Raw genomic sequence first — 72089 nt, forward strand, 5'->3', positions numbered from 1 at the left:
GAGGGAGGGGGACGTTGGAGAGGGAGAGGAGGAGGGGGAGGAGAGGAGAGGGGAGGAGGGGGGGAGAAGTAAGAGGGGGGGGAGAGGGAGGGAAGAGAGGGGGAGAGGGAGGAGAGGGGAGAGGAGGAAGGGAGAGAAAGGGGAGAAGAAGAGGGAGAGAGAGGAGGAGGGAGTGGGAGAGGAGGAGGGAGAGGGGGGAGGAGGAACGAGGGAGAGAGAGGAGGGGGGAGCGGGGAGAGGAGGAGGGAGGGAGAGAGAGGAGGGGGGAGGGGGAGGGGGGAGGGGGGAGGAGGGAGAGGGAGAGGGAGGGGGAGGAGGGGGGAGGGAGGGGGGGAGAGGGAGGAGAGGAGGGAGGGGGGAGGGGAGAGAAGAGGGGAGAGGGGGCGGGAGAAGGAGGAGGGGGGGGGGAGGGGAGAGGGGAGAGGAATGAAGAGAGGAAGGGAGGGAGAGGGGGAGAGAGGGGGAAGGAGGAGGGAAGGGAGGGGGGAGGAAGGGGGGAGGGGGAGGAGGGGAGAGGGAAGGGAAGGGGAAGGGGAGGGGAGGGGGGGGGAGGAAGAGAGAGAGGAGAGGGGAGAAGGGAGAGGGGAGGGGAGAGGGGAGAAGGAGAGAGGAGTGAGGGGGGGGAGAGGGGAGGAGAGGAGAGGGAGGGGAGGGGAGGAGGAGAGGGGAGGGAGGAGGGGAGGAAGGAGGGGAGGAGAGGGAGAGGGGGAAAGAGGAGGGGGGAGGGGGGGAGGGGGAGGAGGGGGGGAGGGAGAGGAGGAAGGAGTGGGAGAGGGGGGAGGGGAGGGGGGGAGAGAGGAGAGGAGGAGAGGGGAGAGAAGGAAGATGGAGGGGGGAGAGATGAGGGAAAAGAGGCGAGGAGGCAGGGAGAGGGAGGGAGGATGAGGGGGGGAAGAGGAGAGAGGGAGAGAGAGGAGAGGGGAGAGGGAGGAGGGAAGGGGGGCGGGAATGGAGAGGAAGAGGAGAGAGGGGGGAGGGGGAAGAGGGGAGAGGGGGAAGGAGGAGGAGAGGGGGAGGAGGAGGAGAGGGGGAAGGAGGAGAGGGGGAGGGGGAAGAGAGGGAGGGAGGAGGAGATGAGGAGAGGAGGGGGGAGGAGAAGGGGAGAGGAGAGGAGGGAGAGAGTGGGAGGAGAGAGGAGAGGGGAGACGAGAGAGAGAGAGGAGGAGAGGGGAGGAGAGGAGAGAGGCATAGATGGATAGATAGATAGATAGATAGATAGATAGAGAGATAGAGAGATAGATAGATAGATAGATAGATAGATAGATAGATAGATAGAGAGGAGAGGGGAGGGGAGGAGAGGGGGGGAGGGGGGAGGAAAGGGGAGGAGAGAGGAGGGGAGGAGAGGAGAGGAGAGCAGAGAGGAAAGGAGAGGGAGAGAGGAGAGAGAGGGAGGATAGGGGAGGGGAGGGAGGGAGAGAGGGGGGGAGAGGGAGAGGGAGAGAGGGGATAGAGGAGGACAGGAGAGGCAGAGAGAGGGGAGGAGGAGGAGGAGGAGGAGAAGGAGGGGGAGAGAGGAGCAGAGAGGGGGGAAAGAGAAAGGGGGGGGGAGGAGGTAGGGAGAGAGGGGGGGGGAGGGGGGAGTGGGGATGAGGGTAGGCTGGCGGAGAGGGGATAGGGGAAATAGAAAGGGGAGGGGGAGGGAAGGGGGGAGGTATCTCCCGGAGAGGAGGGGAGGGAGAGTGGAGGGGGAGAGAGGGGAGAGGGGAAGGGTGGGTAAAGAGGGAGGGGAGGAGGGGGGAGAGGGGAGTAGAGGGAGGGAGAGAGAGGGTGGGGGGAGAGGAGGGGGGGGAGAGAGGGGGGGAGGGGAGAGGAGAGGAGGGAAGAGGGGGGAGGAGGTGGAGTAAGAGGTAAGGAGTAGAGAGGGGGAGAGAGGAGATTAGGAGAGGAGAGGGAGGGGGGAGAGGAGAGAGAGAGGATAGGAGAGGGGGGGAGAGGAGAGGGGGGAGAGAGGAGGAGGGGGAGAGAGAGGGGGAGAGAGGAGGGGAGGGGAGAGGAGGGGAGCAGAGTGGAGAGGGGGAGAGGGTATAAAAGAGGGGAGGAGGAGAGGGGAGAGAAGATGGGAGGGGGAGAGGAGAGGGGGAGAGGAGAGAGAGGAGAGGAGAGGGGAGGAGAGGAGAAAGGGGGGGAGAGGGGGAGAAAGGAGAGGAGGGGGAGAGAGAGAAAGAGAGGGGGATAGGGAGAGAGATGTGGGGAGAGAGAGGAGGGGAGAGAGAAGGAGAGTGCCTTTTTAATTCAACCGAAACAACCATTTGCAGGCAGTGCTTTTTTACTTCAAACTAACTATATTTTCATTTTCAAACCAAATTAAGGGTACTCACAGTGCTGTAGACATTTGTTCAGTGTCATTCAGAGCTCAGAGTGACAGAGACTAATTGACAGAGCTCCAGCTTGCAGAGACTAATTGAGGCACACCACTTCCTGGTTTTATAGTCCCTTCCCCTGCCTCCAGCGGGGGCAGCAGAGAGAATGGGGAATTTTGTAAAAACATTAATATCTCTGTCATTTTTCATCGACAGGAAAAATCCTCGGCACACATATGGTGGAGGGGGGCTCTGAGCGAGGTGGCCAAAAATGACGGCCGTAGGTGGCGGCGTTCTCTCGGAAATCGCAGCACAGATGGCCAAAACCGGTCAAGAACAGACTTTTAGTAATATAGATAGATGGAGAGGGTACAGAGAAGATTTACAAGGATGTTGCTAGGGCTAGATGTTCTGAGCTATAGGGAGTGGTTGAGTAGGCTGGGACTATTCCTTGGAGCGCAGGTGGATGATAGGTGATCTTAGGTGTATAAGATCATGAAAGGAATAGATTGGGTAGATGCATTGAGTTTCTTGACCAGAGTAGGGGAATTGAGGACCAGAGGACATAGGTTTAAGATGAGGGGAAAAAGATTTAATAGGAAACTGAGGGGTAACTTTTCTCACACAAATGGTGGAGGGTGTATGGAACAAGCTGCCAGAGGAGGCAGTTGAGGCAGGGACTATCGCAACATTTAAGAAACAGTTAGACAGGTTTGGAGGGATATGGACCAAGCGAGACCAGGTGGGATTAGTGTAGCTGGGACATGTTGGACGGTGTGAACAAGTTGGGCCGAAGGGCTTGTTTCCACACTGTATCACTCTATGACTCTATTGTGGGCCAGGTATCAAATAATGATGGGAAATGAGTACAGGAAGGAGATCGTCCTGGTGTCAAGACAACAACCTTTCTCTCAATGTCAGCAAGACAAAGAAGATAGTGATCGACTTCAGGCAGTGATTCGGTACACGTGTGTGTGTGTGTGTGTGTGTGTGTGTGTGTGTGTGTGTGTGTCTGTATGTGTGTCTGTGTCTGTGTGTGTGTGTGTGTGTGTGTGTATGTGTGTGTCTGTCTGTGTGTGTGTGTGTGACTCTGTGTCTGTGTATGTCTCTGTGTTTCTGTGTGTGTGTGTGTGTGTGTCTCTGTGGCTGTGTGTGTCTGTGTTTCTGTGTCTCTATGGCTGTGTGTGTGTGTGTGTCTCTATCTGCGTGTGTGTCTGGGTGTGTCTCTGTCTGTGTGTGTGTGGGGAGGGGGACAATGGAGAGACAGAGAGAGGGGGATTTTCAGTTTGCAAACCACACGTTTCCAGTTAAGAGTTGGACACGATTACTGTCAATACGAGCAGCTCATGGAGCAGAGTCAGAATGAGAAACACTGCTTGGACTGTAGATATAGACGTGGCTGGGGGTAGAGGAGTGGGAGAGGGAGGGAGGAAGAGAGAAAGAGAGAGAGAATTGGAGATAGAAGAGAGTGGAAGGGGGAGAGAGGGAGAGAGAGAGAGGAAATTGGAGAGAGAGAAGAGAGAGAGAGAGAGAGCGAGAGAAGGGAGAGAGAGAGTAGAGAGAGAAGGGAGAGAAAAATGAGTGTGATAATGGAGAGAGAGAGAGAGATAATGGGGAGAGAGAGAAGGGGGAGAGAGAGAGAGAGGAAGGGGAGAGGGCGGAGGAGAGAGAGGAGTGTGCCTTGCTTGGTGGAGAAGAGGGATGTGGGAATGTTGTACGCAGGTGGTGACTCACTCTCACACTGTCATCCCCCCCTGTCATTGCGCAGTCTATCTGACTCCCTGCACTCCCCCCCCCCCCCCCCACCCCTCTATGGAGTGAAGCAAATATGCAACGTTTCGGGTCGAAATCCTTCTTCAGACCCGGCCGGAAATGTTGGCTATTTCCTTCGCTCCATAGATGCTGCCTCAAGCCCTGTCCCATTGTGCGAGTTCACCCAAGAGCTCTCCAGAGTTTAAAATCTCTGTGTAGCATCTATCTTCAAATTCCCACTTTGAAATAAAATACAACTTTCGACTAAAACATTTCGCAGCAGGATCGTGATTAGTCGATTCCCACGCATTTTCAATCATCGTTCGATTCAGTGTAATTTTCACACCTGGCTGATATAGTTTTTTTTTAAAGACACAGTACATTACAATAAATAGTTTCAAGCATACCCGGTACTAAATGCACGAACATTAAGGTGGTTACTGATGTTACAAACGGTTATAAATAAATATAATTTAAATAGGAGATTTCTGTGGAAAGAATATTTAACCAGAATATAAGGTGAGGTCGCTGCAAAATTCTCACTTAAAACAATACGCCGTCAACTCAGGATTGTTTCTTAGCCCTCTGACAGGTGTTTCAATCTCACCGCGTAGCTCGTGGTTAATCGATTCATAGCTATCAAGTTTCATTCCTGGTCCGTATCGAACTTCTCCAAATGTAAATGCTTCAAGTTACGCTTCTTGTGTGGTAGTAAGGGTGGGGGGGATGCTAGGATAAAATACCATATATTTGCATTTATATAGCGATCCTGCTGCAAAATGTTTGTCGAGTGTTGTACTTTATTTCAAAGTGGGAATTGAAGATAGGGACAGAGATGCTACACGGAGATTTTGATAGGAAGGAAACATTACAGCAGCTGAGTAAAAGATTAGTCAAATGGTAGGTTCAATGAAGATCGGGCGAGGGGGGTTGGGGGTGGGGGGAAAGTATCTATAGCTTGGGGCTTGCCTAAATGAGTACTGAGATGGATTATCATTCCACGCCAAATTTCTTAGACAACAATCCCTTTTATGCAATTACCACAACTGTTTGTTATGGATCAACGGACTCTGTATGGTTCATGCTCGTAAATTAGTAAAACAAATGTTCTTCTTTAAGTACGGTTGTTTCTGGGATGGGGTGACTGATAACAAATAACCTACATTCTATATTTTGTCATAATGTGGCTGAAACAATGGCATATTTTGTAATATTTATTGAGATAGAAAGATACAACTGAGTTTGAGCAAGATATTACCTTGCAACATTCTGTATGTCTAACAGATATTGTGAAATGGAACTCATAAATGATGGGAGGATTACATAAAACTACAATTCAAAGGTAATGAATATACAGAGTATTCTTATTTCCATCATGAGCATACGATAGTGATATAGGACACCAGGTCCTACTACGGTAAACTCACGAGCTACTACGGTATGACTACGTGTTAAAAAGTATCACATTTTTAGATCTTGAGTATATTTTACATGTGGACATTTTTCAACATGTTGAAAACTCTTCACGAGTTGCCTCGTTTCCTGTTAGCGCTAAGAAATGGCATGTTGGCTTTTATAACAAGAGGAATCGAATATAGGAGCAAAGAGGTCCTTCTGCAGTTGTACAGAGTTCTAGTGAGACCGCACCTGGAGTATTGTGTGCAGTTTTGGTCCCCTAATTTGAGGAAGGACATTCTTTCTATTGATGGAGTGCAGCGTAGGTTTACAAGGTTAATTCCCGGGATGGCGGGACTATCATATGCTGAGAGAATGGAGCAGCTGGGCTTGTATACTCTGGAGTTTAGAAAGATGAGAGGGGATCTTATTGAAACATATAAGATTATTAGGGTTTGGGCACTAGAGGCAGGAAACATGTTCCCGATGTTGGGGGAGTCCAGAACCAGGGGCCACAGTTTAAGAATAAGGAGTAAGGGATTTAGAACGGAGACGAGGAAACACTTTTTCTCACAGAGAGTGGCGAGTCTGTAGAATTCTCTGCCTCAGAGGGCGGTGGAGGCAGGTTCTCTGGATGCTTTCAAGAGAGCTAGATAGGGCTCTTAAAAGTAGCGAAGCCAGGGGATATGGGGAGAAGGCAGGAACGGGGTATGATTGGGGATGATCAGCCATGATTACATTGAATGTATGTGATATGAAAGTGAATTAGGTGTAAAATTAAACTGCTTTTTATGCTTTATCTGATGGGATAAATTGCAGACTTGATTTTTTAAATCTCAAAATTTTGTAACATTGCTAGAAAATGTACCTGCATCTTGGAGGCCGAAGGTTAGGTTGTTAGCCACGAAAGATAGACTTTGTTATCCTTCAGTACAGCAACATCAAGAACGATGTTGCTGTACTGAGATATAGCCAAGTCTATCCCTCATTGCTAGCAGCTGATGGGAAGCGGCTGAAAAGTGACAGCGCTGCTGGGGGGGGGGGGGGAGTTCCTTTCAGAGCATGTGGGTAGTCTGTCCAGGGGTAAAGTTGCGGGGAGGGCAGGAGGGTTGAGAAGGAGGGAGTCGGCCGGGGATCATCCAGTACAAGAGCAGGTCAGCGGGCGATGGATAACAGGACAGCGGGCGGTGGAGCTTACTCCGTGTGCCAGGGCGAGTAACCTCAATTGATCCCTTATTCGCGCTGACACGGGAGTAAGCTCCACCGCCCGCTGTGATGTTATCCATCACCCGCTGACCCGCTCCGCTCTGTGATCTTTGCTCTTGAGCTGGTCCCTTCACTGTCCAGGCGGAGAGCACTGCCAGAGGTGAGCGGGCCGGCAGAAGGCGCTGAGATGGCAGTCGGTTCCGCTGTCCGGTGATGGAGGCCGCTCGTAGCCACGCAAGCTGCTTCCCTCCCCGGCCACAGTGAGTGAGTGAGTGGGTTACTGGCATGAACCCGACCCTCTCCTTCTCAACGCTCTTGCCCACCCCGCAACTTTACCCCTGGCTAGACTCCCCACACGCTGTGAAAGGAACTCTCCCCCGAATTGTCATGTTACTCACGACACGTGACTCATTTATAATTATTTATTTATATTTCTATGAAAATGTTTCCCAATTGGGCCCCGCACCTCCTTAGGCCGGCCCTGCTCCTATCCTTGTCTCCATTTATACGTCACGCTGCCTCGGCAAGATCAGCAGCATTATCAACGACGAGTCACACCCTGGCCATTCCCACCTCTCCTCTCCCATCCGGCAACAGGAAAAGAAGTGTGGAAACGCTCACCTCCAGATTCAGGGACAGTTTCTTCCCAGCTGTTACCAGGCAACTGAACCATCCTACCAACAACTAAAGAGCAGTCCTGAGCTGTTATCGACCTTATTGGAGCCCCTCGGACAATCTTTGATCGGACTTTACTGGACTTTATCTTGCACTAAACGTATTGGCGTTAATCCCTTCATCGTGTAACTGTGCACAGTGAATGGCTCAATTGTAATGGTGTATTGTCTTTCCACCAAGCCCACGGAACCCAACAGGTGAAGGTTCAGAGAGCTCCCACAGGCAGGCGGACCTTGAACCCACCGTCGTGGCCCTCAGCGGGGGGGGGGGGGGGGGGGGGGGAGCAGAGGAAGGCGGCGACGGTAAAACCGGGAGAAGGAACAAGTGCGTGGCCGGGACATGATGGAAATGGTTAATTGTAGCGTTGAGAGGGAGCGGAGAGGCGATGATTTGCTGGGCGAGGGAGAAGGCGCGTCTTCAGACAGAGCCGGCTAACGTGCTGGAACCATTCTGTGGGCTCACTCACTGCCTGGAGCGATGCACAGAGTTTGAAACATGCCGGCTGCAGCTGGTGCGGACAGGCGTGATGCCGGGCAGCAAACCGCCTCCCTGACTCCCAGCCCCACATCAGCAGCCCGGGAACGATCCCTCCACACTCCCACTGGAGCAGGAAGGAGACCCGGCAACAATGCTGGCCCCAGCAACGGTGCCCGGCTTCCGACATCAGACCTGGCATCGGCGCCAGCCGCCCACAACATTGCCCGTCCTCTGCCAAGGGGGCAGTTCGAGCGGCGCCAGAAATCCCTGGTGTCCTATGAACTATGAGGGGATTCTGGTGGACAGTATGGCAACGACTGAATAAGTATTGCCAGCACAGCTTTGTACGGAGAATTTCATCTCACAAATTTGATAAGAGTTGGTGAAGAGGTCACCATGAGGTCAAAATGGTGGGGACTAGTCTGCCACCACATCTTGGACATTATCACCTCGGATGGCACGTCCTGGTCCAACACACATGATATCACGAAGAAATCTCACCACTGCCTCCATTTTCTCAGAAGTTTAGAGAGTCTCAGTATGTCACGAAATACTGCAACAAACATCCACAGATGCATTATAGCAAGTATCCTGCTCGGTTATATCACGGCACATGCAGCAATTCCAGCGCACATGAACACAAGAGGCTGCAGAGAGTGTTGGTCTCAGCCCCGTCCATCACGGCCATAGCTCTCCCCACCATCGAAAACATCTACACCTCAAGAAGGCATCTATCATCAAAGATCCCCACCATCCGGGCCGTGCCCTCATCTCACATCGGGCAGGAGGTACACAAGCCTGAAGTCCCACACCACCAGGTTCCGGGTCAGCTACTTTCCTGAAACCATCAGGTTCTTGAACCGATTCGCAAAACCCTACCTCGGCAACGTAACACCTCTTGCACCAGCATGAACATGTTTTTGAACTGCCCTAATCTCTAATGTTTTGTTTGTTACAGTTACCGTACAGTAGAATTTTATACATAAATATATATAACTTGTTTTTTGTAATGCTTTGCCGAAAGCATATTTTGAAATGTACAAAGAAGCACAAAGCGCTGGAGTAACTCAGCGGGCCAGGCAGTATCTCTGGAGAAGACGGATAGGTGAGGTTTCGGCTCCGGCTCCGGCTCGGGGCCCTTCTTCATTGACCCAGTAACTCACCGCACTGGGCAGTCCCGGCACCGGCCCACGCCTCCGCTCACGCCCCTCCGATACCCCTTCACCCGCCCGCCGCCCGGCTGCCCTGGGCTGTAGTCACCCCCCCCCCCCCCCCCCCCACCCCCCCACCGCCCCCACCCCCCCCCCCCCAAACCCCGCCCGGCCCCCCCCCCCCCCCCCCCCCCCCGGCCCCCCCCCCCCCCCCCCGGCCCCCCCCCCCCCCCCCCCCCCCCCCCCCCCCCCGGCCCCCCCCCCCCCCCCCCCCCCCCCCCCCCCCCCCCCCCCCCCGCCCCCCCCCCCCCCCCCCCCCCCCCCCCCCCCCCCCCCCCCCGCTCCCCCCCCCCCCCGCCGGTGCCCCCCCCCCCCTCACCGGCCGAGATCAGGCCGAGGCCGAGGAACCGGGCCGCTCGCCGCAGCTCTTCCGCCGCCATTTCTCGTTGGCCGCTGGGTTACATCCCGGCCGATTGTCGGTGTGTGTTGGCCGGGCGCTGGGCCTCGGTGCCGGGCTGGCTCCGCTCCATGCCGGGGACCTCTCCGCGCCGCCTCGGCCCGTCCGTCTCCCGTTAGTCTCCGGCCCCGGACAGCGGCTCTGACAGCAACATGGCGCCGCGCACGCGCACTCACGGCTGCCTGCCGGCACTGCGCGCAATACGCCTGCGCACTCACGGCTGCCTGTCGGTACTCCCCGGACGTGCCTGTGTGTTGCCGGCCAGACGCTGTGTGTGCGTAAGGCACGCGAAGACAAATAGAAGGCCGCCATCTTTGATAAAGGCGTTTGATGGCGGTCAAGGACGGAACGCTCCTGGCGCATGTCTGCCGCCTGTACGGGTGATGCTGCTGCAGGTGATTGGGCTCCCCGGGTCAGCCCCGCCAAGTGGGTATGTATGTGTTGGCTGGAGGCGACCCGGGGCCGGTGGAGCAGCTGGTACTCCAGGGTGCCGCCTCCTTGCTTGGCGATGGGCTGCCAGTCAGTGCCCAATGCCCAGCCCCGGCCTGGACCAGCGACCCTGACCTACAGTAGGTATGTTACAAAACGTACCTGAATCGTGGCTGAGCATCTGCCCCTCCCCTTGTGTTTGATTTTGGAGCTGTTTGGAGGGACCGATTTTTACTAGGCGCCAATCGTGAGCCTAGTGCGGGCGACCCGGTCCACAGTCAGGATTACAAAATTTAAAAGCTCTGTGAAGGAAGGGGCAGCCCCACGGCCATGGTATACCTCAAAATGTGTCACATTTTAATTTTCTTATGTAAGCTCATTTTGGGCTTTTTACCCCCAGTAGTTTTCGGGGGCACTAGGGTCGGAGCAAACGACGTTCCACATGAACCGGAGCCGGGGCATTTATTTAGGGGAGGAACACTTTCCTTCCATTTGGCCTATAAATTAATGTAAATTAGATATAAAAATCATGTTATATGTGAATTATTTGTGAATAATCTTTGGGGACACTTAGGCTATTTAAAATGTTAATGAAATGTGCTTTTGAGTGCTTTTTTGTAATGCCATTGAAAATGGGAACAAGATGTAATTTCCGAGTATGAAAATGGTCATAACTTTTTTAATACTTGAGATATGAAGTGAATTTGGTGTCAAATTAAACTATTGTTATGCTTTATCGGGGGGATAAATTGCAGACTTGATTTTTTAAATCTCAAAATTTTGTAACATTGCTACCTACAGAGGCTGGAGCGACCGGCCGCTTCTGCCGCCCGTGAGTGCGGGCGTTCACAGTCAGGATTACAAACAAGATGTGAAGGAAGGGGAGACCACGGCCATGATACCTCAAAATGTTCACATTTTATTCAATGTAAATGGGGGGCGGGGGTTGGGAAGGCGGGGTGGGGGGGGTGGGGGGAGGTGGGGAAGGTGGAGTGGGGGTGGGGAGTGGGAGGGGAAGGGGGTGGGGGGGGGGGATGGGGGGAAGGAAGGCGGTGGGGGGGTGGGGAATGGTGGGGGGGAGTGAGGGGGATGTGGGTGGAGTGGAAGGGGGTGGGGGGGTTGGGAAGGCGGGTGGGGTGGGGGGGGGGTTGGGAAGGTGGGGTGTGGGGGGATTGGGAAGGTGGAGTGGGAGGGGGGGGGGATAGGAAGGCGGGGTGGGGGAAGGCGGGGGTGGGAAGGGGGTGGTTGGGGGTGGAAGGTGGGCGGGGGCTAGGACGGCCGCTGAGCGGGTAGGTGGGTGGGCTGGGATTAGACTTCGGGCAGGTCCGGTCCGGTTGCCGACAACCGGCAGAAGGAGCAGCACGTCGGCAAGCTCGAGTCCTCGAGGCAGATGGAGAAGGGCCTGTGGCACTCAGCGCACTGTGGGGAGAGGGAGGGGAGAGTCAGCGGAGAACGAGCTGGGCACGGGCACTCGTGGCTACACACCGGTCCATCCCTCCCTCACCGGGTGGTTTGGGATTATTTTGGATGTCATGGTGTGACAGTGTGGAAACAGGCCCTTAGGCCCAACTTGCCCACACAAGCCAACATGTCCCAGCTACAACTAGTCCCACCTGCCCGCATTTGATCCATATCCGTTCAAAGATGTCCTATCCATGATGTACCTGTCTGTTTGTTAAATGTTGGGATAGTCCCAGCCTCACCTACCTCCTCAGGCAGCTTGTTCCATACACCCACCACCCTTTGTGTGAAAAGGTTACCCTTCAGATTTATATTAAATATTTCCCCCTTCACCTTAAACCTATGCCCTCTGGTCCTCGATCTGGCAAGAAACTATTCCTCCCGTGTGGCGACGCCTTTGCCCGAGGGGCAATGTCTCATGTTCACTCTCACACTTCCTGGTGTTAACCCCCACCATCAACCCCACAGCACTCTCTGAACAGGGCCACGACTCCAGCGTCTCCCTCCAGCCATGGACCTGCTGCACGCAACAAAAGATTGTCACTGTACTTCCCACAGTACGTGACAATGATAAACTAAACCTCAAATGCTGGTCTGCAGCGAACATGGGGTCTCTCGTTCTCATTCTGACACAGCGGGCCCCAAATGATCCCCCGTGTCCCAGCTTTCGGAGCTAGTAACCGGTGGCTACGGTGCATGGGCTGACCGGGATGGGGGTAGCCCGGGGGCGGTTACCGGACAATGCGCGCGGCGCGCAGGGGCCAAGCCGCCCACCTGAACCACGTTCTCGCCGCCCAGCTTGCGTTGAGACTGCACCGCTGGGATCTGGTCTAGTCGCTCGATGTTCCATAAAAGCACCGTGGAATCCTAGGGGAAGCGAGATATGGAATGAGGAAGGATTGGGATGGGGTGGAGGGTTCAAGCAAGCATGTGTCGCTTTACAAAAAAAGACACAAAGTGCTGGAGTAACTCAGCGTGTCAGGCAGCGTCTCTCCGTGAAGTTTAAACGATATCAGATTGTCAGATGACAACGAGTTGCAATAAAGGGGGCTTTTCCGGGTTGGCTGCCAGTGACTAGCGGAGTTCCACGAGGCTCGGTGCTGGGGCCGCTACTCTTCACGTTATATATTAATAATTTGGATGAGGGGATGGAAGGCTTTGTGGCTAAATTTGAGGATGATACGAGAATAGGTGGAAGGGCAGGAAGTGTAGAAAAAGCAGGGACTCTGCAGAAGGACTTGGACAGGTAGGGAGAGTGGGCAGATGAAAAGGGACTTGGGAGTGCTGGTGCAGGATTCCCAAAAAGTTAATCTGCAAGTCGAATCGGTAGTAAAGAAAGCAAACTCAATGTTAGCATTTATTTCGAGAGGGCTTGTATACAAAAGCAGGGATGTAATGCTGAGGCTCTATAAAGCGCTGGTCAGGCCGCATCGGGAATATTGTGAGCAGTTTTGGGCACCATATCTGAGGAAGGGTGTGCTGGCCTTGAAGAGGGTCCAGAGGAGATTTACAAGAATGATCCCAGGATTGAGTAGGTTTATCCATGATGAGCGTTTGTCGGCACTGGGCCTGGACTCGTTGGAATATGGAAGAATGAGGGGGGACTTCATCGAAACGTACAGAATAGTGAAAGGTTTGGATAGAGTGGATGTGGAGAGGATGATTCCACTAGTGGGAGAGTCTATGACTAGAGGTCATAGCCTCAGAATTAAAGGACGTTCTTTTAGGAAGGAGATGATAAATTTCTTTAGTGAGAGGGTGGTGAATCTGTGGATTTTTTTGACACTGAAGGCTGTGGAGGTAAAGTCAGTGGATATTTTGAAGGCAGAGCTAGATAGATTCTTGGTTAGTACAGGTGTCAGAGGTTGTGGGGAGATGGCATGAGAATGGAATTAGGAGGGAGAGATAGATCAGCCATGATTGAATGGCGGAGTAGACTTGTTGGGCAGAATGGCCAAATTCTACTATCAATTGTGACCTTATAACGGTTAGGGTCGTGATCCTCCTTCACACTCTGTTCTCCAGAGATGCTGCCTGACCCGCCGAGTCACTCCAGCACTTTGTATCTTTTTTCGCCAGTAGCCCGCGACCGAACACCCTTCCCCCCAATATTTGGCTTTGTTTTGTGGCGGGCTGGGGGGCATTTGCCCAACCAGGGGTCAGCAATGAGACACTGCATCCAGCGGCACGGCTGAACCCCGCTGGCCCGCTGTTGCTTGTGCGCATGGATGAGGCCACATCAACCCGCGGCGCGGCGGTACAGCCGCTGAAACCAGTGTGAACGGGTGATGGATGGTCGGTATGGGCCGAAGGGCCTGTGTCCGTGCTGTGAGTGGCCGGGGGGCATTACCTTGCAGGCGGACAGAACTCTGGCGTTGTCCGCGGAAATGTCCACGTCCGTCACCCAGTCATTGTGGTGCTGTGTGGGGAACAATCCCCATCTGGTGAGCGGTGGCGTTCCCTCCCCGCCAAGCCCCCGCCCTCCACACCCCCCCCGCCCCCGCCCGCACCTCCCGCCCCCCGCCCTCCTCACCCTCCCCGCCCGCCCTCCTCACCCTCCCTCCCCCCCCGCCCGCACCTCCCCCCCCGCCCCCGCCCGCACCTCCCTTACCCCCGCCCCGCCCGCCCTCCCTCCCCGCCCCCTTCAGCTCCTCGCAGCGACAGGGTCTCCTGCAGTGTCCTGGTGTCCCGTGTGGGCCGAAGAGCAGCGTTGGGATGGTTGGGATCGCGGCACGGTTGCGGTACCGGTGGAGTGACCCCCCCACCAAGTGTGCCGAGCAGGGCGTTGTGCTGGTGCAGGGACCACCGTCCCAATGACGGCCGCAACGCCGTAACCTTCTTCAGGCCTTGGTTCCCTGCTGTCCCCACCCCCGCGTCACCTGGACCTGAACCTCCCCTCTCTATGCCCCGCCTTCAACCACCCCGAGACACGGAATACGGCCCCTTTGGTGCAACTTGTCCCCGCTCACTCACACACAGTCTCTCTGAGCTGGGCCCACTTGCCCGTGCATAGCCCATATCCCTCTGTACTTCCTTTATCCAATCTCCCCTCACAACTCGAGCCCTCCAGTCCCAGCAACACCCGTGTGAACCTTCAGTCCTCCCTCTCCAGCTTGATGACATCCCTCCTATAGTGTGGTGACCAGAACCGCACACAGTGCTCCATGTGTGAGCTTAACAACCAGCTGTACTGATGTAACATGACGTCCCAACTACTGTTCTCAATGCCCTGACTGAAAACAAGTGTGCCATATACCAGTGTAGGAAGGAACTGCAGATGCTGGTTTAAACCGAAGATAGACACAAAATGCCGGAGTCACTCAGGGGGTTAGACAGCATCTCTGGAGAGAGGGAATGGGTGATGATTTGGGTCTGAAGAAGGGTCTTGACCCGAAACGTCTCCCATTCCTTTTCTCCAGAGATGCTGTTTGACCCACTGAGTTACACAGCTTCGGTGCCATATACCTTCTTCACCACCCATGTCTACCCGTGTCACCCCTTTGGATCTTATAGAAACATATAAAATTATAAAAGGACTGGACAAGCTAGATGCAGGAAAAATGTTCCCAATGTTGGGCGAGTCCAGAACCAGGGGGCCACAGTCTTAGAATAAAGGGGAGGCTATTTAAGACTGAGGTGAGAACAAACTTTTCCACCCAGAGAGTTGTGAATTTGTGGAATTCCCTGCCACAGATGGCAGTGGAGGCCAAATCACTGGATGGATTTAAGAGAGAGTTAGATAGAGAACTAGGGGCTAGTAGAGTCAAGGGATATGGGGCGAAAGCAGGCACGGGTTATTGATTGGAGACGATCAGCCATGATTACAATGAATGGCGGTGCTAGCTCGAAGGGCCGAATGGCGTCCTCCTGCGCCTACTTTCTATGTTTCTATGGTGAACTGTGTACTGTTCCACAGTACTCTACATTCTGTCATTGGAGACCCTCGGACTACCTTTAATCAGACTTTACCTTGCACTAAACGTTATTCCCTTAATCTTGTATCTGTACAATGTGGACGGCTCGATTGTGACCATGTACAACCTTCCACTGATCGGATCGCATACAAACAAGCTGACAGTGAAAACTGTACCTTGGTACACGTGACACTAACCTAAACTGACATCCAATGTGTGTGTGTCCTGCTCTGCTATAACGGACCAAAATGCATCAACCACACGTCTGTTAAATTCCACCTGTCGTTTCTTGGCGCAGTTCCCCTGTAGATTTAGATAGACCCTGTTGTTATCTTAGATAACCTCCTTCACTGCCAATCGCACCACTAATCCTGGTGTCATCCATGTTAATGATCAGTGCAATGAGCACAGTGCTGACCCCCGGGGCACGCCACTGGTCACGGGCAGTCACTGCCACATTCTGCCATCAGCTAGCTCACCCCCTGCCATGTGACATGGACCTGCCAACCACATGGGAACCTCGTCAAAGGCCCTTGCTAAAGTCATAGACAACATGTACTGCTCATCACGTCCCAGCCGGGCCATTCCCTTGTGTGTGAGACCCCGCCCGGAGCTCGCCGCACCCCAGTCCCAGTGCCAGAAGCTCCTTGCTCATCGTTGGTTGGTCGCTGCTGGTGGAGCCGACGCAAGGTCCCACGCGTCATCATCTCACCCACCCCCCCCCCCCCCCCACCCCCCCCCCCCCCCCCCCCCCCCCAAGCCTCGGGCACCAGGCTTCCCCCCACCCTCACGTCTATCAACGTCCTGGCTGTGTGGCAGTTGAACCAAGGGCAGTACCTTCAAGACCAGCTTGGTGTACAGACCAGCCGTGTCCCAGATTGATACCGAGTGGTCATACGATCCCGCCACGATCAGGTTGGCTGCAGGACAATAACACACGGCAACACATAGAGAAACAAATTAATATCCTATCTCAGTTGCCACTCCCCGTCACTGCCCGTGACCCTGGATGAGAGAGAGAAGGAATCATTCAGGGTTCCCGCTCCTGATCACACTCCACTGCGCCTATTTTAGAGAGGGGGGCAGCGGGGGCTGTTCAGCTGGTCAGTCGGGGCCTGCGTGTAATCAGTCAGCACTAGTTCCCGGGCCCAATGTTTGTGGGTTCGCGGTGGAACTGACATTGGAGGCTGACTCTGGATCACTGCTGGCAGCTTGCAGCCCCACCCAGCCGCCTCTACACATGCTGCCTGTCCCGGGGCTGCCAATGACCTCAGACAGAGACCTCCTGGCAAACTGGCAGCGTGTGTCCATCAGTGTGGTGTGTCTGTGTCTCGCTCAGTGTGTATGTGTGTCCCTCGGTGTGTGTGTGTCCCTCAGTGTGTGTGTGTGTGTCCCTCAGTGTGGGGAGTGTGTGTGTGTGTCCCTTAGTGTGTGTGTCCCTCAGTGTGTGTGTGTGTGTGTCCCTCAGTGTGTGTGTGTGTGTCCCTCAATGTGTGTGTGTGTGTGTCCCTCAGAGTGTGTGTGTGTGTGTATCCCTCAGTGTGTGTGTGTGTGTGTCTCTCTGTGTGTGTGTGTGTGTGTGTCCCTCAGTGTGTGTGTGTGTGTGTCCCTCAGTGTGTGTGTGTCCCTCAGTGTGTGTGTGTGTGTGTCCCTCAGTGTGTGTGTGTGTTCCTCAGTGTGGGTGTGTGTGTGTGTCCCTCAGTGTGTGTGTGTGTGTGTGTGTCCCTCAGTGTGTGTGTGTGTGTGTGTTCCTCAGTGTGTGTGTGTGTGTGTGTTCCCTCAGTGTGTGTGTGTGTGTGTGTCCTCAGTGTGTGTGTGTGTGTGTGTTCCTCAGTGTGTGTGTGTGTGTGTGTCCTCAGTGTGTGGGTGTGTGTTCCTCAGTGTGTGTGTGTGTGTGTGTCCTCAGTGTGTGTGTGTGTGTCCCTCAGTGTGTGTGTGTGTGTGTGTGTCCCTCAGTGTGTGTGTGTCCCTCAGTGTGTGTGTGTGTCCGTGTGTGTGTGTGTTCCTCAGTGTGTGTGTGTGTGTGTGTGTGTGTTCCTCAGTGTGTGTGTGTGTGTCCCTCAGTGTGGGGAGTGTGTGTGTGTGTGTCCTCAGTGTGTGTGTGTGTCCTCAGTGTGTGTGTGTGTGTCCTCAGTGTGTGTGTGTGTCAGTGTGTGTGTGTGTGTCCCTCAGTGTGTGGGTGTGTGTGTGTGTGTGTGTTCCTCAGTGTGTGTGTGTGTGTGTGTGTGTGTGTGTTCCTCAGTGTGTGTGTGTGTGTCGGTGTGTGTGTGTGTTCCTCAGTGTGTGTGTGTGTGTGTGTGTGTGTGTGTGTCCCTCAGTGTGGGGAGTGTGTGCCGTGTGTGATCGGCCTCTCTCCCCAGCTGGTCTCGGCGCTGCTTTACCAGCCCGGTATTGCCGCGCTCACTCACCGTCCCGGGAGAAGGTACAGGAGCTGACGCAGCCCCTGTGTCCACCTGCCAGCTTCAGGGGGCCCTGGGAGCGAAACTGACCCACGGAGACGTCCCAAATCAGCAGCGTCCTGTCCCAGGAGGATGTGCAGAGTGCGTTCCCCTGCTGTGTGAAACAGCAGTCTGAAACCACATTCCCATGCCTGGGGAGGGGAGAGAAAGCAGCAGAGGGGATCAGGGTAAAGGGTGAGGGAGGGGCCATGGTAGAGGGGGAAGGGCATGGATGGAAGGGGAGAAAGGGTCAGGGTAGGGGGTGGAGGGAGGAGAAGAGAGTTGGGGAGAGTGGGAGGGGAGGAGAGAGAGGTAGAGAACATATTAGTTGGGAGTTACCACGCCATCCAGTATTTACGGTGTGGCCTCTACACTGAAGAGACAAGGCACATTGGGTGAAGGCTTTGCAGAATGGCCGTGTCAGTCTGCAGGGGTGACCAAGCTGCCTGGTGCCACCACTTTCATGCCCCATCCCACCCCACCCTAGCCTCTGTGTGTGGCCTCCGGCTACAAAAGCGAGGGCTGAGGGGCAAGGGGCAGCGCTGTATCCTTAGCCAAATCTACCCCTCTTTCTTAATCTATATATCAACTGGACAAACCAAACTATCGTAGAATCTCCCAATCACAAGAGATAATGGGTGAGAGAATCGAGGCTGGAAGCTAGAGAACCTCTTGTCCTGGTGTCGAGACACCTGTCCCTATACCTCCTCCCTCGACTCTGTCCAAGGACCCCGACAGTCCTTTCAGTTGAGGCAGAGGTTCACTTGCACCTCCCCCAACCTCATCTACTGTATCCGTTGTTCAAGGTGTGGATTCTTATACATTGGCGAGACCAAATTTAGACTGGGTAATCGTTTCACTGAACACCTTCGCTCTGTCCGCCTGGACCTACCCCATCTCCCGGTTGTCAAACACTTTCATTCCCTTCCCATTCCCACACTGACCTTTCTGTCCTAGGCATCCCCCATTGCCAGAATGAGGCCAAATGCAAATTAGAAACATAGAAAATAGGTGCAGGAGGAGGCCATTCGGCCCTTCGAGCCAGCACCACCATTCATTGTGATCATGGCTGATTGTCCCCTAACAATAACCCGTGCCTGCCTTCTCCCCATAGCCCCTAGTTCTCTATCTAACTCTCTCTTAAATCCATCCAGTGAGTTGGCCTCGACTGCCCTCTGTGGCTGGGAATTCCACAAATTCACAACTCTCTGGGTGAAAAAGTTTTTTCTCACCTCAGTCTTAAATGGCTTCCCTTTTATTCTAAGTGTGGCCCCTGGTTCTGGACTCGCCCAACATTGGGAACATTTTTCCTGCATCTAGCTTGTCCAGTCCTTTTATAATTTTATATGTTTCTATAAGATCCTTCTGTGCGTGGCGGTATTGTGGCCGGGGTGCATTACCTTGCATGCACCCTCATCCTTCTAAACTCCAGTGAATACAAGCCTAGTCTTTTCAATCTTTCCTCATATGACAATCCCGTCATCCCAGGGATCAATCTCGTGAACCTACGCTGCACTGCCTTCCTCAAATTAGGAGACCAAAACTGGACACAATACTCCAGATGTGGTCTCACCAGAGCCCTACACAACTGCAGAAGAACCTCTTTACTCCTATACTGAAATCCGATTCAGATTCAGATTCAGATTCAATTTTAATTGTCATTGTCAGTGTACAGTACAAAGACAACGAAATGCATTTAGCATCTCCCTTGAAGAGCGACATAGCAAACGATTTTGAGTAAAAAAAAAAATAATTGTCCGGGGGGGGGGGGGGGGGGGGGGGGGGGGGGGGGGGGGGGGGGGGGGGGGCAACATCCTAACATCCTTCAGTTCACACTGCCCCCAGCTTTGTGTCATCCGAGGTTGCACCTAATCCGTCTTCCGAATCATTTAGTATGGTGACAGCCGCCAGAAACTGCCTGCCAAGCTGTTGGGGACAATTCACTTCCTCGACTACCAAGCAATTGCTGCACTTCGGCAACCCCTCCCCCCAGAGACCTGTAGCGCTCTGGACCTCCCGGATGGTAGGAGGGTAAACAGGAGATTGAGGAAGGGTTCAGGGGGTCCCAGGATGGGGTAGGTCAGGTGAAGGAACTTAGAAGCTCCTCTCTAGACCTTCCAGATTTGAGAGCCTCCACCTTTATAGATGCTGAGAATTGCCCTCCGCAGAAGGAGTCCTTCCCAACACTTGCTTTGGACACCTGACTCAATGGAGGGGAGCCCTGGGAACCCTTGATGATGCGTTGGGCAATTTTCACCACCCTCTGCAATGCCTTACGGTCGGAGACAGAGCAGTTGCCATACCATACTGTGATGCAGTTGGTGCAGAAGGATGCTGTATGTCTATCTTGCTCGTATCAAGATGGTAAATCCCTTTTTGGTAACTGCCATCGTTCCTGAGAAAAGGTGGCCTCCTTCAAGAAGTTTAGGTAAACTGACAGAGAGAGGAGACAGATGGACCTTCTTCAGTCTCCTCAGGAAGAAGAGACGCTGATGAGCCTTCTTGATCAGAGTAGAAGTATTGTGGGTCCAAGAGAGGTCATCGGAGATGTTGACTCCCGGGAAACTGAAGCTAGAAACGCGTTCAACCTCCGTCCCGTTAATGTCGATGGGGTTGTGCTTGCCGCCTCTGGACTTCCTGAAGTCTACAATGAGCTCCTTGGTCTTCTTGGAGTTAAGGGCCAGGTTGTTGTCAGCGCACCATGCTGCTAAGTGCTGGACCTCCTCCCTGTAGGCCAGCTCATCGTTGTTGCTGATGAGGCCAATCACCGTTGTATCATCTGCATACTTGATGATGGTGTTAGTACCATGTACAGGTGTGCAGTCATAGGTGAAGAGGGAGTAGAGGAGGGGGCTCAGCACACAGCCCTGAGGAACGCCGGGGTTCAGGGTGAGGGTTGAAGAGGTGTGCTTGTCTAACCTCACAGACTGGGGTCTGTTGGTTAGAAAGTCCAGTATCCAGTTGCAGAGGGAGGGGTCGATGCCCAGGTTACCGAGTTTGGTGATCAGTTTTGATGGAATAATGGTGTTGAATGCTGAGCTGTAATCGATGAACAGCATTCTTACATAAGTGTCTCTGTTGTCAAGGTGGGAGAGGGCGGAGTGACGTGCCATTGAGATGGCATCCTCCGTACTCCTGTTCTTGCGGTAGGCAAACTGATAGGGATCCAGTGTGGGGGGTAGGCAGCTTTTGAGGTGTGCCAGGACCAGCCTCTCGAAGCACTTGGTGTGTTTTGGCACTGGCACGATGGAGGTGGCTTTAAGGCAAGTGGGGACAACTGCTTGGGCAAGTGACAGGTTGAAGATGTCAGTCTAGACGTCTGTCAGCTGCGCAGCACAGGCACTGAGTACGCGCCCGGGGATGCCGTCAGGGCCAGCAGCCTTACGTGCATTAGTCCTACTCAGTGCCACGTACACGTCGTAGGGGGTGAGTGTGAGGGGTTGGTGATCGGCAGGTAGCACAGCCTTGATGGCTGTCTCTAGATTGTCCCTGTCGAAGCGGCCATAGAAGTGATTAAGCTCCTCAAGGAAGGAGGCATCGCTGGATGTGGGGGTGATGTTGGAGGGTCTGTAGTCCGTGATGGCCTGGATGCCTTGCCACATGCGTCGGGGGTCGGAGTTGTTGTTGAAGTGCTCCTCAATCCTGAGCTTATGGCAGTGCTTGGCCTTCCTGATGCCCCTCTTCAGGTTAGCCCTGGATGAACTGTAGGCTCGAGCATCGCCTGACCTGAAAGCGATGTCCCGTGCTTTCAGCAGTAGCCTGACCTCGCTGTTCATCCATGGCTTCTGATTCGGGTATATGGTCACCTGTTTGAGGGAGGCGACACTATTGATGGTGGAGTTTATAAAGTCCAGAACAGAGGATGTATAGGAATCAATGTCCGTGTGAGAGTCAAGGGTGGCCTGGGCTGCAAACGCCTTCCAGTCAGTGTTTCCAAAACACTGCTGAAGTGTGAAGTCCGCTTCCTCTGATCAGACTTTAACTGTCCTTACAGTTGGTTTAACCCGTCTGATGAGTGGGGAGTACTTAGGGAGCAGGAACAATGAGACGTGATCAGACTGACCAAGGTGGGGGAGGGGGATGGCTTTGTAAGCTTCAGCCATATTGGTGTAGACTTTGTCCAGTGTCTTGTCTACTCTAGTGGGGAAGGATACATGTTGGTGGAATTTGGGGAGTACAGTCTTCAGGTTGGAGTGATTGAAGTCACCCGCAACAATGAAGGCTGCCTCAGGGTTGTGCGTCTGTTGTTTGCTGATGGCAGTATGCAGCTCTTTCATTGCAAGCTTGGCATTAGCATCAGGAGGGATATAGGCTGCAGTCACAACAGTGGAGGTGAACTCTCTGGGCAGATAGAACGGTCTGCATCTAACCAAGAGGAATTCAAGGTTAGCTGAGCAGTGACTCTCGATGATGGAGTCCGTGCACCATGCTTTGTTTACATAAATGCACAGACCCCCCCCTCTGGTCTATGAAGGCCAACATTTCATTAACTTTCTTCACTGCCTACTGTACCTGTAAGCCAACTTTCAGTGACCGGTGTACAAGAGTACCAGAACTCGCTGCACCTTCCCCTTGCCTAACCTAACCCCATTGAGATAATAATTTGCCCCCTTGTTTTTGCCGCCAAAGTGGATAACCTCACATTTATCTATATTATACTGCATCTGCCACGCATCTGCCCACTCACCCAACCTGTCCAGGTCACCCTGCAACATCCTAACATCCTCTTCACAGTTCACACTGCCACCCAGCTTTGTGTCAGCCGCAAACTTGCCAGTGTTGCACCTAATTCCCTCTTCCGAATCATTAATATATATGGTAAACAGTTGTGGCCCCAACACCGAGCCTTGTGGCACTCCACTCGCCACAGCCTGCCATTCTGAAAAGGACCCGTTCACTCCTTCTCTTTGCTTCAGGTCTGCCAAGCAATTTTCTATCCACGTCACCATCCTACCCCCAATAACATGTGCTCTAATTTTAGTCACCAGTCTCCCGTGCGGGACCCTATCAAAGGCTTTCTGAAAATCTAGATACACTACATCCACTGGCACCCCTTCATCCATTTTACGTGTCACATCCTCAAAAAATTCCAGAAGATTAGTCAAGCATGATTTCCCTTTCATAAACCCATGGACTAATCCTTTTACTGCTATCCAAATGCCCCATTATTACCTCTTTAATAATTGACTCCAGCATCTTTCCCACCACCAGTCAGGCTAACGTCTGTAATTCCCCCTTTTCTCTCCCGCTCCTTTCTTGAAAAGTGGGATAACGTTAGCTATCCTCCAATCCACAGGAACTGATCCTGAATCGATCGGACATTGGAAATCCTCCGCACTCATATGGCGGAGGGGGGCTCTGAGCGAGGTGGCCAAAAATGACAGCCGTAGGTGGCGGCGTTCGCTCAGAAATCACAGCACAGTTGGTCAAAAGCGGTCAAGATCAGAGATTTAGTAATATAGATAACCTTGAATATTTAGTTCCCAGGCCCGATCCTCCTGCAGCCATGTCTCAGTAATCCCCACAATGTCATATCTACCAACCTCTAACTGAGCCTCAAGCACATCTACTTTACTTCTTATACTTCGCGCATTCATATACATATTCCAGGGATGCCGGGACTGTCATATGCAGAGAGAATGGAGCGGCTGGGCTTGTACACTCTGGAGTTTAGAAGGATGAGAGGCAATCTTATTGAAACATATAAGATTGTTAAGGATTTGGACACGCTAGAGGCAGAAAACATGTTCTCAATGTTGGGGGAGTCCAGAACCAGGGGCCACAGTTTAAGAATAAGGGGTAAGCCATTTAGAACGGAGACGAGGAAACACTTGTGAGTCTGTGAAATTCTCTGCCGGTTCTCAGGATACTTTCAAGAGAGCTAGATAGGGCTCTTAAAGATAGCGGAGTCAGGGCCTATGGGGAGAAGGCCGGAATGGGATACTGATTGGGGATGATCAGCTATGATCACATTGGCTCGAAGGGCCGAATGGCCTACTCCTGCACCTATTGTCTATTGTCGATTGGCTATTCAACTTTTTGTGTCAACCTTTCTCTCAATGTCAGCAAGAAAAGGCTATAGTGATTGACTTCAGGAAGTGAAGCGGTACATATACCCCAGTTTGCATTGACGGCGTTGAAGGAGAGATGTACTGTACAAGGAATTTGCCTTGGTGCTTTGCTCGCAAGAAACAACATGATATACAATAGAAAATTAAAAATAAAACATTATAATTTAAACATGTGAAGACTACCAGAGCAAAAGGAGGCTACAGACTTTTGGTTATTGAGTGGAGCTACTGCTTGTGGAAAAAAACTGTTTTTATATCTGGCTGTGGCAGACTTTGACTGTCGCCTTCCAGAGGGAAGTGCTTCAAAGAGTTTGTGGCATGGGTGAGAAGGGTGTGAGATGATATTACCCGCTTGCTTTCTGGCCCTTGCAGTGTACAGTTCGTCGATGGGGGGAAGGTTGCAGCCAACAACCTTCTTGGCTGATCGAACGATGCGATGCAGCCTCCGGGTTTCATGCTTGGTGGCTGAGCCAAACCAGACCATGGTGGAGAAGGTGAGGACAGACTCTATGATGGCCGTATAAACCTGGACCATCATTGCCTGTGGCAGATTGTGTTTCGTCAACTGCCGCAGGAAGTACATCCTCTGTTGGGCCTTTTTGTTTGTGGAGTCGATGGTGACCTCCCATTTAAGGTCCCGGCAGATGACGTTTCCAAGGAACTTAAATGACTCCACAGATGTGACTGTTGTTAATGGTGAGTGGGGGGAGGGGAGGGGGAGCTCTCCTAAAGTCTACAATTAATACCCATATTGAAGCAACGATCTTAGAAGGCTTAGAAAGTTTGGCATGTCCACAACAACTCTCACCAACTTCTACAGGTGCACCATTGAAAGCATTTTATCAGGATGCATCACAGCCTGGTTTGGGAACAGCTCCATCCGAGACCGCAGGAAATTGCAGTGAATTGTGGACATGGCCCAGACCCACACAAATCAACCTCCCTTCTAGTCTAAGAAAGAAATGCAGTGTAAACTGCCCAAGCAAAATATCAGGTGCTGCTCCTCCAATTTGCGGTGGGACTCACTCTGGCCATGGAGGAGGCCCAGGACAGAAAGGTGGGATTTGGAATGGGAGGGGGAGTTGAATTGCTGGGCCACCGGGAGATCAGATTGGTTATTGCGAACCGAGCGGAGGTGTAGAGCAACTGACACCTAGAGCAGCGGATGCAATAGATGATGTGTTCAAGAAGGAACTGCAGATGCTGGAAAATCAAAGGTACACAAAATTGCTGGAGAAACTCAGCGGGTGCAGCAGCATCTATGGAGCGAAGGAAATAGGCGACGTTTCGGGCCGAAACCCTTCTTCAGACTTCCCAGGTGAGGCAGAGGTGCACCTGCACCTCCTCCAACCTGATCTATTGCATCCTCTGCTCTAGGTGTCAGCTGCTCTACATCGGTGTGACCAAGCGTAGGCTTGGCGATCGCTTCGCCCAACACCTCCGCTCGGTTCGCACTAACCAACCTGATCTCCCGGTGGCTCAGCACTTCAACTCCCCCTCCCATTCCGAATCTGACCTTTCTGTCCTGGGCCTCCTCCATGGCCGGAGTGAGTCCCACCGCAAATTGGAGGAGCAGCACCTCATATTACGCTTGGGTAGTTTACACCCCAGCGGTATGAACATTGACGTCCCTAATTTCAGGTAGTCCTTGCTTTCTCCCTCCTTCTGCTCGCCTTCCCAGCTCTCCCACAGCCTACTATCTCCGCCTCTTCCTTTCATCTTCCCGCCCCCCACCCCACCCCCACCTCCGTCTGAAGAAGGGTCTCGACCCGAAACGTCACTTTTTCCTTCGCTCCATAGAAGCTGCCTCACCCGCTGAGTTTCTCCAGCATTTTTGTCTCCCTTCTAGTCTAGATCTGTCTGAAGAAGGGTCTCGACCCGAAACATCACCCATTCCTTCTCTCAAGAGATGCTGCCTGTCTCACTGAGTTTCTCCAGCATTTTGTGTCTCCCTTCCATTGACTCCATTTATACCTCACGCTGCCTAGGCAAGGCCAGCAGCATAATCAAGGACGAGTCGCACCCTGGCCACTCCCTCTTCTCACCTCTTCCATTAGGCAAAAGTTATAGAAGTGTAAAAACGCTCACCTCCAGATTAAGGGACAATTTCTTCCCAGCTGTTATCAGACAACTGAATCATCCTATCACAACCAGAGAGCAGTGCTGAACTACTATCCACCTCATTGGTGACCTCGGACTATCCTTGATGGGACTTTGCTGGCTTTACCTTGCACTAAACATTATTCCCTTATCATGTATCTATACACTGTAAATGGCTCAATTGTAATAGAAACATAGAAACATAGACATAGAAATTAGGTGCAGGAGTAGGCCATTCGGCCCTTCGAGCCTGCACCGCCATTCAATATGATCATGGCTGATCATCCAACTCAGTATCCCGTACCTGCCTTCTCTCCATACCCCCTGATCCCCTTAGCCAGAAGGGTCACATCTAACTCCCTCTTAAATATAGCCAATGAACTGGCCTCAACTACCCTCTGTGGCAGAGAGTTCCAGAGATTCACCACTCTCTGTGTGAAAAAAGTTCTTCTCATCTCGGTTTTAAAGGATTTCCCCCTTATCCTTAAGCTGTGACCCTTTGTCCTTGACTTCCCCAACATCGGGAACAATCTTCCTGCATCTAGCCTGTCCAACCCCTTAAGAATTTTGTAAGTTTCTATAAGATCCCCTCTCAATCTCCTAAATTCTAGAGAGTATAAACCAAGTCTATCCAGTCTTTCTTCATAAGACAGTCCTGACATCCCAGGAATCAGTCTGGTGAACCTTCTCTGCACTCCCTCTATGGCAATAATGTCCTTCCTCAGATTTGGAGACCAAAACTGTACGCAATACTCCAGGTGTGGTCTCACCAAGACCCTGTACAACTGCAGTAGAACCTCCCTGCTCCTATACTCAAATCCTTTTGCAATGAAAGCTAACATACCATTCGCTTTCTTTACTGCCTGCTGCACCTGCATGCCTACCTTCAATGACTGGTGTACCATGACACCCAGGTCTCGCTGCATCTCCCCCTTTCCCAATCGGCCACCATTTAGATAATAGTGTGCTTTCCCGTTTTTGCCACCAAAATGGATAACCTCACATTTATCCACATTATACTGCATCTGCCAAACATTTGCCCACTCACCCAGCCTATCCAAGTCACCTTGCAGTCTCCTAGCATCCTCCTCACAGCTAACACTGCCCCCCAGCTTAGTGTCATCCGCAAACTTGGAGATATTGCCTTCAATTCCCTCATCCAGATCATTAATATATATTGTAAATAGCTGGGGTCCCAACACTGAGCCTTGCGGTACACCACTAGTCACTGCCTGCCATTGTGAAAAGGACCCGTTTACTCCTACTCTTTGCTTCCTGTTTGCCAGCCAGTTCTCTATCCACATCAATACTGAACCCCCAATGCCGTGTGCTTTAAGTTTGTATACTAATCTCTTATGTGGGACCTTGTCAAAAGCCTTCTGGAAGTCCAGATACACCACATCCACTGGTTCTCCCCTATCCACGCTACTAGTTACATCCTCGAAAAATTCTATAAGATTCGTCAGACATGATTTACCTTTCGTAAATCCATGCTGACTTTGTCCAATGGTTTCACCACTTTCCAAATGTGCTGCTATCCCATCTTTAATAACTGACTCTAGCAGTTTCCCCACTACTGATGTTAGACTAACTGGTCTGTAATTCCCCTTTTTCTCTCTCCCTCCCTTCTTAAAAAGTGGGGTTACGTTTGCTACCCGCCAATCCTCAGGAACTACTCCAGAATCTAAAGAGTTTTGAAAGATTATTACTAATGCATCCACTATTTCTGCAGCTACTTCCTTAAGTACTCTGGGATGCAGCCTATCTGGCCCTTGGGATTTATCGGCCTTTAATCCATTCAATTTACCCAACACTACTTCCCGGCTAACCTGGATTTCACTCAATTCCTCCAACTCCTTTGACCTGCGGTCCCCTGCTATTTCCGGCAAATTATTTATGTCTTCCTTAGTGAAGACGGAACCAAAGTAGTTATTCAATTGGTCCGCCATATCCTTGTTCCCCATGATCAACTCGCCTGTTTCTAACTGCAAGGGACCTACATTTGTTTTAACTAATCTCTTTTTTTTCACATAATCATGTATTGTTTTTCCGCTGATGGGATAGCACACTACAAAAGAGGGAGTGCAGAGACGGTTCTCCAGACTGATTCCTGGGATGTCAGGACTGTCTTATGAGGAAAGGCTGGATAGACTTGGTTTATACTCTCTAGAATTTAGAAGATTGAGAGGGGATCTTATAGAAACTTACAAAATTCTTAAGGGGTTGGACAGGCTAGATGCAGGAAGATTGTTCCCGATGTTGGGGAAGTCCAGGACAGGGGGTCACAGCTTAAGGATAATGGGGAAATCCTTTAAAACCGAGATGAGAAGAACTTTTTTCACGCAGAGAGTGGTGAATCTCTGGAACTCTCTGCCACAGAGGGTAGTTGAGGCCAGTTCATTGGCTATATTTAAGAGGGAGTTAGATGTGGCCCTAGTGGCTAAGGGGATCAGGGGGTATGGAGAGAAGGCAGGTACGGGATACTGAGTTGGATGATCAGCCATGATCATATTGAATGGCGGTGCAGGCTCGAAGGGCCGAATGGCCTACTCCTGCACCTAATTTCTATGTTTCTATGTTTCATTGTACCTCAGTACATGTGACAATAATCTAAACTGTAAACACAGCCCCGGGAACCGATGGTGGGCACCCAAGGGGCTGAAAGGAGCAGCTGCTGATAATGGGCCCAACATGCAAAATGACACAAGCCTGCAGTGGTCATTATGGGGCAAGGTGCAGTGGTCATATTGGGGCAAGATGGTCATTATGGGGCAAGGTGCAGTGGGCAATGGGCAGTGGAGGAGGCAATGAAATGTAAAGTTTCCAAAGTTGCTGATGATATGTCTGACAAGGTCATTATGGTTCTGTAACAGGAGATGGGGAGAGTAGGTGTACACCCGGCCAGTGGGGCAATCAGAATACAGTTTGCTATCGAAATGAAGAGATTACATGTGGAACAGAGCAGTAGTACCGCCCACTGCACCTTGCCCCATAGTGCCCACTGCCCACTGCACCTTCCCCATACTGCCCATACTGCCCACTGCCCACTGCACCTTCCCCATACTGCCCACTGCCCACTGCACCTTCCCCATACGGCCCACTGCCCACTGCACCTTCCCCATACTGCCCTCTGCACCTTGCCCCATACTGCCCCCTGTACCTTCCCCATACTGCCCACTGCACCTTCCCCATACTGCCCACTGCACTTTCCCCATACTGCCCACTGCACCTTGCCCCAGTGCCCACTGCACCTTGCCCCATACTGCCCACTGCACCTTCCCCATACTGCCCACTGCACCTTCACCTTCCCCATACTGCCCACTGCACCCTTCCCCATACTGCCCACTGCACCTTCCCCATACTGCCCACTGCACCTTCCCCATACTGCCCACTGCACCTTCCCCATACTACCCACTGCACCTTCCCCATACTGCCCACTGCACCTTCCCCATACTGCCCACTGCCCACTGCACCTTGCCCCATACTGCCCATTGCCCACTGCACCTTCCCCATACTGCCCTCTGCCCACTGCACCTTCCCCATACTGCCCACTGCACCTTCCCCATACTGCCCACTGCACCTTGCCCCATACTGCCCACTGCCCACTGCACCTTCCCCATACTGCCCACTGCACCTTGCCCATACTGCCCTCTGCCCACTGCACCTTCCCCATACTGCCCACTGCACCTTCCCCATACTGCCCACTGCACCTTGCCCATACTGCCCTCTGCCCACTGTACCTTGCCCATACTGCCCACTGCACCTTCCCCATACTGCCCGCTGCCCACTGCACCTTGCCCATACTGCCCACTGCACCTTCCCCATACTGCCCGCTGCCCACTGCACCTTGCCCATACTGCCCTCTGCCCACTGCACCTTGCCCATACTGCCCACTGCACCTTGCCCATACTGCCCGCTGCCCACTGCACCTTGCCCATACTGCCCACTGCCCACTGCACCTTGCCCATACTGCCCACTGCCCACTTCCCCATACTGCCCTCTGCCCACTGCACCTTGCCCATACTGCCCACTGCCCACTGCACCTTGCCCATACTGCCCACTGCACCTTGCCCATACTGCCCACTGCACCTTCCCCATACTGCCCTCTGCCCACTGCACCTTGCCCATACTGCCCACTGCCCACTGCACCTTCCCCATACTGCCCACTGCACCTTGCCCATACTGCCCACTGCACCTTGCCCCATACTGCCCACTGCACCTTCCCCATACTGCCCACTGCCCACTGCACCTTCCCCATACTGCCCACTGCACCTTGCCCCATACTGCCCACTGCACCTTCCCCATACTGCCCAATGCCCACTGCACCTTGCCCATACTGCCCACTGCCCACTGCACCTTCCCCATACTGCCCACTGCCCACTGCCCACTGAACCGTGCCCATACTGCCCACTGCAGCTCACCCTATACCAACCACAGCATGCTGATCAACACACCTTGCCCTATACTGGCCCCCTGCTCCTCCACTTCCCACTCACCCTGCCCCCCCTCCCCACCCCCTGCCCCCCACAGCCCCCCACAGCCGTGCCGTGCCTACCCCTGCAGGGTGATGGTGGTGCGACGGGTCAGCATATCCCAAAATCCGGGCTGTGCGGTCACAGGATGTGGAGGCCACGCGCTGTCCGTCTGGCTGAACCGGCACCGTGTCACCGTGCTGCCGTGCTGCTCTGTGCCGAGACACTACACATGTACCCGGGTATTGGCTCACACAGAGAGAGGGTGGAGCGGAGAGGGTGGGACAGGACGGGGGTGGATGGGACGGGACGGGTGGGGGTGGACGGGACGGGTGGGGGTGGGGGTGGGGCTGGATGGGATGGGACGGGTGGGGTGGATGGGACGGGTGGGGGTGGGGGTGGATGGGACGGGTGGAGGTGGATGGGACGGGTGGGGGTGGGGGTGGGGCTGGATGGGACGGGTGGGGTGGATGGGACGGGTGGGGGTGGGGGTGGGGTGGATGGGACGGGTGGGGTGGATGGGACGGGTGGGGTGGGGGTGGATGGGACGGGTGGGGGTGGATGGGACGGGTGGGGGTGGGGGTGGATGGGACGGGTGGGGGTGGATGGGACGGGTGGGGGTGGGGTGGATGGGACGGGTGGGGGTGGATGGGACGGGTGGGGGTGGGGGTGGATGGGACGGGTGGGGTGGGGTGATGGGACGGGTGGGGGTGGATGGGACGGGTGGGGTGGATGGGATGGGTGGGGGTGGGGGTGGATGGGACGGGTGGGGGTGGGGGTGGATGGGACGGGTGGGGGTGGGGTGGATGGGACGGGTGGGGGTGGGGTGGATGGGACGGGTGGGGGTGGGGTGGATGGGACGGGTGGGGGTGGATGGGAAGGTTGGGGGGTGTGGGTCGTGGCTGTGTGAACAGGGAGGGATGGTGAGGGTAGAGTGGCTGACAGCGGGTCATTGGGCAGGGATAAGGGACAGTCACAAGCCCTCCCCTTCTCATACCCAGCAGCGCCTCCATCCCTCCTACCTCCACATCTATCCTCCAGCCCTCAACCCTACTACCTGTCCTCTTCCCTCTGGTGCATTCCCAGCCCCTCGCGTTCTCCTCTTCACCCCCCCCCCCCCCCCCTCCCCTTCCATCCCCTCCTGGCTCATTACGTGCCCCTCTCTCTCTCTCTCACATCATCATCCTCTCCTCCTCTACCCCCTCCCCCCCCCCCCCCCCCTCACCCGCTCCCCTCCCCCTCACCTCGCCCCCCTCCCCCTCTTCTCCCCCCCCCCCCCCATTTCCCCTCCCCCCTACCCTGCAGGCTGGCGATGGGGTAGCCGGAGTCGGATGCTCGGATGTAGACGGCATTGTTGATGTCGCTCCCACACACCACGTGCCGCCCGTCGAAGGAGATGTCACAGCAGGTCAGGGGGCGGTGGTGCACTACTGCCCACTGAGGGGGACAAAGCAGTTAAATCAGTCCCGGCCGGGCAGAGGCCATTCTGCGCGCTGACCTCTGCTGTCCCGCAAAATCATCTCTCTTCCAATCCTCCTGCCCACTGACCCGCTCCCATGAAAATGTGTCCAAGCCGTTCAGCCATCCCTCCCCAGGCCCATTGACCAGATCGTCAGGCACTGTGAGGCAGTGGCTCTACCCGCTGCACCACTGCCAAGGCTGCTCATTTAATTTATTTCCATTATTTCAAGTAGCACTCCAATCTTGCACCACCCTGCTGTTTTGTATTTGTTGCTGTGTTTATCATTACTGTTTGTGAGCTTGATGTGAACAAGGAGTTTCATGATATGTGACAATAAACTAATCTGATCTAAAGCTGCCTCACTGGCTATTTCCAGCATCCTGCTTTATTTCAGATGTTCACTATCTACGGTATTTTATTTCTGGCCCAAGTATAAGACTAGGGTGAGGAGATGCGTCTCTATATTAGATTTGAGATTGCTGAGAGATGATGAAATAGGTGTGTGCATGTGTAATGGGAGTTGTAACTGTTCTACAGTGGGTGTGTAGAATTCTGAACAAACACCTACCAGAACTTTGCCCGTTTCAACATCCCATGCCTTCAGCGATTTGTCCCAGGAGGAGGTGAACAGTCTGCAGTTGGAACACAAAAGCAGACTCAGGCTTGTTCTTGATGGGCGGGTGGATGAGGGGTGGGTGGTGATGGGCGGGTGTGGGGTGGATGCTGAGGGGGGGTGATGATGGGGGGGTGAGGGGCGGGTGGGTGGGGTATGGGGCGGGTGTGGGGGGCGGGTGAGGGGCGGGTGTGGGGTGGGTGTGGGGTGGTGAGGGGCGGGTGTGGGGTGGTGAGGGGCGGGTGTGTGGGGTGGGTGTGGGGTGGTGAGGGGCGGGTGCGGTGTGGGTGAGGGCGGGTGTGGGGTGGTGAGGGGCGGGGTGTGGGGTATGGGGCGGGTGTGGGGTGGTGAGGGGCGGGTGTGGGGTATGGGGCGGGGGGGGTGTGGGGTGGTGTGGGGGGGGGTGTGGGGTGGTGAGGGGCGGGTGCGGTGTGGGTGTGAGGGCGGGTGTGGGGGGGGTGGGTGAGGGGCGGGTGTGGGTGGTATGGGGCGGGTGTGGGGTGGTGAGGGGCGGGTGCGGGTGGGTGAGGGCGGGGTGGGGGTGGAGGGGGCGGGTGTGGGGTGGTGAGGGGCGGGTGTGGGGTGGTGAGGGGCGGGTGTGGGGTGGTGAGGGGCGGGGTGCAGTGTGGGTGAGGGCGGGTGGTGGGGGGTGGTGAGGGCGGGTGTGGGGTGGTGAGGGGGGGGTGTGGGGTGGTGAGGGTGGGTGTGGGGTGGTGAGGGGCGGGTGTGGGGTGGTGAGGGCGGGTGTGGGATGGGTGTAGGGTGAGTGTGGGGTGGTGAGGGCGGGTGTAATCCTGTCCATCTAGTTCAGTGAGCGGATGTACCCACCAGTTGGATGGGTTACCACCAGCAGTACCGTACAGAGCAGCTTGTGCACTGGAGGCTGTGTGTGGAAGGGGTCAGCTGGCAGATGGGCTGAGACAGATAATCACCTTTGGTTGTCGGGACTGAGGCAGCACTCGGTGACGGGAGCAGAGTGCAGCCTGTAGTCGCATACTTGGCATCTGGTCGCCACGTCCTGTAGTGGGTGAACAAGGAAAGCTCAGTCACTGCCCCTCCCACACCACACACAGCCATGGGGGCCATCCCGCCTCCCTCCCTCCCACACCACCCCATACATAAATATATATATACACATATATACTAGACTAAGTGAGACCCGTTGGGTCCCAGCATCACACGGGAGGGCCGGTCACCAACGCAATATTCCACCTCTCCACCAATTCCAATACTGCTCGCCAGTGGGCGGGGGGGAGGGCTGTCTATTGCGCTAGTATGGGTGTTGCGGTCCGAAGGCACTGGTTTCCAGAGGGCTAATATAGACATTGTGGGCCGTATGGATGCATGAGCAGGCATCCAACTGTTGCAACAATCTTAAAAGCCAAGCCAAGGCAAACAATTGTGCTGCAGACACCCGACAACCAAAATTCATTTTGTGAACACAAACTTGTTAAAAAAGGCGGCAGCCACTTTACAGCCACATCGAGGGGACTCACCGTGGAGTAGACGTGCGTTCAGTGTTATTCGCAGCTCAGAGAGCCGTGACCCTCTCGCTTCCAGGTCTGGCAGAGACTGAGTGAGGCACGACACTTCATTGTTTTATAGTCCCTCCCCCTGCCGCCAGCGGGGCAGCAGAGAGAATGGGGAATTTTGTAAAAACATTAATATATCTCTAATTTTTCATCGACGGAAAAATTCTCCACATTCATACGGCGGAGGGGGGCTCTGAGCGAGGTGGCCAAAAATGACGGCCGTAGGTGGCGGCGTTCTCTCAGAAATCACAGCACAGTTGGCCAAAAGCGTTCAAGATCAGAGATTTAGTAATATAGATAGATATATATATCACAGTATATAAGTAAGTAGTAAGTAGGTGCTTCAGTGACTGATGTACAAGGACACCCAGGTCTCGTTGCACCTCCCCTTTTCCTAATCTGACACAATTCAGATAATAATCTGCTTCTTCTTTTTCCTACCAGTGGTTAGCCTCACATCTATCCACATTATACTGCATCTGCCATGGATATGCCCACTCACCCAATCTATCCGCTACCCTGCATCCTCATAGCATCCTCCTCACAGCTCACACTGCAACCCAGCATTTTTCCCCATCCTTTATTCAATAATTGCATATGACAGTGTACCAGAAGGTACAAAAACATTCAAATGTCACATTGCATCAGGCAATCATCATAATACAATAATGTCTTCTGTATATACAATGCACTCCACCCCCACCGCGGCGACCAGTGTTCACGTAAGGCCTCCAGGGACAGGCGAGCACGGACGTAGGCCCAGAAGAGGGGCAGGCAGCCGACTCTGGTGTGACCATCGACCGCCCGCTGCCTGGACCTGCGAATGGCCATCTTGGCCAGGCCCAGGAGCAAACATACAGGGAGGTCCCATCCTCCCGAACGACCCTCCCCACTCCCTGCCTTGTGCCCAAATACCAGAAACGTGGGACTAAAATGCAACCAAAACTTGAGGGGCAGTCCCTTCAGAGCCTTCAACCTCTCACACTCAGTATAGACGTAGAACACAGTCTTTTCCTCGCGGCAGAAGTTACAGGCGGCGGCCGGCAAGTCCGTGAACCGACTTAAATATTTTTTACACACCACAGCGCTGTAGAGAGACCTCCACTGGGGACCGCTCCCGCCTTCAGGTGGTAACACGGACCGCCAGGGCATGTCGGGACGGTAGACTTATGGAAGTGTGCAGCAGCAACCTGTACAGTAAACGTCTCTCCGCGTCACGGAACGGCATGCTGGCCATCCAGGAAAGACAGCTCATGTTGTGTGGGGCTGGCTCCCGGGAAAGATTCCGGAGCCTGGGCCCAATGAGCAATTCCGACAAAGCGGGGTTAAGCTCGGTCGGAATTGTTCCGAGCACGCGCCTCTCCTCGACACTCACCGTGACAGAGTGATGACTGGCCACCCTCGCAGTTACAACACCCCCATCCCCCTGAGATTCCTAACTGAAGTCATCATGGTAGAAGCTGGGCACATCCCGTGTGGCGGGTCGACTGATTCCCGTTACCGCGAGCTTTCAGACAACGGCCCTGGTGGGGGTAAAAAATACGTGGCCAGAGCGTGCTCCGCAGGGTCCTTGCCACCCAGATTTGTGTCATCCGCAAACTTTGAGATGTTACATTAAAATTCTTCGTCACACAGAACCGTCCCGCTTCTCTCCGCTTGCACCTCACACAGTCCGTCAAGTGTTTTATTGTGGTATGTCCCAGATAGAGGAATGACACGAACAGAATATGTAAACATAGCACACTGTAAATAATATAATAAACAAGAAAAATGTTCAGTGTATGTGTGAGCAATAATAATATTGGGACTGTGTTGCCAGCTACTGTACATAAAGTTCTGTGTGGATAACGTTGTCCCCCCGAGGAGACTGTACACTGTTTCCCCAACAACAAGCCCTGGGTCACCAGTGACATAAAGGCCCTTCCCAACCAGAAGAGGAGGGCCATCAGGAATGGTGACAGGGGGGAGGTGAAACGGGTGCAGAAAGACCTGAAGACGAGACTGAGACAGGGCAAGGACAACTACAGGAGCTGAAACTTCACCAGAACATGAGATGTGGGACGGGATGAAGAGTATTACAGGCTACAAGAAGACCAGTGGCCTGGGGAGGGAAAGCAATCAGGACTGGACCAACAACCTAAACCTGTTTTTTAATAGATTTGATGGCGGGGCCTATGGCCACACTTGCCCCTGCTCCTTGACAGACTCTCCCCCACAATCCCCCTGGTCCACTTCCTCTGCCCTTTCTTTGTCGCACCTGACTATCAAGGTTGAGCAGCTGAGAAACGAGCTGCGCAAACAGCGCCCAGGCAAAGCCACGGGTCCCAATGGTGTCAGCCCGAGGTACTCAAGGCGTGCGTGTGTCAGCCAGTTATGTGGAGTACTCCAGCACATCTTCAACCTGAGCCTGGAGAGGGTTCCTGTGATACGGAAGACATCCTGCCTGGTTCCGGTACTAAAGAGGACATGTCCCAGCTCCCCAAGTGACTACAGACCGGTGGTGCTGACTTCACACATCATGGTGTCCCTGGAGAGGCTGATGCTCACTTATCTGCGACCACTGGTTAAACCTTCACTGGACCCCTGCAGTTCACTTACCAAACAAAGATGGGGGTTGAGGACGCCATCATCCATCTGCTCCATCATTCCTGTGCTCACCTGGATAAGCTGAGAAGCACTGTGAGATTTATGTTTTTATCCTTCTCCAGTGCTTGACACCATCCTACCTGCACTGGCTATTGAGCAAACTGACAAAGATGCGGGTGGATGTTCCATTGGGGTCCTGACTGGACAACCACAATATGACAGGCTACAGAACTGTGTCTCAGACATGATAGTGAGCACCACAGGGGCCTACATGGGGCGGTCCTCTCTTCCTTCCTGTTCACAATCTACACCTCGGACCAAGTCAGGAATGCGCCAACAACCAATCAGAGCCTTCATGGACGACCTGACTGTCACCACTGAGTCAGTGCCAGGAGGCAGGTGGATCCTGCAGGGATTGGAAAAGCTGATTGGATGGGCAAGGATGAGGTTTAAGCCAGGTGACTGGTGCTGAAGAAGGGCAAAGTCATGGACAGGTTCCGCTTCAGCATCGAAGGGACACCAATCCCAACTGTCTCCCAAAGGCCAGTGAAGAGTCTTGGCAAGGTGTTTAACAGCAGCCTGAAGGATACAGCATCTGTCCAGGCAACCTGTCAGGAGCTGGAGAGTTGGTTAAGAGCAGTTAAGAGCAGGTCGGGGCTTCCCGGAAAGTTCAAGGCATGGATTTACCGGCATGGTTTCCTGCCAAGGATACTCTGGCCACTGCTTGTCTACAAAGTCCCAATACCCATCGTAGAGAGATTGGAGAGGAAAGTCAGCAGCTTTCTCAGAAGGTGGCTGGGACTGCCCAGGGGCCTTAGCAGCATCGCCCTTTACGGAAATAACACCAAGCTCCAGCTGCCCCTGAAGTCCCTGGAGGAGAAGTTCAAGGTGACTCGGGCCAGAGAGGTGATGCTGTACAGGGACTCCAGCGACCCCAAGGTGGCTCAGGCAGGGGTGGAGGTGAAAACTGGGAGGAAGTGGAGAGTCGGCGAAGTCGTGTTGCAAGCAGAGTCTCGGATACGCCACAGGGTCCTGGTGGGAGCAGTGACTCGGGGAAGAGCTGGCCTGGGAATCTTCCCATCTCCCCAGTTTGACAAGGCCAAGGGGAAGGAGAGGCGCAGGCTGGTCCAGGAGGAAGTGAGGGCAGTGGTGGAGGAGGAGAGGTGTACCAGAGCAGTTGGATTGAGGCAGCAGGAAGCCTGGACAAGGTGGGAGCAGGCCATGGACCGAAAAGTCACATGGACCGAGCTCTGGCAGGCTGAACCACAGCGCATCAAGTTCCTGGTCCAGGCAGTGTATGGTGTCCTGCCCAGCCCATCGAACCTCTTCATCTGGGGCAAAGTGGAAATCTCCAGATTGCCCGCAATGCTCAGGCAAGGTGGCGTTGGAACACATCCTGAGCTGTTGCCCAGAGGCTCTTGGGCAGGGCCGGTACACATGGCGTCACGACCAGGTTCTCAAACCCATTGCAGAAGCCACCAGCATGGGAATCAGCAGCTGCAGACGATAACGCCCCACCACCCAGATGATCACCTCCGTGAAGGCCGGAGTGCAGCTGCCAAGAACCACGGCAGACAGGAATCCGTCAGGAATCCTGGCGACTGCGCAGGACTGGCAGCTTTCTGTAGACCTGGTGAAACAGCTGAGGTTCCCACAGCACATTGCCACAACCACCCTGAGGCCAGATATCCTCCTGGTCTCAGTGGCGACCAAAAACATTGTCTTGTTCGAACTGACAGTGCCGTGGGAGGACCGTCTGGAGGAGGCCCACGAGAGGAAGATGGCCAAGTATGAAGAGCTGGTCATAGACTGCTGCAAGCAGGGCTGGAAGGCAAGGTGTATGCCCACCGAGGTTGGCTGCAGAGGTTTTGCAGGGCAATCGCTCTACAAAGCCTTGAGTGCACTGGGCATCAACGGAGTGGCGAGGAGAAGGGCCATCAAGAACACCACAGAGGCAGCGGAGAAGGCCTCGAGATGGCTGGATCAGGAGAGAAGGTCCATGGGGAGGAGCGAATGCCACCTGAACACAAGTCGTGGTCTGATCAACCACGGCTGGATCGCCTGGGTGAGGGTGTCCGATGTTGAAAGATCCGAAACACCCAATGACCCCAGGTTACATCACTGATGATGTGTTCAGGAGCATCTATTTGTATCAACTCGGACTCCTGCCATCTGCAAACGTTTCAGATAACTCTGCAATTGTGGGCTGTATCACTGCTGGGGGTGCTTTCTTCAGTCGCTGCCTGTATGCAGGAAGAAGCAGCACAACTGAGTGGTCGGACTTCCCAAAGTGAGGGTACGGGATGGAGCAATAGGCATCTCTGATGGCCATAAAGTAGTGGTCTAGGGTATTTGTTCCTCTGGTGCTGCAGGACACGTGCTGGGGGTAGTTAGGGAGTGATTTCTTCAGGCTGGCTTTGTTGAAGTCTCCGGCTATGATCATAAAGGAGTTGGTGTACAGCTCATCCAGTGCTAGACAGACGGCTCCCTGGGGTGGGATGTAGACCACGATCAGGATGGTGGAGGTGAATTCCCTCGGGAGGTTCCAGGTGTGGGGAGCAGGAGTTGGACAGGACTTGCTGCATCTGAGTATCACAAAGATGAGGCAGACGCCAGCCACCATCTCTCCCTTTCCCTGATTCTTGCATTCGGTCCATGTGGTGGATGGAAACACCTTTGGGCTGGATGGCTGAGTCTGGGGAGCTGGGGATGAGCCATGTCTCTGTGAAACAGAACACAGAGCAGTCCCTCAGCTCCCTTTCTCTCACATCTCTCCCGCTGCACCCCACACAACCCGTCCCAGCTGTCTCCCGCTGCACCCCACACAGCCTGGCCCTTCTCTCTCCCCCTGCACCTCACGCAGCCCATCCCATCTGTCTCCCCCTGCACCCCACACTGCCCATCCCGCCTTTCTCTCTGTCAATGGTTCCTTTATTGTCGTGCACCAAGGTTCAGTGAGATTCTTTTTTTGCATATTGATTACAGTGCATTCAGAAAGTATTCAGACCTCTTCACTTTTTCCACATTTTGTTATGTTACAGCCTTATTCTAAAATAGTTTAATTTTTTTTTTTTAATCATCTATCTGCACACAATACCCATTCTATTGCTCTTGCTATTGAGGGAGTGCAGTGTTGGTTTACAAGGTTAATTTCCGGGATGGCGGGACTGTCATATGCTGCGAGAATGGAGCGGCTGGGCTTCTATACCCTGGAGTTTAGAAAGATGAGAGGGGATCTTATTGAAACATATAAGATTATTAGGGTTTGGACACACTAGAGGCAGGAAACATGTTCCCGATGTTGGGGTAGTCCAGAACCAGGGGCCACAGTTTAAGAATAAGGAGGTAAGCCATTTAGAATGGAGACGAGGTAACACTTTTTCACACAGAAAGTTGTGAGCCTGTGGAATTCTCTACCTCAGAGGGCGGTGGAGGCCGGTTCCCTGGATACTTTCAAGATTCAAGATTCAAGATTCAATTTATTTGTCATTTGGACCCCTTGAGCAGCAGCGCTCCACCACCGCTCCACACGCTCTGGACTCGGCCAGCTCCGCGACGGTGAGGTGAGTCGTCGGCACCAGAGCCCCTGGTCTTCCTGTTGGAGGCCGCTCCCCGTTGCAGCCCCAACGACAACGGAGACCCGACAAAGAAAAGGTCGGGTCTCCCGTGCAGGGAGAGATTTAAAAGTTACCCCCTCCCCCCCCCCCCCCCCCCCCCCCCCCCCCCACACCCCACAAAAAAAAAAAAAAAAAAACTACATAAAAACATAGACAAAAAATAATAAAAACGCAGACGGGCTGCAGAGGCTACTGCTGACGAGAGCCCTATCTAGCTTTCAAGAGAGAGCTAGATAGGGCTCTTAAAGATAGCGGAGTCAGGGGATATGGGGAGATGGCAGGAACAGGGTACTGATTGGGGAAGATCAGCCATGATCAGATTGAATGGCGGTGCTAGCTCGAAGGGCCAAATGGCCTACTGCTGCACCTATTGTCTATAATAAAAAAGCGAAAGCAGGTGTTTCGAAATGTTTTCAAAGTAATTAAAAATAAATAACTGAAATATCACATTTACATAAGTATTCAGACCCTTTACTCAGTAATTTGTTGAGGCACCTTTGGCAGCAATTACAGCCTCAAGTCTTCTTGGGTATGACGCTACAAGCTTGGCACACCTGTATTTGGGTATTTGGGCAGATAAGCTTTCTCAGGTTGATGGGGAGCTCGATCTCTGGGCCAGAAGGACATTCCTCTCAAAAGCCACTTGCGTTGTCTGGGTCTTAGGTTTGGTTGGAAGGTGGAGCAGCAGCGTCGATGCCATAGGCTGGACTCGGCCACTCAAGGACATTCACAGAGACCCTTTCCTGTCAGCAAAGCCACTCGGGTCTGTGCAGTTTAAAAGTCTGGGCGGCAGTGTGCTTTTCAGGGTCGTTTCGTCCTGTACTGGAAGGTGACAATAAATTGAATCTCATTTCACCCCAGTCTGAGGTCCAGAATGCTCTGGAGCAGGTTTTCATCAAGGATCTCTTTGTGCTTTGCTCCGTTCATCTTTCCCTCGATCCTGACTAGTCTCCCAGTTCCTGCCACTGAAAAACACCCCACAGCATGATGCTGCCACCACCATGCTTCACTGTAGGTCTGGTATTGGCCAGGTGATGAGCAGTGCCCGGTTTCCTCCAGACATTACGCTTGGCATTCAGGCCAAAGAGTTCAATCTTGGTTTCATCACACTAGAGAATCTTGTTTTTCAAGCCTTTTGGAAAATTAAGGGGATAAAATTGGTCCATTGGAGAGACAGAGTGGACAGCTATCTGCAGAGCCAAAAGAGATGGGGCAGATATTGAACAATTTCTTTTCTTCGGTATTCACCAAGGAGAAGGATATTGAATTATGTGCGGTAAGGGAAACTAGTAGAGTAGCTATGGATACTATGAGTTTCATAGTAAAAGAAGTACTGACACTTTTGAAAAATATAAAAGTGGATAAGTCTCCAGGTCCTGACAGGATATTCCCTAGGACATTGAGGGAAGTGTAGAAATAGCCGGGGCTATGACAGAAATATTTCAAATGTCATTAGAAACGGGAATAGTCCCCGAGGATTGGCGTACTGCGCATGTTGTTCCATTGTTTAAAAAGGGTTCTAAGAGTAAACCTAGCAATTATAGGCCTGTTAGTTTGACTTCAGTGGTGGGCAAATTAATGGAAAAAGATACTTAGAGATAATATATATAAGCATCTGGATAAACAGGGTCTGATTAGGAACAGTCAACATGGATTTGTGTCTGGAAGGTCATGTTTGACTAATCTTCTTGAATGTTTTTAAGAGGTTACTAGGGAAATGGACGAGGGTAAAGCAGTGGATGTTGTCTATATGGACTTTAGTAAGGCCTTTGACAAGGTTCCTCATGGAAGGTTGGTTAAGAAGGTTCAACTGTTGGGTATAAATGCAGGAGTAGCAAGATGGATTCAACAGTGGCTGAATGGGAGAAGCCAGAGAGTAATGGTGGATGGCTGTTTGTCAGGTTGGAGGCAGGTGACTAGTGGGGTGCCTCAGGGATCTGTGTTGGGTCCTTTGTTGTTTGTCATGTACATCAATGATCTGGATGAAGGTGTGGTAAATTGGATTAGTAAGTATGCAGATGATACCAAGATAGGGGGTGTTGTGGATAATGAAGAGGATTTCCAAAGTCTACAGAGTGATTTAGGCCATTTGGAAAAATGGGCTGAAAGATGGCAGATGGAGTTTAATGCTGATAAATGTGAGGTGCTACACCTTGGCAGGACAAATCAAAATAGGACGTACATGGTAAATGGTAGGGAATTGAAGAATGCAGTTGAACAGAGGGATCTGGGAATAACCATGCATAGTTCCTTGAAGGTGGAATCTCATATAGATAGGGTGGTAAAGAAAGCTTTTGGTATGCTAGCCTTTATAAATCAGAGCATTGAGTATAGAAGCTGGGATGTAATGTTAAAATTGTACAAGGCATTGGTGAGACCAAATCTGGAGTATGGTGTACAATTTTGGTCGCCCAATTATAGGAAGGATGTCAACAAAATAGAGAGAGTACAGAGGAGATTTACTACAATGTTGCCTGGGTTTCAACAACTAAGTTACAGAGAAAGGTTGAATAAGTTAGGTCTTTATTCTCTGGAGCGCAGAAGGTTAAGGGGGGACTTGTTAGAGGTCTTTAAAATGATGAGAGGGATAGACAGAGTTGATGTGGACAAGCTTTTCCCTTTGAGAATAGGGAAGATTCAAACAAGAGGACATGACTTCAGAATTAAGGGACAGAAGTTTAGAACATGAGGGGGAACTTCTTTACTCAGAGAGTGGTAGCGGTGTGGAATGAGCTTCCAGTGGAAGTGGTGGAGGCAGGTTCGTTGGTATCATTTAAAAAATAAATTGGATAGGCATATGGATGAGAAGGGAATGGAGGGTTATGGTATGAGTGCAGGCAGGTGGGACTAAGGGATGTTCGGCACGGACTTGTAGGGCCGAGATGGTGCTGTAATTGTTATATGGTTATATGGTTAAAAGCGGGCTGTAATGTGCCTTTTACAAAAGGCCTGATTGGTGGATCAGCTACGTATGGAAGGTTCTCCCATCTCCACAGTGGAACTCCCTTTGAGAAGCTGAACATCGGGAGGGGGTTGTGGAAGATTCAAAAAAAGAGGACATAACATTTCACATCATACTTCAGAATTAAGGGACAGAAGTTTAGGGGTAACATGAGGGGGAACTTCTTTACTCAGAGAGTGGTAGCGGTGTGGAATGAGCTTCCAGTGGAAGTGGTGGAGGCAGGTTCGTTGGTATCATTTAAAAATAAATTGGATAGGCATATGGATGAGAAGGGAATGGAGGGTTATGGTATGAGTGCAGGCAGGTGGGACTAAGGGAAAAAAGTTGTTCGGCACGGACTTGTAGGGCCGAGATGGCCTGTTTCCGTGCTGTAATTGTTATATGGTTATATGGTTAAAAGCGGGCTGTAATGTGCCTTTTACAGAGGAGTGGCTTCTACCGTAAAGGCCTGATTGGTGGATCAGGCCTTTACTGCAGATACGTATGGAAGGTTCTCCCATCTCCACAGTGGAACTCTGGAGCTCTGTCAGAATGACCATCGGGTTCTTGGTCACCTCCCTGATGAAGGTGGGAAGGGTGAAGAAGTTCTTTCAAACAAATTCCCCCTCCTTCCCCACCTCGCCCCGATTCGACAGGAGAAGCCGGAGAGTCCTGCCTGGAGAAGCGAGTGATTGACAGCAACCCTCCGGTCACCGTGCGAATCCCGCATCCGGTGTTGCTTCGGCCTCTCACACATCACGCCTCAATACACAGGCACACACACACACACCACACTCACAGAGCTGGTTTCAGCTGGCCGAAGCAGGAGCCCACCGCCCATGAAAAGCGCTTGTTTTGATTCCTGAGGCGAACCCCCTCGGGTAAGCTGAACATCGGGAGGGTTGTGCAAAATGAGAAGACGTTTCCCAGGGAATACCGGAGCATCGCACATAAAACTTAAACATTTCACACATAATAAAAACAATAAAAACAATCCAGTCCCTGATAAAACAGTACTAAAAGTTAAAAAGTGCAGGTAAAAACTGCAACAATGCGAGCATAAAACTTGGTACGTTCGATAATGTATTTCGAGGGGAGGTCACACAACTGTCTCAACGTTGCAAGTAGGACGGCAGGGTCATCCATCGTCTCTGCAAGCACTAGGACCTGTCCACTCGCATCTAAAACAGCAGGCTCAAATATGAAAGTATCGGCATGTTTCATTGCCTCTGGGCCAGCTAGGTTGAGTAATACAGAAGCACGCACATCAGGAGGATCGTTGTGATACATAGTGAGTGTAGTCATGCTTGAAAATACGCCAGCGTTCAGCAATGTCAGAGTAAAAGATCAGAGGACTAGGATGGCGAGACGAGTTTGCCATGATAGAGATAACCGGCACATCAACAAATTAAAACAAAAAATCCGATAGACGTGAACGGAGCAGGAAAGGCTCATTCTCTGACACCATGTAATGAGTCGAGTCAAACACATTTCAAGACACAACACATGTTTATTAAATCTACGTACAGCATCAGTCTGCAGGACATTACAGTTCCTTGTAGCTACTCATACTGAACGGCGTAGGCAAGCTCTTGGTAATATGAATCGCATATTAGGCAGAGCAACTACTAACAAACACTACAATTGGCTAGTAGGAAATAACCAATCTACAGCTTCCACAGCTGTCTGTGGCAGTGAATTCCACAGTTCACCACCCTCTGACAAGGAATTCCTGCTCATCTCCTTCCAAAAGGAACATCTTTTAATTCTGAGGCTGCGGCCACTGGTCCTAGACTCTCCCACTAGTGGAAACATCCTCTCCACATCCACTCCATCCTGGCTTTTACCAGGCTGGGACAGACTGCAATAGCTTCACACTGTGTCCCAAGGCTCGTGTCCTGTCATGCATCACCCAAGGCAGCAGAGACTTTACAGGGCTCGAAATTAGCAGTTGCCTGGGTGCCAATGGCAATCTACAATCCCGCCGGGCAACCTAAAGGCCATGCCATTTTGCCCGGCTTGGCAAGCACCCGGGACACCTATCGTTTAATTCTGAGCGGGTCCCCACTCTATCTCTCTCTCTGTCACTCTCCCTCTCCGCCCGCCATCCGTGTCTGGGTCTCGGCTCTCGGCTCTTGGGTTCCGGGTCTCCGCTCGGCTCTCGACTCTTGGGTTTCGGGTCTTGGGTGTCCGCCCAGCACGGCCGGCCGCCTTATACATGCGCACTGCCACGGCCTGCACATCCTCCACCTTCATATGCGAACAACCACGGCCAGCATATCATCGGCCGTGGCTGTGCGGCCCTGCACATGCACACTGCCATGGCAACTGGTCGGCGTTGGCCACTTTCTCCCTCCCTTTGCATTGTGGGAGATCTGGCCGCCATTGCTGTCCGGTCGCTGCCTCACCTCGACCGCTGAAAACCAATGCAGAATCACTCGCTGGAGCTGGAGTAACTCCCTGGAGTAACTCTTGCTTCTTGGTTTCCTGGTCCTCCAAAAATATTTGAAATATTAGACGTGGCTGCAGGAGGATCGGGCCTGGGGACTTAATATTCAGGGTTATACATCCTATAGAAAGGACAGGCAGGTGGGCAGAGGGGAGGGGGTAGCTCTGCTGGTGAGGGATGTAATTCAGTCCCTTGCGAGGGAAGACATAGGGACTGACGAGGTAGAGTCACTGTGGATTGAGTTGAGGAATTGTAAAGGCAAGAAGACACTAATTGGTGTTATCTACAGACCCCCAAATAGTAGCCCGGATATAGGGTGTAAGTTGCAGCAGTAGTTAAAACTGGCATGTAACAAAGGTAATGGCACTGTGGTGATGGGGGATTTCAATATGCAGGTAGACTGGGAAAATCAGGTTGGTTCAGGACCCCAAGAAAGAGATGCCTCCGAGATGGATTCTTAGAGCAGCTTGTAATGGAGCCGACCAGAGAAAAGGCAATTCTGGATTTAGTATTGTCCAATGAACCAGATATGATAAGAGAACTAGAGATAAAGGAGGTAGTGATCATAATATGATTAGTTTTAATCTGCAATTTGAGAAGTAGAACGTTAAATCGGAAGTGTCAGTGATGCAGTTGAACAAAGGGGACTATGAAGGCATGAGAGGGGAGCTGGCCAAAGAAGACTGGAAAGAGATCCTAGCAGCAATGACGGTGGAACAGCAAAGGCAGGAATTTCTGGGCATAATACGGAAGTCTGAAAAGATGAAGTATGAAGGGAAGCTGGCCAGGAATATAAAGAAGGACAGTAAAAGCTTCTTTAGATATGCTAAGGGAAAAAGAGTAGCAAAGTCAAATGTGTGTCCCTTGAAGGCAGACATGGGTGAAATTATTATGTGCAACAAGGAAATGGCAGAGAGTTGAATAGGTACTTCGGATCTGTGTTCACTAAGGAAGACACAAACAATCTCCTAGATGTACTGGAAGAAAGAGGATCTAATAGGGTAGATGAACTGAAAGAAATTGTCATTAGGCGAGAAATAGTACTGGGTAGGCTAATGGGACTGAAGGATGATAAATCCCCTGGACCTGATGGGTCCTCAGGGAGGTGGCTCTAAGTGGATGCATTAGTGATCATTTTCCAATGTTCAATAGATTCAGGATCAGTTCCTGTGGATTGGAGGATAGCTAATGTTATCCCACTTTTCAAGAAAGGAGCGAGAGAGAAAACGGGGAATTACAGAGCAGTTAGCCTGACTTTGGTGGTGGGAAAGATGCTGGAGTCAATTATTAAAGAGGTAATAAAGGGGCATTTGGTAGCAGTAAAAGGATTAGTCCAAGTCAACATGGATTTATGAAAGGGAAATCATGCTTCACTAATCTTCTGGAATTTTTTGAGGATGTGACAAGTAAAATGGAGTGCCGCAAGGCTCGGTGTTGGGGCCACAACTGTTTACCATATATATTAATGATTTGGAAGAGGGGATTAGGAGCAACACTAGCAAGTTTGCGGATGACACAAAGCTGGGTGGCAGTGTGAACTGTGAAGAGGATGTTAGGAGGTTGCAGGTTGACCTGGACAGGTTGAGTGAGTGGGCAGAAGCGTGGCAGATGCAGTATAATATAGATAAATGTGAGGTTATCCATTTTGGTGGCAAAAACAAGGGGGCAGATTATTATCTCAATTGGGTTAGGATAGGTAAGTGGGAGGTGCAGCGAGACCTGGGCATCCTTGCACACCGGTCACTGAAAGTTGGCTTACAGGTACAGCAGGCAGTGAAGAAAGCTAATGGAATGTTCGCCTTCATAACAAGAGGATTTCTGTATAGGAGGAAAGAGGTTCTTCTGCAGTTGTATAGGGTTCTGGTGAGACCACATCTGGAGTATTGTGTGCAGTTTTGGTCTCCTAATTTGTGGAAGGACATCCTTGTGATTGAGGCAGTGCAGCGTAGGTTCACGAGATTGATCCCTGGAATGGCGGGACTGCCATATGAGAAAGATTGAAAAGACTAGGCTTGTATTCACTGGAGTTTAGAAGGATGAGGGGGTATCTTATAGAAACATATAAAATTATAAAAGGACTGGACAAGGAAAAATGTTCCCAATGTTGGGAGAGTCCAGAACCAGGGGCCACAGTCTTAGAATAAAGGGGAGGTCATTTAAGACTGAGGTGAGAACAAACATTTTAACCCAGAGAGTTGTGAATTTATGGAATTCCCTGCCACAGAGGGCAGTGGAGGCCAAGTCACTGGATCGATTTAAGAGAGAGTTAGATAGAACTCTGGGGGCTAGAGGAGTCAAGGGATATGGGGAGAAGGCAGGCACGGGTTATCGATAGGGGACGATCAGCCATGATCACAATGAATGGCGGTGCTGGCTCGAAAGACCGAATGGCCTCCTCCTGCACCTATTTTCTATGTTTCTATGTTTTATGTTTCTATGAAATGGAATTTAAACTGGTGGACCCACCACCACCAAACTCTAAACACTGAAAAATAACTGCCTATTGCATTTTATCTGTTTATTTATTGTGTATATATATATGGTCTATAGTATATAGACACACTGAACTTTTATCTCCTGTCTGTATTATGTTTACATATTCTGTTGTGCTGCAGCAAGCAAGAATTTCATTGTCCTATCTGGGACACATGACAATAAAACTTTTGACTTGACTTGGACTTAAGCAAAAAAGGCTTCTTGGGATAAAAGAGCTACCTTAAATTTTGTTGCGTCTGGTTGGGTAACTTTGGTAGAGTGAAGACTACTCCATGCTTTAAGTATGCGGAGGAATTCCATGGAGCAGCCAGCATCTCTGGATAGAAGAAATTGGGTGACGTTTCGGGTAGTAACCCTTCTTTAGATTTCCTCTGGTTTTAGTGTTTTTAGTTTAATTTAAAGATACAGTGTGGAAACAGGCCCTTCCGCCCACTGAGTCCCTGCCGACCACCGATCACCCGTACTCTAGTTCTATCCCACACATCAGCGACGTAAGTCAAGAGTCAAGAGAGTTTTATTCTCTCACGTCCCAGTTAGAACAATGAAATCCTTACTTGCAGCAGCACAACAGAATATGTATACAATGTTATAAACGAGAAAACAAAACTCCATACAGACAGCACTCATATTCAGGATCAATTCCGGGTCTCTGGCAATTTTAGGCAGCAACTTTATGGCCAATGTACTGCCCCATAGCCTTGAACTGAATGAAAAAATACAGTAGCTGTAAAGAGGGGCATAGCGTCACTTAGAGATTTAAGACTGAAACTGGATAGTTTCTTTTTCTTTAGTAACCAAAGTTATCAACGTATCATTTTTTGTGTTTTGGAAAATAAAATATAGTGGCACAGCTCGTGAACTTGCTGCCTCACACGCCAGAGATCTGTGTTTTATCCGGTTCTTGGGCACTGTCTGTGTTGAATTTGCACTTTCTCCCTGCAAGCATGTCGGTTTCCTCCCACATCCCAAAGACGCATTGGCTTCGTAGGTTAACTTGTCTCTTGTAAAATTGCCCCTAATGTGCAGGGAGTGGGTGAGGAAAGTGGGATAACAGAACTTGTGTGAATGGGTAGACAAAAATGCTGGAGAAACTCAGCAGGTGAGGCAGCATCTATGGAGCGAAGGAAATAGGCGATGTTTCGGGTCGAGACCCTTCTTCAGACTGATGTGAGGGTGCGAGGGGGGGATGGGGGGAGCGGGAAGAAGAAGGGAGAGGCGGAGACAGTGGGCTGAGGGAGACCTGGGAAGCGAAGGAGAAAGCAGGGGACTACCTGAAATTGGAGGTCAATGTTCATACTCCATATAACCATATAACAATTACAGCACAGAAACAGGCCATCTCGGCCCTACAAGTCCGTGCCGAACAAATTTTTTTTTTTTCCCCCCCTTAGTCCCACCTGCCTGCACTCATACCATAACCCTCCATTCCCTTCTCATCCATATGCCTATCCAATTTATTTTTAAATGATACCAATGAACCTGCCTCCACCACTTCCACTGGGAGCTCATTCCACACCGCCACCACTCTCTGCGTAAAGAAGTTCCCCTGGGGTGTAAACTGCCCAAGCGAAATTTGAGGTGTTGCTCCTCCAATTTACGGTGGGCCTCACTCTGGCCATGGAGGAGGCCCAGAACAGAAAGGTTGGATTCTGAATGGGAGTGGTATTTGAAGTGCTGAGACACCAGGAGATCAGGTTGGTTATTGCGAACCAAGCGGAGGTGTTGGGCGAAGCGATCGCCAAGCCTACGCTTGGTCTCACCGATGTAGGGCAGCTGACACCTAGAGCAGCAAATGAGGTTGGAGGAGGTGCAGGTGAACCTATGCCGCACCTGGAAAGACTGCTTGGGTCTGTGAATGGAGTCAAGGGGGGAGGTAAAGCGACAAGTGTAGCATTTCCTGCAGTTGCATGGGAAAGTGCCAGGAGAGGGGGTGATTTGGGTGGGAAGGGACGAATTGACCAGGGAGTTACGGAGGGAGCGGTCTCTGCAGAAAGCCGACATGGGAGGAGATGGGAAGATATGGCCAGTGGTGGGATCCCGTTGGTAGACAAAGCTGGAGAAAATCAGCGGGTGAGGCAGCATCTATGGAGTGAAGGAATAGGTGACGTTTCGGGTCGAGACCCTTCTTCAGACTGATGTCGGGGGGTGGGGGGCAGGAAAAAGAAAGGAAGATGCGGAGACAGTAGGCTGTGGGGGAGCTGGGAATGGGAGGGGAAGGAAGGAGAAAGCAAGGACTACCTGAAATTGGAGAAGCCAATGTTCATACCACTGAGGTGTAAACTACCCAAGCAAAATATGAGGTGCTGCTCCTCCAATTTGCGGTGGGCCTCACTCTGGCCATGCAGGAGGCCCAGGACAGAAAGGTCGGATTCGGAATGGGAGGGGGAATTGAAGTACTGAGCCACAGGGAGATCAGGTTGGTTATTGCAAACTGAGTGGAAGCGAAGCGATCGCCAAGCCTGCGCTTGGTCTCACCGAGGTTGATCATACGCTGAATAACCACATTTTTGTTTGGAAGTGGAAAGAGATAATAGAAATTGCATTCATTGCAACGTGTAAAAAGAGATGAGATGCTGTATTGTAATTTTGCTGCATGTCATTGTGGTGAATATCATGACTTGATTGGAGAATATGTTTAGTTTGTGACTTTATTTGAAGCAGAAATAATATGTGAATGCTTCATTGACCATAATTCCGACTGGTAACTACGCACTTCGTCTGAGCACATTATCGCACACATCATGCAAGCCGTCTTAAATGACCACCTAAACTGTCATTTGGCAACCTAAAAAGCTGCCGAGGTTGCCTGGCTGGCAACAGGGAAAAAACGTTATGTGAGAGCCCTGCGTTATAGGAGAAGGCAAGCACTGTCACAAAGTAACTCACGATGGTTTGGGTAACATTCATACATGTCTCAATAGACAATAGATAATAGGCAATAGGTGCAGAGGCAGGCCATTTGGCCCTTCGAGCCAGCACCGCCATTCAATGTGATCATGGCTGATCATCAACAATCAGTACCCCGTTCCTGCCTTCTCCCCATATCCCCTGACTCCGCTATTTTTAAGAGTCCTATCTAGCTCTCTTTTGAAAGTATCCAGAGAACCTGCCTTCACCGCCCTCTGAGGCAGAGAATTCCACAGACTCACTTTTCTCATATAAGAAAAGTGTTTCCTCATATCCGTTCTAAATGGCTTACATCTTATTCTTAAAATGTGGCCCATGGTTCTGGACTCCCCCAACATCGGGAACATGTTTCCTGCCACTAGTGTGTCCAAGCCCTTAACAATCTTATATGTTTCAATGAGATTCCCTCTCATCCTTCTAAACTCCAGAGTGTACAAGACCAGCTGCTCCATTCTCTCAGCATGTGACAGTCCCGCCATCCCGGGAATTAACCTTGTAAACCTACGCTGCACTCCCTCAGTAGCAAGAATGTCCTTCCTCAAATTAGGGGACCAAAACTGCACACAATACTCCAGGTGTGGTCTCACTAGGGTTCTGTACAACTGCAGAAGGTCCTCTTTACTGCTATATTCGATTCCTCTTGTTATAAAGGACAACATGCCATTTGCTTTCTTCACTGCCTGCTGTACCTGCATGCTTACTTTCATAGACTGGCGTACAAGGACCCCCAGATCCCATTGTACTTCCCCTTTTACCAACTTGACGCCATTTAGATAGTAATCTGCCTTCCTGTTTTTGCTACCAAAGTGGATAACCTCACATTTATCTGCATTAAACTTCATCTGCCATGCATCTGCCCACTTCACCAACCTGTCCAAGTCACCCTGCATTCTCATAGCATCCTCCTCACAGTTCACACTGCCACCTAGCTTTGTGTCATCTGCAAATTTGCTAATGTTACTTTGAATCCCTTCATCCAAATCATTGATGTAAATAGCTGCGTTCCCAGCACCGAGCCTTGAGGTACCCCACTAGTCACTGCCTGCCATTCTGAAAGGAATCCATTAATCCCTACTCTTTGTTTCCTGTCTGCCAACCACTTCTCTATGCATGTAAGCACTCTACCCCCAATACCATGTGCCCTAAAATATGCCCACTAATCTCCTATGTGGGACCTTATCAAATGCTTTCTGAAAGTCCAGGTACACTACATCCACTGGCTCGCCCTTGTCCATTTTCTTATGTAACCGAGTTACATAAAAAAATTCCAGAAGATTATTCAAGCATGATTTCCCCTTCGTAAATCCATGCTGACTTGGACCGATCTTGTTACTGGTATCCAAATGTGCGACTATCTCTTCTTTTATAATTGACTCCAGCATCTTCCCCACCACCGATGTCAGGCTATCTGGACTATAATTCCCTTTTTTCTCATATTCCCCATATTCACATCATGAATAATACAGAAGAAGGGTCTTGACCCGAAATATCGTCTATACCATTTCTCCAGAGATGCTGCCTGTCCCGCTAAGTTACTCCAGCACTCTGTGAAACGCCACCTATTCATGTTCTCCATAGAGACGCTGCCTGACCCATTGAGTTACTCCACCACTTTGTGTCTATTTTCCCTTCACCCATCTGCCCAAGCCCACCCTCCCCCTCCTTTCCTATGTTCCTTTCCACCTATAAACCTCTCTCTGCCTTTACATTTCACTCCTCTTTCAAATCTGCTCTACTTATCTACGTGCATTTTTCTTCTTACCTTTTTAGAGTCATAGAGTGTTGCAGTGTGGAAACAGGCCCTTCAGCCCAACTTGCCCACACCGACCAACATGTCCCATTTACACTAGTCCCACTCACAGGCTTTTGGCCCATAGCCATTTAAACCTATCCTATCCATGTACGTGTCTAAATGTCTCTTAAATATTAGGATAATCCCAGCTTTAACTACCTCCTCTGGCAGCTCGTTCCATACACCCTTTGTGTGAAAAAGCTAACTCTCCGATTCCTGTTAATTTCTGAGTCAGCTCCCAATCCAAGATTTCTCACACACACACATATCTATATTACTAAAAATCTGATCTTGACCGCTTTTGGCCCGCTGTGCTGCGATTTCCGAGAGAACGCCTCCACCTACGGCCGTCATTTTTGGCCACCTCGCTCAGAGCCCACGTCTGCCTTCCTGAACCGGCGGGTTTTTCCCATCGATGAAAAATCAGAGAGATATTAATGATTTTTAAAAAATCACCATTCTCTCTGCTGCTGCCCCTGCTGGAGGGAGGGGGAGGGACTATAAAACCAGGAAGTGGTGTGCCTCACTCCGTCTCTGCAAGATGGAGGTCACGTCTCTCTGAGCTCTGCATAACACTGGACACATGTCTACTCAACTGTGAGTGACCTTAATGTGGTTTGAAAATGAAAATATGGTGGGTTGAAGTAAAAAGGCACTGCCTGCAAATGGGTGTTTGGGGGGGGGGTGTTGAAGTAAAAAGTTGAGGTCTCCCCTCCTCTCTCTTCTGAATAACACTCTCCCACCTCAACTCTCCCCCTTAATGTGGTTTGAAAATGAAAATCTCCCCCCCCCACTGCAAATGGTTTTTGGGGTCCCTCTACCCCTCTCCCCCCCCCCTCCTCTCCCCCCTCCCCCCCTCTCCCCCCCCCCCCTCCCCCCTCTCTCCCCTCTTTTTCTCCCCCCCTCCCCCCCCCCTCCCCTCCCCCGTCCCTCCCCTAAATCCCCTCCTCCTCCCCCTACACCCCCTATCCCTTCCTCCTCCCCCTCCTCCTCCCCCCTCCCCTCCCTCTCCCCTCACTCAGCACCCCCTCTTCCCCCCTCCCCCTCTTTCTCTCCCTCTCTCCTCCCCCATCTCCCCTCCTCCCCCACCTTTCCCCCCTCACCCACCCTCCCTCTTCTCCTCCCCTCCACCCCCTCTCCCTCTTGCCCCTCTCTCTCGGTCTCTGCCTCTCTATCTGTCTCTGCCCCTTCTCTCTCTGCCCTCACTCTCTACCCCCGCCCCCTCCCCCCCTCTCTAGGTGTGACTGCAAGTTGGGGGCTATGCGTCAGTAGATAGGGTGCTTATGGGGTAAAAGGAGCAAATTAATAATATTAATATAATATCAAGGGGAGTAATTAGCGTGTGTGGGGGGGAGATAGTTAGTGTGTGTGACGCTGCATGCCCCCTCCCCCACAACTGCACGTTGGGAGGGGACAATTGGTCTGGTATACATATATAAACACACACACATACACGTGGGCTAGATGACAGAGGTCCTCAGGGGGGAAAAAATGATGTTTTTGGGTCACGGGCCGCATCCGGACTGTGGGCCGTAGGCTGCCGAATCCTGCCTTAGAAGGGCCACCAAGTCAAATCCCTGAGATAGATGGACAATCATCCCACGTTCCCCTCCTCGCCCCGCCAAGTGACCCTGGGTTAGAGACAGGGGTATCAACCGGGTTTGGTGAGACCACCCTCTCCCACAGAGCAGGTGGGGTCCAAACTCCTCAGCAATCACAGGACATTACAAAATGGACAATAGATGGATGGAAGGTTCTTACCCAGAGGATTACTGATTCGTCGAAGGAGCTGGTGATGAACCTGGTGTCGTCAAAACAAAAGTTGCAGCAGCTGACCTGGCTGGTGTGGCCCAGGTACACCTGGTACGGGATCTGCTCACAAACACAGAGCGTTAGGGGAGCGACTCGTCCCCCCTGCCACACATCCGTGCGGTGAGGCTTGAGGAGATGGTGGCCTCAGGAGGGTCTGGGTAGGGCAGGTGTCGGAGTGGGGCAGGTATCGGGATGGGGTAGGTCTCGGGATGTGGCGGGGGTTCAGGTATTTGAAAGGGTGAGGGGTCAGGGTTTGGGAAGTAGTCACAGTTTACGGGGATTGTTGTTTGTGGGGATTGTAGCGTCAGGATTAAGAGGGGTTGGGGTTTGGTGGAGTCAGGAATCAAGCGGGGGGGGGGGGGTGTCAGGAACTTAAGGTCCATTGGTGGTCGGGTTTCGAGTCTCAGGAGGATTAGGGGTTTGGCGTATCAGGGATTACGTCGCGTCTGAGGTGGTCAGGGCCTTTGTGGGCATCAAAGGTTTTTTTGGGGGGATCAGGGTGTTTGGGGAGTCTGGGAAGTGGTCAATAAGCTCAGGGTGTGGGTTCAGGGGTCAGAGGGTGTGGGAGGGGGTTCGGGGTGAGAGATGTGGGGGGGGGTTTCAGGGGTCAGAGGTTGTGAGAGGGGGTTCAGGGGTCAGAGGGTGTGGGAGGGGGTTTGGGGGTCAGAGGGTGTGGGAGGGGTTCAGGGGTGAGAGGGTGTGTGGGGGGTTCAGGGGGAGAGGGGGGCGGGGGTGAGAGGGTGTGGGAGGGGGTTCAGGGGTGAGAGGGTGTGGGAGGGGGTTCGGGGGTGAGAGGGTGTGGGAGGGGGTTCAGGGGTGAGAGGGGGGGAGGGGGTTCAGGGGAGAGGGGGTCAGAGGGTGGGGGAGGGGGTTCAGGGGTCAGAGGGTGTGGGAGGGGGTTCGGGGGTCAGAGGGTGTGGGAGGGGGTCGGGGGTGAGAGGGGGTCAGTGGTGGGAGGGGGTTCAGGGGTGAGAGGGGGGTGGGAGGGGGTTCAGGGGTGAGAGGGGGTTCGGGGGTGAGGGGTGGGGGGGGGGGTTCGGGGTGAGAGGGGTCAGGGGTGAGGGGTGGGAGGGGGTTCAGGGGTGAGGGTGTGGGAGGGGGTTCGGGGGTCAGAGGGTGTGGGGGTGGGGAGGGGGTTCGGGGTGAGAGGGTGTGGGGGAGAGGGTTCGGGGGTGTGGGAGGGGGGGTTCAGGGGTCAGAGGGTGTGTGGGAGGGGTTTCGGGGGTCAGAGGTGTGTAGGGGGGGGGGTGAGAGGGGGTTCAGGGGTCAGAGGGTGTGGGAGGGGGTTCAGGGGTCAGAGGGTGTGGGAAGTTTGAGGGTCAGAGGGGAGACCGACGACGCCGTCCACCTTGGTGAGCCTCTGGCGGCCGCGCTCGCTCTCCACCACCAGGCCGTCCCCGAGTGAGGGCGGCTCCAGGGCCAGCGGGTTGTCGGGCAGCGGCGCCGGTGCCTCCTCCTGGGGACATAACAGCGGCATGGCGGCGGCCCGGGCCCCGTCACCACGGCAACCGGCCGGCGCCACCGCCACCGTGGTAAGCCCCTCCCCCGGGCCCCGCCCCGCGTCAAGCTCCGCCTCCAGCGACAAGCCCCCCCCCCGGCCCCCCCCAGCGTCAAGCTCCGCCTCCAGCGAAAAGCCCCTCCCTCGGCCCCGCCCCGAGTTACGGCCCCACCCCCAGCGACAAGCCCTTCCCTCCCCCTCCCCCAGCGACAAGCCCCCCCCCGGCCCCGACGTCAAGCCCGCCTCCAGCGACAAGCCCCTCCCCAGCGGCAGGCCCCCGCCCCCAGCGGCAGGCCCCGCCCCCAGCGACAGGCCCCCGCCCCCAGCGACAGGCCCCGCCCCCGCACTGCAGGCAGACACAAAATGTTGTAGAGGCAGCATCTCTGGAGAAGGATAACCTGGTCCCTATTACACCCCTCCTCCAACAGGGAAGCTCAGTAGTGATGGGTCTTCCCCTCCCCTCTTTTAACCAGGTTCCCCCGACCACTGCCCACCCATACAATAGTCCTCACACTGCCCTCCTCTCTGAACACCCACCATCCCCCCACCAAACTTAGCCTCAACCTCTGCCGACTGCCCGGCCCCACTCTGACCCCAACCCTCACTGTTGTCATGTCTTCACCATCCTCCCCCGTGACCTCCCCCTTTCCAATGCAGAACAGTCTGTCCTCAGCAGAGGCCTCATCTTCGTTCCCCTCCGCTCCCACCTCAACGAGTTCCGGGTCCATAGAGCTTTTCCTCTGTCGCCTCTGCCTTTGCGCCTTTTTCTAAGGAAAGGAGGTGTCACCACCCAGTGATGACCCCTTCTCATAGAGTGATACAGTGTGGAAACAGGCCCTTCGGCCCAACGTGCCCACGCCGGCCAACAATGTCCCAGCTACACTAGTCCCACTTGCCTGAGCTTGGTCCATATCCATCCAAGATTGTCCTATCCATGTACCTGTCTGGTGGTGGCCCGTCGGTAACGCTGATGGTGGGTTGTTACCATACACCTGCCACCCTTTATGTGAAAAAGTTACCCCTCAGATTCATATTAAATCTTTTCCCCTTCACCTTGAACCTATGTCCTCTGGTCCTCGATTCCCCTACTCTGGGCAACAGATTCTGTGCATCTACCCGATTTATTCCTCTCATTATTTTATACACTTTTATAAGATCACTCCTCATCCTCCTGTGCTGCAAGGAATAGAGACGCAGCCTACTCAACCTCACCGTATAGCTCAGAACCCCTAGTCTTGACAACATCCTCGTAAATCTTCTCTGAACCCTTTCAAGCTTGACAATATCTTTCCTATAACATGGTGCCCGGTACTGAACACAGTATTCTCTGAAGAAGGGTTTCGGCCCGAAACGTTGCCTACTTCCTTCGCTCCATAGATGCTGCCGCACCCGCTGTGTATCTCCAGCACTTTTGTCTACCCACAGTATTCTAAATGTGGTCTCACCAGTACCCTGGTCTTTCTTTTCCCCCATAGTCCTTGATTCCTTTAGCCCTAGGAGTTAAATCTAACTTAAAAACATCCAGTGAATTGGCCTCCACTGCCTTATGTCGCAGAGAACTCCACAGATTCACGACCCTCTGGGGTTTTTCCTCATCTCGTGCTAAATGCTTAAACTGTGACCCCTGGTTCTGGACTCTCCCAACATCGGGACATTTTTTCACATGCCTGTTCAATCCTTTAAGAATTTTATATTCCCCTCATCCTTCTAAATTCCAGTGAATACAAGCCCATTTGACCAATAAATTCATCATAATTCATCCCAGGAATTCAAGTCAAGTCAAGTCAACTTTATTTGTCACATACACATACTTGATGTGCAGTGAAATAAAAGTGGTAATGCCTGCGGATTGTGCAAAAACAACAGAACAAAACATAACAGAACCAGTAATTACATGTTCGGAAAAAAAACAACAATTTAAAAAAGACACAACACAACAGTATTTAGTCCCTGGTGAGATAAGAGTTTACAGTCCTGACGGCCTGTGGGAAGAAATTCTGTCTCATCCTCTCTGTTTTCGCAGCATGGCAGCAGAGGCGTTTGCCTGACCGTAGCAGCTGGAACAGTCCGTTGCTGGGGTGGTAGGGGTCCCCCATAATGTTGCTGGCTCTGGATCTGCACCTTCTGGTGTATAGGTCCTGCAGGGGGGTGAGTGTAGTTCCCATAGAGCGGTCGGCCGAATGCACTACTCTCTGCAGAGCCTTCTTAGAAACATAGAAACATAGAAAATAGGTGCAGGAGTAGGCCATTCGGCCCTTCGAGCCTGCACCGCCATTCAATATGATCATGGCTGATCATCCAACTCAGTATCCCGTACCTGCCTTCTCTCCATACCCTCTGATCCCCTTAGCCACAAGGGCCACATCTAACTCCCTCTTAAATATAGCCAATGAACTGGCCTTGACTACCCTCTGTGGCAGAGAGTTCCAGAGATTTCTTGTCCTGGGCAGAGCAGTTCCCAAACCAGATTGAGATTTTGCCGGACAAGATGCTTTCTACAGCCCCAGAGTAGAAGCATTGAAGGATCCTCAGAGAGACTCTGAATTTCCTCAGCTGCCTGAGGTGGTAAAGGCGCTGCCTTGCCTTACTCACCAGTGTGGCAGCGTGTGTTGTCCACGTCAGATCCTCTGTGACTCACAGGTGTTTAAAGCTGCTCACCCTATCCACAGTAGCCCCATCTATCTCCAGTGGCGTGTACGTCCTCGGATGTTGTGCCCTTCTAAAGTCCACAATCAGCTCCTTAGTTTTTATGACATTCAAGAAGAGGCTGTTGTCCTGACACCAGAGTGCCAGATCAGCCACCTCCTCCCGGTAAGGCCTTCTCATTGTTATCGGAGATCAGGCCCACCACCACAGTGTCATCAGCAAACTTGATTATGGAGTTGGAGCTGTCATGTGTGTACAGGGAGTACAGTAGGGGGCTGAGGACGCAACCTTGGGGGGGGATCCTGGTAAACCTACGCTGCACTCCCTAAATAGCAATAATGTCCTTCCTTAAATTAGGAGACCAAAATTGCACAGTACTCCAGGTGACCTCCTTGCTCCTAAACTCAAATCCTCTTGCAATGAAGGGCAACATGCCATTAGCTTTCTTCATTGCCTGCTGTATTATGCTTATTTTCAGTGACTGTGGTACAAGCCACACAGGATTCGTTGTGCCTCCCTTTTTTCTAATCTGACACAATTCAAGCTAATTTACCTTCCTGTTCTTGCCACCAAAGTAACTAACCTCACATTTATCCACATTATACTGCAACTGCCCACTCACCCATCCAACTCACCCTGCAGCCTCATAGCATCCTCATTGCAGCCCACACTGCTACCCAGCTTTGTGTCATCCGCGAACTTGGAGATGTCACATTCCCTCGTGTAAATCGTTAATATACTGTATATTGTAAATAAATGTTAATATCAAAGTCAAAGTCAAAGTCAAAGTAACTTTATTGTCAATTCAATTATGCAACAGTAGTTACACATAGGATCGAAATTACGTTTCCCCATACTCCAAATGTGCAAGTAATATTAAAAACACAGACAGACAACATATCAATAAAAATAGACAATAGACATACATTATTTAAAATATTAAAATATTCACAGTATGCCAAAATGTAGCAAAACCTTTGAGGTATTTTAAACAGGGTGCAACAATGAAAGGTGCAATATTGAAAAAGTGCAAATTCTGTTCTGGAGAGATTGAGCCAAAGTTATTTTCACAGTTTGTTGTCTTTGTTTGGGTACTGTTCATGGAATTTTCTTAAGTGTGTTGAGTAGTCTGATGGCCTGAGGGAAAAAGCTGTTTTTGAATCTGGTGGTTTTGCTCCGCATGCTGCGGTAGTGCTTACCGGAAGGTAGAAGGGTGAACAGTTTGTGTGCTGGGTGAGTGGTGTCTTTGATAATATTGCTTGCTCTCTTGTGACAGCGAGAAGGGTATAGGTCCTGGATTGCTGGTTGGGGTGATCTGGTGATCTTCTCCGCTGTCCTCACCACTCTCTGTAGGGCCTTCTGGTCAGCAGCAGAGCAACTGCCATACCAGACTGAGAGACTGCTGGTAAGAATGCTCTCAATGGCACCCCTGTAAAAGGTCGTGAGGGCAGAAGGGGGGAGGTCAGCTCTCCTCATCTGTCGAAGGAAGTGGAGGCGTTGCTGTGCCTTCTTAACTAGGGAGATGGTGTTGGTGGACCATATATACTGTATACTGTATATTGTAAATTGCAGCACCCTACTAGTTACTGCCTGCCATTCCGAAAAGGACCCGTTAATTCATAGATACATAGAAAATAGGTGCAGGAGTAGGCCATTCGGCCCTTCGAGCCTGCACCGCCATTCAATATGATCATGGCTGATCATCCAACTCAGTATCCCGTACCTGCCTTCTCTCCATACCCCCTGATCCCTTTAGCTACAAGGGCCACATCTAACTCCCTCTTAAATATAGCCAATGAACTGGCCTCAACTACCTTCTGTGACAGAGAGTTCCAGAGATTCACCACTCTCTGTATGAAAAATGTTTTTCTCATCTCGGTCTTAAAGGATTTCCCCTCTATCCTTAAGCTGTGACCCCTTGTACTGGACTTCCCCATTCCTACTCTTTATTTCCTGTTCTCTATCCATGTCAATACCCTACCCCCAATACCATGTAAATTAATTTTGTAAACTAATCTCTCGTGTGGGACCTTGTCAAAGGGCCTGATGTGCAGGTACATGTACATGTTCCTGATGTTGGGGGAGTCCAGAACCAGGGGCCACAGTTTAAGAATAAGGTGAAAGCCATTTAGAACGGAAACGAGGAAACACATTTTCTCACACAGAGTGGTGAGTCTGTGGAATTCTCTGCCTCAGAGGGCGGTGGAGGCAGGTTCTCTGGGTGCTTTCAAGAGAGAGCGAGATAGGGCTGTTAAAAATAGCGGAGTCAGGGGATAAGGGGAGAAGGCAGGAACGGGGTACTGATTGGGGATGATGACATCACATTGCGTTTTTGATTTTTTTTGTCTTTGGATCGAATTCTGTCTTTAATTTGTGTATTGGTGATGTCTTTATTATTTATTTTACTCCGATTATATGTTCTGTAAGGTGTCCTTGAGACTTTTGAAAGGCGCCCATAAATAAAATGTATTATTATTATTATTACTCCAGCACCTATTATCTATTGTTTTTGAAAGCAGATACACCACATCCACTGGCTCTCCCTTATCGATTCTACTTGTTAAATCCTCAAAAAATTCCAGAAGATTAGTCAAGCATGATTTCTCCTTCATAAATCCATGCTGACTTTGACCGATCCTGTCGCTGCTTTCCAAATACGCTGCGATAACATCTTTAAAACTCGACTCAAGCATCTTCCCCACTACCGATGCAAGGCTAGGCTATAATTCCCCATTTTCTCTCTCCCTCCTTTCTCCCTACGCTCCAGTCCATAGGATCGGATACAGAGTCGAGAGAACATTGGAAAATGATCACCAATGCATCCATGATTTCCAGGGCCACCTCCTTGAGTACTCTGGGATGCAGGCCATCCGGCCCTGTGGATCTATCTGCCTTCATTCCCAACAGTTTACCTAACACAATTTCCTGACATGTGGATTCCCTTCAGTTCCTCCCCCCCACTGGATCCTCGGTCCCCTAGTAATTTTGCCTCACTGGCCACCTGCTGACCAGGACTTCCGACGCTTCGCCCGCTGACCACTCCCCGCGGACCTCCACCAGTAACTCCACCGACCCTCGCCATTCCACCGCCCTCCAGCAGGCCGCAGCCACTGAGTCCTAGGCTCAGCACCGGGCCTGAAGTCTCCATGCTGCACACTCTCACAGCACAGGGTCCGTGCTGGGTCCTAGCCACTGAGTCCTAGGGTCTCAGCACCCCCCCCCACACTAGTCCTCATACCCCCTCCTCCCTGCCTCCGTCCCCCCCACTCACGCCTGCCTTCCACTCCGGCCCCGGCCCCCAACCCCATCCTTGCTGTGTGTTCACCATCCCCCCGACCCTCTCTGAATGATCTGTCCTCAGCCGTCTGTCCCCGCCGTCCCCACCTCAATGAGTTCCGCGCCCGCCACGATGTGGAGCTCTTCTTCCGTCGCCTCCGCATCCAAGCATTTTCCCATGGGAAGGAGTCCTCACCCCCTAGTGATGACCCCTTCTCCTGCCTCCAACAGACCCCTTCCTCTTGGACCCCCCCTCATGGCCATCTACCTGCTTTAGACCTTTTTATTTTAAACTACAGGCGGGACATCAACCGCCTCAACTTCTCCACTCCCCTTTCTCACTGTAGCCTCTCCCACCCCGAACGTACAGCCCTCCACTCACTCTGCAACAACCCAGACTGGGTCATCAAACCTGCCGACAAGGGAGGTGCTGTGGTATTCTAGTGCGCTGATCTCTACAAGGCTGCGGCCAGGCGCCAACTCTCAGACACCTCCTCCTACTTATCCTTGGACCATGACGAGCACCAGGCCACTCTCTCTAGCACCATCACTGGCTTCATCAACTCCGGCTCCCTGCCCTCCCAAGCCTCCAACCTCATCGTTCCCCAGCTCCGCATGGTCCAATTTTACCTTCTCCACAAAATCCACAAACCTGACTGTCCTGGCAGACCCATTGTTTCTGCTTTTTCGTGCCCCACCGAACTTATTTCCACATCCCTCGACTCCATCCTATCCGCCCAGGTTAAATCCCTCCCTACCTATGTCCAAGACACCTCACACGCTCTTAGTCTCCTCCATGACTTCCGTTTTCCAGTCCCCCCATTCCCTCATCTTCACCATGGATGTCCAGTCACTCTACACCTCCATCCCCCACCAGGAGGTTCTTAAAGCCCTCCATTTCTTCCTCGACCGCAGAACCAACCAATCCCCATCTACCGATACTCTCCTCTGCCTAGCGGAGCTGGTCCTTACCCTCAACAACTTTTCCTTTGACTCCTCCCATTTCCTCCAAGGCACATGCATGGGCCCCAGCTACGCCTGCCTCTTTGTGGGGTACATCAAACAATCCTTGTTCGAGACGTACCGTGGCCCTATCCCCGAACTCTACCTCCGCTACATTGATGAGTGCATTGGTGCTTCCTCCTTCACCCACACACAACTCACTGACTTCATCCATTTCACCACTAACTTCCATCCAGCACTCAAATTCAACTGGACCATATTTGACATCTCCCTATCGTTTCTAGACCTCACTATCTCCATCGCAGATAACAGACTACTGACTGACATTTACTACAAACCCACTGACTCCCATGGCTATCTGGACTACACTTCTTCCCACCCTGCTTCCTGTAAAGACTCTATCCCCTACTCCCAATTCCTCCATCTAGGCCGCATGATAAAAGGACTAGAGGTAAAGGAACCGCTTGGAGGTAGTGATCATAATATGATTAGTTTTACTATGCAAGTTGAGGAGAACGTTAAATCGGGAGTGTCAGTGATGCAGTTGAACAAAGGGGACTATGAAGGCATGAGAGGGGAGCTGGCCAATGTAGACTGGAAAGGGATCTTAGCAGGAATGACGGTGGAACAGCAATGGCAGGAATCTCTGGGCATAATCCGGAAGACGCAGGATCATTTCATTCTAAAAAGGAAGAAAGATTCTAAGGGGAGTAGGAGGCAACCGTGGCTGACAAGAGAAGTCAGGGATAGAATAAAACTAAAAGAAAAGATGTATAACACAGCAAAGAGTAGCCGGAAGCCAGAGGATTGGGAAACTTTCAGAGGACAATAGAAGGAAACAAAACGGGCAAAAATGGGCTGAAAAGATGAAGTACGAAGGGAAGCTGTCCAGGAATATAAAGATGGACAGTAAAAGCTTCTTTAGATATATTAAGGGAAAAAGCGTAGCAAAGTCAAATGTGGGTCCCTTGAAGGCAGACACGGGTGAAATTATTATGGGCAACAAGGAAATGGCAGAAGAGTTGAATAGGTACTTCGGATCTGTCTTCACTAAGGAAGACACAAACAATCTCCCAGATGTACTGGAGGACAGAGGATCTAAGGGGGTAGAGGAACTGAAAGAAATTTTCATTAGGCGAGAAATAGTATTGGGTAGGCGAATGGAACTGAAGGATGATAAATCCCCTGGGCCTGATGGTCTGCATCCCAGGGTCCTCAGGGAGGTGGCTCTAGAAATAGTGGACGCATTGGTGATCATTTTCCAATGTTCAATAGATTCAGGATCAGTTCCTATGGATTGGAGGATAGCTAATGTTATCCCACTTTTCAAGAAAGGAGCGAGAGAGAAAACGGGGAATTACAGAACAGTTAGCCTGACTTCGGTGGTGGGAAAGATGCTGGAGTCAATTATTAAAGAGGTAATAATTGGGCATTTAGATAGCAGTAAAAGGATTAGTCCAAGTCAACATGGATTTATGGAAGGGAAATCATGCTTGACTAATCTTCTGGAATTTTTTGAGGATGTGACAAGTAAAATGGATGAAGGGGTGCCAGTGGATGTAGTGTATCTAGACTTTCAGAAAGCCTTTGATAAGGTCCCGCATGGGAGACTGGTGACTAAAATTAGAGCACATGGTATTGGGGGTAGGGTGTTGACATGGATAGAAAATTGGTTGGCAGACCGGAAGCAAAGAGTAGGAGTGAACGGGTCCTTTTCAGAATGGCAGGCAGTGGCGAGTGGAGTGCCGCAAGGCTTGGTGTTGGGGCCACAACTGTTTACCATATATATTAATGATTTGGAAGAGGGAATTAGGAGCAACACTAGCAACTTTGCAGATGACACAAAGCTGGGTGGCAGTGTGAGCTGTGAAGAAGATGTTAGGAGCTTGCAGGGTGACCTGGACAGGTTGAGTGAGTGGGCAGATGCGTGGCAGATGCAGTATAATATAGATAAATGTGAGGTTATCCACTTTGGCGGCAAAAACAAGGGGGCAGATTATTATCTCAATGGGGTTAGGCTAGGTAAGGGGGAGGTGCAGCGAGACCTGGGTGTCCTTGTACACCGGTCACTGAAAGTTGGTGTGCAGGTACAGCAGGCAGTGAAGAAAGCTAATGGAATGTTGGCCTTCATAACAAGAGGATTTCAGTATAGGTTCTTCTGCAGTTGTATAGGGCTCTGGTGAGACCACATCTCGAGTATTGTGTACAGTTTTGGTCTCCTAATTTGAGGAAGGACATCCTTGTGATTGAGGCAGTGCAGCGTAGGTTCACGAGATTGATCCCTGGGATGGCGGGACTGTCATATGAGGAAAGAATAAAAAGACTGGGCTTGTATTCACTGGAGTTTAGAAGGATGAGGGGGATCTTAGAGAAACATATAAAATTATAAAAGGACTGGACAAGCTAGATGCAGGAAAAATGTTTCCAATGTTGGACGAGTCCAGAACCAGGGGCCACAGTCTTAGAATAAAGGGGAGGTCATTTCAGACTGAGGTGAGAAAAAACTTTTTCACCCAGAGAGTTTTGAATTTATGGAATTCCCTGCCACAGAGGGCAGTGGAAGCCAAGTCACTGGATGGATTTAAGAGAGAGTTAGATAGAGCTCTAGGGGCTAGTGGAGTCAAGGGATATGGGGAGAAGGTAGGTACGGGTTATTGATAGAGGACGATCAGCCATGATCATAATGAATGGCGGTGCTGGCTCGAAGGGCCAAATGGCCTCCTCCTGCACCTATTTTCTATGTTTCTATGTTTCAGGGTCATGTGTAAACTCACCAATCATATCTAATACATTTTCATCCATATAGCTGATACAAACCACAAACACCAATGGGCTGATCACTGATCTCTGAGGCACACCACTCCACATTGACCTCCAGTCTTCCAACATCCATGAAGCCACCACCCTCCTTCTTTATCCAGTTTGCTCATCCTCCCTGGTTCCCATGTGATCTGACCTTCCAGAGCAGCATATCAAGCCAAAGCTAATCCAAAGCTTTTCTGGTCCATATAGATAACGTCTACAGTTGTCCATCATCCACCTATTCCACCTATTTTCTATGTTTCTATGTTTCTATCAACTTTTTTGGTTACTTCTTCTAAAAACAATCAAATTGGAACGGCATAATCTCCCGTGCCAACAATAACACTGGCTTTCTGCCCATCCACATTTACGTAAGTCATTAATATTTCCCACAAACAACAGAGGTCCCAGCACAGATCTGGAAGATGCTGGAGGTCCCTGGATGGAGGAAGGGGTGAGGTGTAGGGCTAGATGTTACATCTCCAGCAGTTGCAGGGGAAAGTACCTGGGAAGGGGGTGATTTGGTTGGGATGGGATGAGTGAAGCAGGGAGTTGCAGGGGGAGCAGTCTCTATGGAAAGTGGAAAGAGATGGGGATGGGAAGATGTAACTGGTGATGGGATCACATTGAAAGAGTCAGGAATATTGGAGGATGATGTGTTGGATGCAAAGGCTGGTGGAGATAAAAGATGAGGACCAGGGGAACTCTATCCCTGTTCTTCCTGGGGTGAGGGGCGAGTGAGAGCAGAGGAGATGTGGGTGAGGGATGTACATTTCAGGAAACTATCTATATATGGATCTATTCATGGCACAGATAACTAGTAGACAACACCCTGTAGAATGAAGTGTACATTTGGATCAATGACCCCCCCCCCCCCCCTCCCCTCGCAAATCTTTCCTTCTGCAGCAATATCGCCCCCATTCATCCCCGCTATTACGAATGTTTATGAATAAATACTTACCAAACTCTGTTAATTTATCATTGGGAGATGTTTCAAACAGTAATAATTCCCCTCAAGATGTCCTTATATTTCATCATGGGTCTGCCAGGGCAGTCCTGCTTGTGAATGTTGGGGACGAATGTTGCGGGCAGTGCAGGGCTGAGGAACCATAAGGTTGGAGGCTGAGGAGGGGAGATCGCCAGAGGCAATGAGATCTGAAAGCGTCTGGGAGATGATGGGCTGGTGTTTATCACTGAGGTCATGGTCAAGAGGTAGATATGAGGAGGTGTCTGAGTGCTGACACCTGGCCTCAGCATGGTAGAGGTCAGCCCACCAGACTCCAATGGCATCTCCCTTGTCGGCATATTGGGATTGTTACTGCGTGAGCACAGGGCTGTGTTCAGAGGGAGGAGCGGGAATGCAGAAGTGACGATGTCACACTGGCAGATGGAAATAAAAAGGTTGTGAGGTTGAAGGCTGGCACAGAGGGTCCAAGAGGAGGGGGAATGTTGGAGATTGGAGAAGGGGTTGTCAATGGGAGGCAAGGATTCTTTGCCATGGATAAATGCCCAGACGTGGAGTAGACGGAAGAAGACATCATGGCGGCCCCAGACTCTTGGTGGGTACAAAGGTAAAGCCTCTGCTGAGGACTGAATATTCTGCATCGGAAAGAGGAAGGTCAGAGGGATGGTGAAAACATGACAGGGGTGAGGGCTGGGGTCAGACTGGTGGAGGGAGGCTTGGGGAGTTGGGGGGGGAGGGGGGGTACTGTGGGGCTGAGAGGGGAGGAGGGTGTGAGGGGTAATGGAAGTATGGTGGTTAGGAGGAGTGGCAGGTTGTAGTGGGAGGGGAAGGGCAGTCATGGTGGCGCAGCAGTAGAGTTGCTGCCTTACAGCAAAATGCAGCACCAGAAACCCAGGTTCGATCCCGACTACGGGTGCTGTCTGTATGGAGTTTGTACGTTCTCCCCGTGATCTGTGCGGGTTTTCTCCGAGATCTTTGGTTTCCTCCCACATTCCAAAGACGTGCAGGTTTGTACGTTAATTGGCTTGATAAAATTTAAAAATTGGCCAATGCTGAGTGATGCTCTACCTACATCTAGATCTAGACCAAGGGCAGCAGGAGTTACCCAGTGGTGCCATTACTGAAGTTACCCAGTGGAGAGGAGGAGCATTAGGACCCAGGGGAGTCAATCCAGATGATGTAGCTGGAGCCAGCTGTGTGGAGACTTACGAAGATGCACGCAAATGCGCCAAGCATTGAGGAAAGTAAAATGTCAGGTTGTGGAGAGGGTGCAGAAGAGGTTTACTAGCATGATGCTTGGATTAGTGGGTCAATGTGGGCTGAAGGCCCTGTCCCTGTACTGTTCTCTGTTTTGCGAACAGGGTTGCAAAATTCAGTTATATGTTCATGTCATAGGGGCAAAATTAGGCCATTCGATCCATCATGTCTGCTCCATCATTCAATTACAATTGATCTACTTTTCCCTCTCAACCCCATTCTCCTGCCTTCTCCCCGTAACCTTAGATCCCTTACTAATCAGATACCTATCAATCTCCATTTAAAAAATAGACAATAGACAATGAGTAGACCATTCGACCCCTCGAACCAGCACCGCCATTCAATGTGATCATGGCTGATCATCCACAATCAGTACCCCGTTCCTGCCTTCTCCCCATATCCCCTGACTCCCCTATCTTTAAGAGCCCTATCTAGCTCTCTCTTGAAAGTATCCAGAGAACCGGCTTCCACCACCCCCTGAGGCAGAGAATTCCACAGACTCACAACTCTCTGTGTGAAAAAAGTGTTTCCTCATCTCCGTTCTAAATGGCTTACCCCTTATTCTTAAACTGTGGCCCCTGGTTCTGGACTCCCCCAACATCGGGAACATGTTTCCTGCCTCTAGAGTGTCCAAACCCTTAATAATCTTATATGTTTCAATAAGATTCCCTCTCATCCTAAATTCCAGAGTATACAAACCCAGCTGCTCCATTCTCTCAGCATATGACAGTCCCACCATCCCGGGAATTAACCTTGTAAACCTATGCTGCACTCCCTCAATAGCAAGAATATCCTTCCTCAAATTAGGGGGCCAAAACTGCACACAATACTCCAGGTGTTGTCTCACTAGAGCCTTGTACAACTGCAGAAGGACCTCTTTGCTCCTATACTCAACTCATCTTGTTATAAAGGCCAACATGCCATTCACTTTCTTCACTGCCTGCTGTACCTGCATGCTGACTTTCATAGACTGATGAACAAGGAACCCCCAGATCCCATTGTACGTCCCCTTCTCCCAACTTGACACCATTTAGATAATAATCTGCCTTCCTGTTTTTGCTACCAAAGTGGGTAACCTCACATTTATCCACATTAAAGTGCATCTGCCATGCATCTGCCCACTCACCTAACCTGTCCAAGTCACCCTGCATTCTCATAGCATCCTCCTCACAGTTCACACTGCCACCCAGCTTTGTGTCATCTGCAAATTTGCTAATGTTACTTTGAATCCCTTCATCTAAATCATTGATGTATATTGTAAATAACTGGAGTCCCAGCACCGAGCCTTGCGGTACCCCACTAGTCACTGCCTGCCATTCTGAAAGGGATCCGTTAATCCCTACTCTTTGTTTCATGTCTGCCAACCAATTTTCTATCCATGTCAGCACTCAACCTCCAATACCATGTGCCCTAATTTTGCCCACTAATCTCCTATTTGGGACCTTATCAAATGCTTTATGAAAGTCCAGGTACACTACATCCGCTGGAGCTCCCTTGTCCATTTTCCTAGTAACATCCTCAAAAAATTCCAGAAGATTAGTCAAGCATGATTTCCCCTTTGTAAATCCATGCTGACTCACACTGATCCTGTTACTGCTATCCAAATGCTATCCAAATGCTATTTCATTTTTTATAATTGAATCCAGCATCTTCCCCACCATCGATGTCAGGCTAACTGGTCTATAATTCTGTTTTCTCTCTCCCGCCTTTCTTAAAAAGTGGAATAACATTAGCTACCCTCCAATCCACAGGAACTGATCCTGAATCTATGCAACATTGGAAAATGGATTTCAAGACCCACTTCTTTAAGTACCCTGCGATGCAGACCATCAGGCCCTGGAGATTTATCAGCCTTCAGTCCCATCAGTCTACCCAACACCATTTCCTGCCTAATGTGGATTCCCTTCAGTTCCTCCGTCACCCCAGATCCTCTGGCCACTAGTACATATAACCATATAACCATATAACAATTACAGCACGGAAACAGGCCATCTCGACCCTTCTAGTCCGTGCCGAACACATATTCTCCCCTAGTCCCATACACCTGCGTTCAGACCATAACCCTCCATTCCTTTCCCGTCCATATAACTATCCAATTTATTTTTAAATGATAAAAACGAACCTGCCTCCACCACCTTCACTGGAAGCTCATTCCACACAGCCACCACTCTCTGAGTAAAGAAGTTCCCCCTCATGTTACCCCTAAACTTCTGTCCCTTAATTCTCAAGTCATGTCCCCTTGTTTGAATCTTCCCTACTCTCAGTGGGAAAAGCTTATCCACGTCAACTCTGTCTATCCCTCTCATCATTTTAAAGACCTCTATCAAGTCCCCCCTTAACCTTCTGCACTCCAAAGAATAAAGCCCTAACTTGTTCAACCTTTCTCTGTAACTTAGTTGCTGAAACCCAGGCAACATTCTAGTAAATCTCCTCTGTACTCTCTCTATTTTGTTGACATCCTTCCTATAATTAGGTGACCAAAATTGTACACCATACTCCAGAATTGGCCTCACCAATGCCTTGTACAATTTTAACATTACATCCCAACATCTATACTCAATGCTCTGATTTATAAAGGCCAGCACATCAAAAGCTTTCTTTACCACCCTATCTACATGAGATTCCACTTTAAGTTATTCCCAGATCCCTCTGTTCACCTGCATTCTTCAATTCCCTACCATTTACCATGTACGTCCTATTTTGATTTGTCCTGCCAAGATGTAGCACCTCACACTTATCAGCATTAAACTCCATCTGCCATCTTTCAGCCCACTCTTCCAACTGGCATAAATCTCTCTGTAGACTTTGAAAATCTACTTCATTATCCACAACCCGACCTATCTTAGTATCATCTGCATACTTACTAATCCAATTTACCACACCATCATCCAGATCATCGATGTACATGACAAACAACTGTGGACCCAACACAGATCCCTGTGGCACCCCACTAGTCACTGGCCTCCAACCTGACAAACAACCATCCACCATTACTCTCTGGCATCTCCCATTCAGCCACTGTTGAATCCATCTTGCTACTCCACCATTAATACCCAACAATTGAACCTTCTTAACCAACCTTCCGTGAGGAACCTTGTCAAAGGCCTTACTGAAGTCCATATATACAACATCCACTGCTTTACCCTCATCAATTTCCCGAGTAACCTCTTCAAAAAATTCAAGATTAGTCAAACATGACCTTCCAGGCACAAATCCATGTTGACTTCCTAATCAGACCCTGTTCATCAGGAAGATTGTTTGTGTCCTCCTTAGTGAAGACGGATCCAAAGCAACCTTTTCAACTCATCTGCCATGTCCTTGTTCCCCATAATAAATTCACCTGTTTCAGTCTTCAAGGGTCCAACTTTGGTCTAACTAATGTTTTCCTCTTCACATACCTAAAGAAGCTTTTACTATTCTCCTTTATATTCTTGGCAAGCTTACCTTCGTACCTCATTTTTTCTCCCCGTATTGCCTTTTTAGTTATCTTCTGTTGCTCTTTAAACATTACCCAATCCTCTGGCTTCCCGCTCATATTTGATATGTTGTACTTCTTCTCTCTTTTATTTTTATACTGTCCCTGACTTCCCTTGTCAGCCAATGGTCGCCCCTTACTCCCCTTGGAATCTTTCTTCCTCTTTGGAATTAACTGATCCTGCACCTTCTGTATTATTCCCAGAAATACCTGCCATTGTTGTTCCACTGTCATCCCTGCTGGGGTATCTTTCCAGTCAACTTTGGCCAGCTCCTCCCTCTTAGCTCCATAGTCCCCTCTGTTCAACTGTAATACTGACACCTCCAATTTACCCGTCTCCATCTCAAATTGTACCCAATTGTACCCAAAATACCCTATGTCTTGGCCATCGGTGGCAATGAATTCCAGTTTCACCCTCCGGCTAAAGAAATTCCGCCTCTTGTTAAGATGTTTCCTGAAAAACTCTAACCTTGTGCTTCAGGATAAAAATGTGGAGTATTTTGCAGACGGAAGGGGAGCAGTATAATTGTTATTGTAGCTTTGCGTAGCACAGGCATGTGACAGTCGATAGAGCTGTTACCTTGAGTCTCCAGCTCCCTGGGTTCCATGCTTCTGTCTGTGCGGAGTTTGCATGTTCTCTCTGTGACCGCTTGGGATAACTTCTCATTCCCAATGTTCTGGTTTCCTCCCACACCTCACAGAC

General features: G+C 51.3%; 1 protein-coding gene across 1 annotated transcript; it reads right to left on the bottom strand.

Moving 5' to 3' along the window:
• Window positions 1-11125: 11125 nt before the first annotated feature.
• On the bottom strand, window positions 11126-56042 carry LOC129715053 (WD repeat-containing protein 88-like). The gene is given in 13 exon segments (XM_055664884.1): window positions 11126-11261; window positions 12078-12170; window positions 13654-13722; window positions 16055-16137; window positions 17626-17807; window positions 30382-30422; window positions 30424-30476; window positions 30479-30511; window positions 31597-31735; window positions 32329-32392; window positions 33306-33391; window positions 54455-54565; window positions 55854-56042. Coding segments are annotated over 13 exon segments (1194 nt in total). The 5' UTR covers window positions 55983-56042; the 3' UTR covers window positions 11126-11150.
• Window positions 56043-72089: the final 16047 nt, after the last annotated feature.

Source organism: Leucoraja erinacea, chromosome 50 (assembly GCF_028641065.1).
Source record: "Leucoraja erinacea ecotype New England chromosome 50, Leri_hhj_1, whole genome shotgun sequence".
Lineage (NCBI taxonomy): Eukaryota > Metazoa > Chordata > Chondrichthyes > Rajiformes > Rajidae > Leucoraja > Leucoraja erinaceus.